Here is a 72,089-nt window from a genome sequence, read left to right as displayed (position 1 = left end):
AGTCTATGTTGATGCTGTATAGTTTGGGGGTTCCAGCTGTCCTTCCACCTATCCACTTCACCCTCCTCTGTGACATATCAACACCACACCCCACCTGCATATACCAATCACCTTCCAAGCTACCTTCCACACAGCTCCACCCCCACCATCCTATTTGTCTCTCAGCCCCCTTCCCCCTCCCTTACCCCCACTTTCCTGATGAAGGACTTGTGCCTGAAACGTCAACTCTCTTGCCTCCTGGATGCTGCCTGACATGCTGTGCTTTTCTAGCTCCACAGTTTTCAACTCGGATCACCAGCATCTGCAGTCCTCACTTTCTCGCAGCCCCTAACTGTAAGAGATGGAAGTATTTTCACTCTTTCTGACATGTTACTCAACAGCGTGATAATTTGTGTAAATTAAGGTTGGGTGATAGAAACATCAGGTTGGAGTTCCAAATCAAGATTGGGGAAGTAAAAGTGAGAGTGAGTGACAGACTGTCAGTTCCACGAATACGCTTTATTCTTGGGAACAGTTTAGCAGTGTCCAAGGTGGGAGAGACACCCCTTGTGGTGGAGAAGGCAAGTGAAAACTAGGGAACTTAGCAGTTAAAAAAAATATACCCAGGAATTTTTCCTCACTGTGTACTAACATGATCCCACTGTCATAAGTTACAGCAGGAAGGAAAAACAAAAGAAAAAGACAAATGAGTTGATGTTCCGTTAACTGACACCCTGTTTGATGTAATGGTGCAGGAAGATACCTGAACGTGGAGAGAAATGGTCGGTTAGTTCAGAAGGGAAATGGGCCGAAGTGCAGTAGATCATGTTACTGGGAGCATACTGTGTTATGGGTAGCACACGAACGAACTGCAGGCGGTCACCTCGGTGTATGGAAGACTCAGGCGAAGGTACAGAAGCATTTCTAGTGGCCTGGAATGCACAAGGACGTGGTTAATTTTTGTTATACATGACATACATACCAAATTTGTCACAGACAGTAATAAAGCGTTTGTTACCAATTCCTTTCACGTAGGTTATGATTAATTGTGTAGCTCCCCTTTCCAAAATAATAGTGGAAACCAATATTTTCTGACCTTAATGGATGTGTCTACCAGATTTCCAGAGGCAATTCCATTACGGAGTGTGAAGGCAAAACGGGAGGTGGAGGGGTTGGTAGCTTTCTTTTCTCGCTGTTGCCTACCCAGAGAGAGTCAGTCGGACCAAGGGTCTCATTTTACCACTCAGCTGTTTAAGGAAGTCATGGAAAGCTTCGGCATACAGCACTTCAAATCAAGTGCGCCCCACCCTGAATCCCAGGAAAAGTTGGCATCAGACACTGATGACCATGTTAACAGCATACTGTCGGGATTGGCCAAATGATTGGGATAAAAGTGTCCCATTAAATTGCTTATCATCGAAGATGCCCCAAATAAATCTACCCCATTTACTTCCTTTGTGTTAATATTCGTACATGAAGTGAGAGTTCCTTTGAAATTTATTGAGTATAATTTGACAGGACCAAAGTCGGAGCTCTCACACTTGGATTATGTATATGAGATGAGGGAGAGTTTAAATGGAGTAGGTGAGTTAGCTCAACAGCACCTGAAGTGGGCACAGCATAGAGTAAAGTATGTGTGGATGACATATTAGTATTGCCAACAGTGGTAGGAAATCCCTTCAAAGCAAGGTTTAGTGGCCCCTTTCAAATAAAAAAAAATGTTGAGTCAATTAAACTATCTGGTAAAGATACCGGATATGACAAAAACGTTATCAAGTATGTCATGTGAATGAATAATGCTTCAGCCACAGTTAAGACTCAGGAACAGAGTTGCGGCCAGATGCACAAATTGTGCACTTTATCTATATGATGTAGTGATCTTTAGCAAGTGAGTGAAAGCTCCTATGTTACAGCTGGCAGAGCATGTTGATCGATTACCAGAAGCAAACTTGGTAATAAACTTAAAGAAAACAGAATTCGCGAAGGCAGAGGTGACGTTCTTGGGACATTACATTGGACATGGAAGGTTGACCCCATGGAACACAAAAACGAAGGGCTTTGAGGAATTTCCACGACCATCCTCGAAGAAAGAGGTGGTTCAGTTTTTCGAACTGACTGGATTCTATTGGAAGTTTGTTGCAAACTTCAGCAACATATTGGCACCACTGATTTATCAAAGATGAACACGGAATTGTGGTGGACAGAACAATGCCAGGAGGCATTTGAGAATTTTAAAGCAGGTTTAATCACCGCACCAGTTTTATCTGCACCAAATATTTTGAAACCCTTTGAAAATTGTGTTTGATGCTCGGGATATAGGGGTCGGAGATGTATTGATGCAGAAAAATGATGATGGAATTGAATGGCCAATTGGCTACTTTTCGAAAATGCTCAATGTCCACCAGAAATAAATACAACATCCCCATTATTGAACAAGAAGAATTGAGTTTCTTACTGGCCTGACAGCATTTTAATGTTTACATAACCAACAAATTGTCGGAGACAGTTGTGGACAACAACGACAATCCTCTCATATTGTTTGAGATATTTAAAGACCAAAATATGAGACAATTTCATTGGCGTCTTATGTTACCGATTTTAAACTCACAAAATGGGTATGTTGTGGGTCGTAAAATTGTTATAGCAGATGTTTTATCATGAATTTAAAGGAAGAAGTGTTGATAAAATTTGACTTATTCCAGTGTCATATATGTGTGCAGAAACAATATGAATTGGTATAACTGAGACTAATACTTTCGAATTTCATAAAAATGGGATTAAGAATTAGAGGAAAAGAAATGAAGTCATCTTTTCATTCTGTTGGTTCATATTTTTTTTCCTGAAGGGGGGAGATGTTATGAAGCCGAAAGCATGTCTGGTCACTTTAAGACAGAACGGGTTTTGGTGAATAGAAAGTACAGCTACAGATGCCTGCTAAAGGTCAGACTGTTACACATGTCACCATTAGCTGGGAATTGGATACCTGAGTTTTGGTTGCTGTTTTGACAACAATTCAAATGCAATCAATGAGTTTAAATAACTCTCAGGATACCAGAAGCCAACAGAATGTGAATATTATTGGTTGGACATCTGGAAGCAATCGAATTGTAAGAATTATTGTATCATGGGGAGTATATAAACCCAGCATTTTGGAACTAGAGGGAGAGCCACTGTCATCCAACAGCAGAGTAACTGCTGTAGAGCAGGAGTGCTAACTGGCCATTTCAAACACTCTCTATCAAAGATATATGTTCATGTAAAACCTACTTGCAGTGAAAAAAAAGACCCAGGCAGATCTGCAGCTGGAAGAGTGAACAAAGCGGGGAATATGGAGACGGTTTGTTCTTGAAATTATAATGTTTAATATGTGGGTTGTTGGAACAGCATATTCTTACAGAGTTGGAGTCAGACAGTAAGTAGCTAAGACAAGCGGGGCTTGGATTTGTGAATAGTTGTTGTTTAGTGTTCGCTATTAAATTTAAGAAACTAACTTGTTAATGTTTGTTTAAATAGTGGAATGTCGGAGATCTGTGTCACTCATATTTTAACAGATTACGAGGTGAGCGAGCTTTTCTGGGTGTTTGGTTTTAATTAACAGAGGGGTTCGACTCCACCTTGTAAATGTCCATCCACGTTAGCTCCATTTACCTGCAGTTGGCCCATATCCTTTAGTCGTTTCCTTTCCACATATTTATCCAAATCCTTTTGAAATGTTGTTAATGTACCCCCTCAACAACATCTGCTGGCATCTCATCCACGTACCAGCCCTCTGTGTAAAGAAGTGGTCCCTCAGGTTCCCATTTATTCCTTTCCCTCTAACCTTAGACTTATTCCATCTCGTCCTAGATTCTGTAAAGCTTGGAAAAGACTGAGAGCATTCACCCTATCCATATCCCTCATGATCTTATACGGCTCCATAAGGTCCCCCCTCAGTCTCCTACACTCGAAAGAAAAGGTCCTGGTTTGTCCAACCTCTCCCTATAACTCAGACCATTGGGTCCTGGCAACGTCTTTGTAAATTTCTTCTGCACTCTTTCTAATTTTATAACATCATCCCTATAACAAAGGTGACAAAACTGAACACAATACTCCAAGTGCGGTCGTACCAAAGTCCTGTGTAACTGCAACATAAATTCCCAACTTCTGTACTCAATGTCCTGCCTGATGAAGGCCAGTGTCCCAAATGCCTTTCTACTGCCCTGTCTACCTGTGACTCCAATCTCAGAGAACCTGAACACCAAGGTCTCTCTGCCCACTACACCCCATAGGGCGCTCCCATTCACCATGAATCTCCTACCTTGAATTGAGTTTCCAAAATGCAAGACCTCACACATCTATATTAAATTCCATTTGCCTTTTCTCAGCCCACTTTCCCACCTTATTAAGTCCTTCTGCAATTTCTGATAAACTTCCTCACTGATCACGCTACCATTTATTTTAACGTCATCTGCAAACTTACTAATCATGCCTTGTACATTCTCAACCAAATCATAGATAACAAACAGCTATGGACCCAGCCTCCAGGCTGAAAAGCATCCTTCCACTAAACCCTCTGCTTCCTACCATCAAACCAACTGTGTATCCAATTGGCCAGTTTCCCCAGCATTCCAGCAACCATACAGAACATGCTGCCATGTGGAAACTTATCAAAGGCCTTACTGAAATCCATACAGACTACGTTTACCGCTCTGCCTCGTCAACCTTCTTGGTCACTTAATCAAAGAACTCTAACAAATTTGGGAAGCATGATCTCCCACTCACAAGTGTATGCTGACCGGTCCGAATCAAACCCTGTGTAAGTAATGGGTCCAGTCAATGGTATGCTGTGCTTCATTGTAAGATGATTCGAGTACATAAGTAAAGCCAGCTTCCTGTTGTTGTAGAGCCTTGCTGAGAGCGCATTAGGGGCACTGATTTGATCTCCTTTGTAAGGAATGAGCTCCTTACCACAGACACGGGTGATAGTAACATGAGGATAGAGTAAAGAAGCTGAGTGTTTAATCTGTAGAGCTGTGAGAGAAGAAGAAATGGTGATGCTGAAACACGAGGAGTGGCAGCGATCACTTATTTCCAAAAGAGACGTTGATAGGGTGAGAAATTCCATACATTAACAAGGATTGATTGGATTCATTTATTGCCACGTGAACCCTCAGTAGAGGGAAACACTTTATTTATGAGCAGTGGAGGCAGATCATAGTAAGGATGGCCAGGCAGATCATAGGTTGGAAATTGACTTGGACAGAGTAAGGCATACAGGTTACACTGAACAGGACGTGCACTCGACAAGATCAACATGAACACGATCAGTATTATTTGAACATAGAGAGTCCGTTCATCTGTCTAACGTGACTTTCCTAATAGTTTATATGGCTACATTAACTCTCCACAAGTTATTGTGCAGTCGGCATGTGAACCCGTACTGAACATCAGGTTGCTCACAATCCCCAAAAGCAGCCACAATAGTTTTCCATCTGAAACAGGTAGCCTTTCCCAACAGCTTCCACCCTACATAGAGAACACCAGGCTGTCTTCTCGGAGATGAAAGATGCCTTCTTGAGACTTCACACTAGACATATGGCCTCCCTGCTCACCGCGAGAAAACCATGTTAAAGTCCCACGTGTGTATCATGAGCAACGGAGCCAAGAGGAACAATGTGGAGCAGTCTGTCTGTGCAGCCTCTGCTCCACTTATTCATCATGTTAGAGCATCAATTAGGAGACAGTGAGGACTGCCGATGCTGGAGATCAGAGTAGAGAGTGGATTGCCGGAAAAGCACAGCAGGTCAGGCAGCATCCGAGGAGCAGGAGAATCAACGTTTTGGGCATAAGACATTCATCAGGAATCAGCATCAATTACCTAATTCTGCCTCCTTGTAAGTGCATTGAAGTGGAAATGGCTTCCTCCTGTTCCTGTGTAAGTGTCTCAAGGGACTGACTGGCTTCTTCATCGTCCAATTTGACAGGGCCAAGGGCCTGACTGGGTTACCCCGGTTCCTGTTTGACAGTTCGATGTGCTGACAAGTGTGACAATGCTGCAGCTTTAAGAGGTTATTTTGTCCTGGTTTATTTTAAGAGAGAGATTAAACGATTGTTACCAAGCTGGCTAGTTCAGACCACTTGAGTAAACGGCTAGCGAGGACTTAGGTTTATTTTAATGCAGCCTGAATGGGTGTGGCCAGCTCTCACAGATTAGGATCTCTGGGTTTTGGTTTCTCAGTAACATCAAAAATTATAGGGGTCTCCACAGAGTTGGAAGCGTTCGTGAATATCTCCTGGCTGCTACTCTCTCTGAATTTTCTCTTGATGCTGTTTTCAATTCCTGGATTGGAGAAATATTTGTGACATTCTGTGTCTGAATTTTCCTTTTTGCCAGGGGCTGTGTTTATGGGAGTTTCCTATGTTGGAACAGTTCATTAGTAATAACTCCTAATTCTATTGTTTTGTTAAGCTGTCCAGTAGAATTACATTATGCTAAATTCCCCTTTCTTTGGTTTCATTTTATCTTTTGTGTTTAAGTAGATGGTGTTTTGCTTCACACCGAGTAGTTTGGCCAGTCACATTGCATCTGGAACAGACACTTTACATTTCCTCTAAAATAAGAAAACATTAGAGTCTAGGTTACTGCCGTCAAGTATTTTCGAGGGGCTCTGGTGTGGTCCATCACACTGGACTCCTTGACTTCCTGAATAATAGGCTGGTGGAACTGAATGTGCTGTCCCTGTTCTTCTCCAATAGTATCAATGGGCTGAATGGCTTCCTCATATTCCTATGAAACCAGCGTGAGGTGATGAATGAACTCATGTTTTACTGTGGCAATGTGCAGTGACAGGCAGTGCTGTTACATGAATGTTACTGATACTTTAACAGCACAAGCCTGAATGGAGCCTGGGTCTTGCTGCACTTGGACACAGACCAGTTCAGGAGCTGACGGGGTACAAAACGTTCTGAACATTGAGAATGTCCAGTGACCATCCCCACTTCTGTTGTGGTTCTATTCGCCGGGCTGGAAATTTGTCTTGCAAGACAAATTTCCAGCTCTGCGAACACAACCACAACAAAGAGCACCCGAGCTACAAATCTTCTCACAAACTTTGAATCCCCACTTCTGTTTATGGTGGGGAGGGTAGGGGGTGGGCAGATATTGATGAAGCAGCTAAAGATGTTTGTGAAGAGGAAGCTACCCTGAGGATCTCCTACAGAGGTGACCCAGGACCGAGATGATGAACATCTTCCTTTGTGCCATGTTTGACACCAAACACTGGACAGTTTACTCTGATTCCCTTTTAGTCCAGCTCCTTGATGTCAACAGAAGTCAACCATTGCCTTGATATTAGGGTCAGTCATTTTTACCTGAACCCTTGTCTCAACCTCTTTTGTTCGCATCAATAACCCATGATATAGGACAAGCAAGTGTTTTCTTCAAACAGGGGGTATTGAATGTCAGGATTTCTCTTCTCAAGAGTGTTCGGGGAGCTAGATGACTGAAAGCATTTGAAGAGGAAATAGATGGATATTGACCTGTCAGAGAGTTGAGGGCTATGAAGAATTGGGTATGAAAGAGGATTTGAGGCCAGGAGCAGATCAGCCACGATCTTAGTGAAGGGCAAGGCAGTTTTGGGGGGTGAACTACCTGCCCCTGTTTCTGATGTTCTCACATTCTGTTATTGGAAAGTTAGTGGGTGTTATTTTAATGAATGTTCTGGTATTGCATATTGCAGTCAGGGAGAGCAGATGATTTTGTGAGCCATCTCTGGGTGAGTTATAGGGGCTATATTCACAGTGAATCTGGGTCCACAACATGACCAACAAATGGAGCACAAGCTGCAGATAGGGGAAGCTTTCTAAAGAGAGATGAGGGGCCTCTTTCATACCCAACCTCGATTTTCCAATCATATTTCCCAAATCACCTCAAAGCGTGTGTGACAGTCTTGAGGGACTGAATAGTGTCCTCTGTTTCTGTGCACCAGGTTATAGGAGTAAGTGGCCTCCAAATGTTCCGGTCTAACAGGTATGAGGGGCTGAATGGAATACAGGAACATGGGACTGAGGAGCAGGAGTGGGTCATTAGATACTTTGAGCCTTCTCCACCAGGCAGTAAGATTGTGGCTGATCAGGTTGGGGTCTCAGCCCCACTTTCCTGTCTGTATCCCATTATCCGTGACTCACTTATTTGTCAAATATTTAACTAATGCAGCTTTCAATCAATGTAAACATATAGTCACGATAAACTTCCAGAGAAGAGAAGTACAACTTGAAAGAATTTTTCATTATCCCTCTTATAGAACCAGAGTCACGCAGAATGAAAGCAGACCCGTTAGTCCAATCTGTTCACTCCGATCAGATATCAAATCTGATTCAGTCCCATTTGCCAGCATTTGGTAAATATCCCTCCTCTTTCAGATACTTTTTAAATGTGCGATTGTAACCGCCTTCACACTTCCTCTGACAGCACTTTCTGTACACACACCACTCTCTGTGTGAAACATTTATCTTCAGGTCCCTACTAAACCAATCCCCCTCGCCTTCAACCTATGCCCTCTTGTTCTGGACTCCCCTACCCTGGAGAGCAGAACGTGTCTGTTCAGAATATCCATGCCCGTGATGGTTTTATAAACCTCTATAATGTCACTCCTCAACCTCTGACACTCCAGGAGAAAACAGCTCAACCTGTCCCTAAAGCTCAAACTTTCAGTCCTGGAACATCCATGTAACTCATTTCTGCAGAAAACCGAGTTGTACGCAGTATTTTAAAAGTGGCCTCACCAACATCCGGTACAGATGCAACATACCACCACAACTCCTATGCTCAATGCTCTGACTGACTAAGGCAAATGTGCCAAATGTGTTCTGCACCACACTGCCTACCTGCGACTCCACTTTCAAGGAACAATGCACCTGCAGCCCTATGCCCCTTTGTTTCACAACATGCCCCAGGACCTGACCATGAAGTATATAATGTCTGCCCTGATTTGCCTTGACAAAATGCAAAGCTTCATATTTATCTAAATTAAACTTCATCTGTTACTCCTTGCCTCTTTGTCTCATCTAATTGCGGTCTTGTTGTACTCTGAGATATTCAACTACACCACATTTCTGATGTCATCTGTATACTTACTAACTATTGCCCCGATATTCACATCTAAATACTTTACATAAATGATGAAATGCAGTGAACTCAGTCCTGATTCTTACAGCACACTGCTGCTCACAAGCCTCCAGTCTGAAAAATATCCCTCTTCCTTCAATCCATTTGTGAGTAGCTTCTTCTATATCCCATCTGACTGAAACTTACTAATCTGTCTACCAATCGGAATGAAATACTATCTATGAAGACAGGCTCAGTAGGTCAGGTTTATTTTCACTAGATAAAAGGAGATTGAGGGGGGACCTGATTAAGGTTTGCATAATCATGAAGGGTATAGCCAGGGTGGATAGAGACAAGCTTTTTCCCAGGTTGAAGGATTCAGTAACGAGAGGTCGTGCTTTCAAAGTGAGAGGTGGAAAGTTTAAGGGGGATACATGCGGTGAGTACATCATTCAGAGGATGGTGTGCGTTTGGAACGTGTTGCTAGCAGAGGTGGTAGAGGCAGACACGGTCGATTCATTTAAGATGCGTCTGGACAGATGCATGAGTAGGTGGGGAGCAGAGGGATACAGATACTTAGGAATTGACCGACAGATTTAGACAGTACATTTGGATCGGTTCAGGCTTGGAGGGCTGGAGGCCTGTTCCTGGGCTGTAAATTTTCTTTGGACTTTGTTCTTAAAAAGAACACCTTGCTGAAGTCCATATAGACAATATCTACCAAATTCCCTTCATCAATCTTCTTAGTGCTTCTTCAAAAAACTCAACCAAATTAATGAGACATGATTTCCCATGCAGAAAGCCACGTTATCTACCCCTTCCCAAATGTATGTAAATGCTATCCCTCAGAATCCCCTCATACAACTTACCCACCACTGACATCAGTCTCACTGGTCTATAGTTCCCCGGCTTTTTGGGTCACTGTTTCCTTTTCTAGTCCCACTCCTCCACTCCTCACAACAAATGTTAAATGTGACCAGGTCAGTGATATGGCCGATCATATCGGTCTCAGACTGGGTCAGGGTCAATTTCAGAAACAAGTCAGGCTAGTTTCTTTAATCTGCTAAAACAACATGTTTATGATCCAGAGCAATGTTACTCAAACTATGATGGAAAGATGAATGGCAAACTGATTATTGCAATTGTATTATCAATATTTCCCTTTCTAAAAGTGCTGAAACACACACACACACAGACACACACACACACAAAACGTTATTCTTCTTCTGAAGATATTGTACTCACACAAGCTGCTAGCAATGGGATTTCATTCTGGGAGAGTTTGGATTTGGCTGAATTCCCTTTGCTTTAGGCAGTGAGTAAAGTGAATTCTGGTCAGGGATCACCCAAAGGGTAGCACGGTGGTTAGCACTGCTGCCCCACAGCGCCAGGGACTTGGGGTCGATTCCATCCTTGGGTGATTGTCTGTGTGGAGTTTGCACATTCTCCCCTTGTCTGTGTGAACTTCTATGGGTGATCCAGTTTCCTACCACAAACTGTGTAGGTTCGGTGGATTGGTCATGCTAAATTGTCCGTAGTGTTCAGGGATTTCTAGGTTATGTGTAATAGCCAGGGGTAAATATCGGGGAATGCATTGGGAAGGTTGGTGTGGACTTGTTGGGCCGAAGGGCCTGTTTCAACACTGCAGGGATTCTATAAAAATAAGAATGGTAACGATGACTTTAGAGTTATTTTTCGCTCGCATACTTTGCTGTGATGAGGGACAGTGAAGGAGAGAGCGAGTGCAATAGGCCATTCCTTCTCAGGCAGATTGCATTTTCTCCCTCTCTGAGTTGAATCACACAGCCATGTCACCCTTTTCCAAACTGGACCATGTGAGGTCTCCTTGTACATTGTCCAAACTATGTCTCCATCACATTTCCTGTTCCATTTAGGTGCATCATTGCTGCTGTCATACACAGAGCCATACCCTTCGCAGAAAATGGTCTCGGTCAATTTGAAGATAAGTTTCATATATGTTCCTGCGTCATTAAAAAATAAAAATGTTTAATTTATTCAGAATATCTGTGTTAAACTGAATGCATTTTTTAAAGAAATACAGAAATTGCTGGAAAGGCTCGGCAGGTCTCTCAGTACCCAGATGCTGTATTTGTACCAGCCTCCACCACTTCCTCTGGCAGCTCCTTTCATAAGCACACCACCCTCTGTGTGAAATGGTGCCCTTTAGGCTTCCTCAAAACCTTTCCCCTCTCACTTTCCCCTCTCACAAATGCCCTCTAGTTTTGGACGCCCCTAACCTGGGGAAAAACCCCTGACTACTCACCCTATCCATGGCCATTTTGATTTTATAAACTTTTACTGCTGCAAAATGTGACCCCAATCAACACGAATGGCTGTACTTTCAGTCATACTGGGCCTAAATTCTGAAATGCAATACTGACACCTGTTCCTTCTCCATCAAGTCACAATTCTAAATCCATTTTAATCAGTTTGTTCAGATATATCCTGAGACACTTCTGTGGACTTTACGCCTGGACCTTTGTGCCCAGAGGTAGGGAGACTAGCATCACTCAGCAATGCTTGTAAGCTCTCAGTTCAGACCAGCATTTACTCTCTCTCAAAGGCATAGTACACACTTTCAACTTCATCACATTATACCCTGATGAATATCGATAAGTGGGACCTCTCCGGATTTCGTTTGCTCTGTGGTTTGCCAATATTTAATTTGCTCCGTCTGGTGTGTGTCAGGATTTTTGTTGCCCCATTGACAGCATGTCATTATTCGACTCTGTCCGTGGGAATATATCAGTATTTCACTTGCTCACACTCGTGTATGTGGGCAGGATTTCAGCTGTTTCATGGGGACTGTGACGCTATAACAATCTCAATGTTTATAGATGGCACCGAACCTGGAAGCACTCTGAATTCTATGGCGGACAGTGTGGAACTCTAACAGGACAATCACACGTTGATGTATTGTTCAGGTTTATGGCAGATGGGGATGAATGCAGAGTAGTTTGAGGTGATGCACTTTGGTAGGAAAGACAATGAAAGACAGTTTAAAACAGGCTGTGCCATTATAAAGGGGGTGTAGAAGCAGAGGGCTCTGCATGTATATGAGTACAGATTGTTGAAGATTTCAGGACAAGTAGGGCAGAAACTATCACAGATTTGTTTCAGTATCTGAGCTGTTTACAGGGGGAGGTGTAGGAGGAAGTCACCATGCTCCCTTCCTGGGAGGTGGGGGTGACGATGTGATGTGAGCCCACCCTCCTGCCCACCGAGACCGTGGGGATTCCATTTATACTAGCTCGACACAAAAGCGACATGGTATCAGGGCCACGGCTTCTAAGTTGTGACGGCGGGAAGCAGAGCTGCCAGTGGATTTAAAGTGAGAATTGCCCTTCACTGAACATTGCTCCTTACTTGGTCGGTGGGACGTGGATGTTACAGAATCTCCACACGAGGTGTCCCTGTCCTCTCCGACGTGTGCCAGGGTCCTCACCACATGGCGGGGGAAGGGGGGTTGAGGGAACGGATACCGGGCACTCCACCAACCGGATAGGCCCTTCCTGTCCTATTCCAGGCTGGTTCTCCTGGAATGGGAGAAGGCCAGGGTGGGAGTGAGGGTGGGAGTGGGTGGTCCTGCTGTTAGTGTTAGTGTAGGTGGGGAGGGGGTCATGGTGAGGTGTCCGGAGGGAGTCAGTCCACAGTGTTGTATCCATGCAGTGTTATTAGTGGGGGGTGAAGTGGAGGGAGTGAGGGAGAGAGAGGGAGAGAGAGAGAGACAGAGAGACAGAGACAGAGAGAGAAGGTGCAGCATGCGGCAGTGAGAGTGGTGGACCATGAGCCTTGTTCAGGGTCGGTGCTGTAACAGATATACAGTGAATGTGAGGGAGCAAAGAGAATATGGTGACCCTTATCCTGACAGAGCGGGGAAGGTTATTGATGTTTGTCCTTTATTGCTGGATATTTCTTCAGACCGCACATACTGCACTGAGCTGGGTGGTGAGCTCAGACCATGCTCGGTGCGTCTGGTGGTGTTGCTCCCTCTGGGAAGAGAACGGTCCCCCTCTGTACTAGCCCATCCACCAGGACCTCCGTGCCCCTGTTGACAAACCGTGGTGTAATTGTCCCTTATCTGCCCTACTCGGGGTAAACTATGCAGGATAGCTCCAAACTGAGAAAGCTCAATCGTGTGCCCATTGGGCTTTTAAAGATGACATCAGTGTCAGGGATCACGCAATATCCAGGGGCATCTGGGTGATGGTGTGTACCTCCAGCCACGAAGGACTCCATTTACAAAGCTGGAGAACAAATGATCATCCAGGAAGATCTGACCTCACACCAATATCACTTTTTCCCATCTTTCCTGGGAAGCCAGGCTCATGTTACAGGATTCAATGGAAGTGTCTACGTTTCAGCATTCTGCAAACTGGGAACACATCCTTCCATGACACTGTCTATCAGTGTCCCCCTCTCTGTCTATTTCCCAAACCCCTCCCATGTGTTGATATTTAAACTGATGCCCCCGCCATCTCTCTCTGGCAGTGATGTTCACACCCTCAGCACCCCCTTGTCTGGGCAACAATGGAGATATGGAGCTGTAAATGGATGGGAGCTGGACATCCTGTCACTTCCAGCCCGGGCAGCAAGTTTCCCCGCACTGGGCAGTGATCTAACACAGTGTTACTGATCATTGCACTGGGGTGGGGTACACAGCTCTACATTCTGGGAGGGTAACTGCTCCTGGTTTACAGATCAATGCACTGGGGTGGTGTATACAGTTCTGCATGCAGGAAGGGTAACTGCTACTGGTTTACAGATCAATGCACTGGGGTGATGCACACAGTCCAAACTGCTGGGAGGGTAACCGCTCCTGGTTTACACATCAATGCACTGGGGTGGGGTAGGCAGTCCTACATGCTGGGAGGATAACTGCTCCTGGGTTACAGATCAATGCACTGGGGTGGGGTACACAGTCCTCCATGCTGGGAGGGTAACTGCTCCTGTTTTACAGATCAATGTACTTAGTTGGTGTACATAGTCCTACATGCTGGGAGAGTAACTGCTCCTGGTTTACAGACTGATGCACTGGGGTGGGGTACACAGTCATGCATTCTGGGAGGGTAACTGCTCCTGGTTTACAGACTGATGCACTGGGGTGGGGTACAAAGTCCTACATGCTGGGAGGGTAACTGCTCCTGGTTTACAGATCAATACACTTGAATTGTGTACACAGTCCTACATGCTGGGAGGGTAACTGCTCCTGGTTTACAGATCAATGCACTGGGTTGTGTACACAGTCCGACATGCTGGGAGGGTAACTGCTCCTGGTTTACAGATGAATGCACTGGAGTGGTGTACACAGTCCTACATGCTGGAGGGGAGGTGCTATCTGCTGCATGTTTACAGACCAATGCACTGGGGTGGGGTACGCAGCCCTACATGCTGGTAGGGTAACTGCTCCTGGTTTACAGTTTAATTCACGGGTGTTCAGTGCATAGGTTGCTGTGCTGGTCAGACTCTCCGGTTGAGTTTTATAAATAATGCAATGATGTGGTCAGTGCAGCTCCCGGTGCTGGACAGATATGTAGCCCTGTGCACAATACATCATGTTGGTTGGGTGGATGGTGGGGGGGAGGGGGAGGTGATGGACAGGTCAAGGAGTCCCCTGGAACATTCCGTCCCCGACATTCCATAATTGACATTCCCCGGAACGTTCTGTCCCTGACGTTCTATAACTAACCTTCCATGGAACGTTCTGTCCCCGACATTCTATAACTGCCATTGCCCGGAACGTTCTGTCCCCGACATTCTATAACTGTCATTCCCCGGAACGTTCTGTCCCCGACATTCTATAACTGTCATTCCCCGGAACGTTCTGTCCCTGACATTCTATAATTGACATTCCGCGGAACGTTCTGTCCCTGACATTCTATAACCGACATTCCCCGGAACGTTCTGTCCCTGAGATTGTTTGTGAACGGCCGGACGTCAGTGAATTGAACAAATGATAAGATCCCGAGGGAAGAGATCCCGTTCCAGGGAGAAGGAGACACTGTTCCGAAGGCACTTCAGGCAGTTAAAGGGATGAATACGTTTTCCCTGCTTTTACATTTCTTCCCGACACAGGGTCAACCACAATTTAGACCAAAACAAAGGAATTCCCAAACTCCGTTTGTCTTCAGGAAACTGGGAGAGAATCCTTCAGGACAGCAACGTTTTCACCCTCCGTATTAGGAACTGGGAAGGAGTGACCTGTGTCTGCTCTCGAGTGATTGAGTGTTTGGGAATGTTCTAGAAACCACCTGTCCATATGGATGTGTCTCTCTGTGTTTGGGGAGGGAGGGTATCATTGAATACAGGGACACATTTGGAAATCTCACTGGGTCCCCGATCAAACGGGTCCCTTAGCCTCCAGGCTGATGGCTAATGGGTTTGTTTTCCTTCCTCACAGTTAACGTAGTGACCATCTACGTCCTGCTTTATCAAGATTGTGGATTGTCTCCATGTGTCAGACGTTACCTGGGGGCCATGGCAGCGGCGGATCTCCTGGTCATTATCCTCGACCTGATCCTGAGACACATTCCCATTGTTTATTGGGTACAGTTTTATTTCCTGAGGGTCTCCGTCCCCGTGTGTAATATCCACGCCGTCCTGCTTTATGCAGCCGCTGACTGCTCTGTCTGGTTCACCGTCACTTTCACCTTTGATCGGTTTGTGGCCATTTGTTGCCAGAAGCTGAAAAGTAAATATTGCAGTGAGAAAACGGCGGCTGTGGTTCTGGGAGCAATGACTGCGCTCAGCTGTTTAAAGAACATTTCCTGGTATTTTATGCTCTCGGCTCGGTATTGGCTGATGAACACCCCCTGGTTTTGTGAGGTAACAGCCGCTGTTCGTTTCTCCAGTGTCTGGGTCACAATCGAGTTCCTCCACCACATTCTAAACCCGTGTATCCCATTTCTCCTGATTCTGCTGTTCAATGTTCTCACCGTCAGACACATTGTAGTGACCAGCAGAGCCCGCAGGAGACTCCGCGCTCACACCAATGGGGACGCTCAGTCTGACACTGAAATGAGAAACCGAAAAAAATCCATCATTTTACTGTTTGTGATCTCGGCCAATTTCACCCTGTTATGGTCAACGTTCATGCTGTATTCTATATGGTACCGGATGGGTGATATTGGGTATAAGTCTGTGTATCTGCATGGCTTTGTGGGGGAATTAGGCTTCATGTTGCAGCTCCTCAGTTGCTGCACAAACACTGCGATTTATGCCGTGACCCAGACTAAGTTCAGGCAGCAGCTGAAGAATGTGCTGAAATATCCCTTCACCCAAATCCATCCATCCATCAAATTCCCTCATTAATCACACCGTCGGGGATTTTCTCATTTCAGTTCAATGTTTCAGCGATGGAGCAGACTGTCGCTATGGTAACAGACTGAGGGTAGCGCTGGGTTGTCCATCCTTATCCCACAGGGGGGGTTACAGGGAAACATTTCAATGTTTCTCACAACTCAGGGGCCAGTGAGAAAAGGCACCATCCCACTGACTGTATCCATCACTTCCATTTGTAAACAATAAAAATGTTAATTATAGCATGCCGAGCAGCAGAGTGACTGATGTTGTTGTGTGTCTATGTGTTGGAGAAGCTGAGCTGGAGAGAGACAGACTCAGCCCCAAGTCCTGGTTCTCAGGGAAGGGGAGGGCACCGCGCCCTGAGCTCTGGAGCTGGGTTTAACTCCCTCTGTCCTTACTTTCGCTTCTGGGTCTGCCACTCCAACTTGGCTATCAGCAGAATTCACCTTGCTCCCTTTGTCCCTCTCCCTCCATATATCCCTCCCACGCTCACAGTGCACTGCTATTTCTCTCTCCTTTTCCCATTTACACATTCACTTCCACAGTCCTTGCCTTCCCCAATCCCATTCCCTTTCTCTACATCTTGCGATCATAACCTCCTAATCTTACTGTCTTCCTGGAATCCTTCGGTGCTGGGGGAACAGAAGAGGGTTGTCGATCTTCAGGCCGATGCTAGGGAATAGAGATGGGGATGGCATATCAGGCCATTGCCAGGGCCACAGCATAATGCTTGGGTCAAACCTTTGGCTGTGGCTGATAATGGTACAACAGGATGTCACAAACAGAACACATTGTGTGGGACATACTGTGTGTTAACCAGGGAATAGAATGGGGATGGGGCTAAAGGCCATTTAGAGGAGATCAACTGGGTTGGTGTTCACAGACAGGAGCTCAGTTTAAGGTATGTGAGGGGTATGATGATGGGTGACTGCGTGGGTGTGTGAGCGTGATGCTGGGGAAGTCTGCAAGGGAGTGAGCGTGATGGTGGGGGAATGTGTGGGGGAGTGAATGTGATGCTGGGCGACTGTGCAGGAGAGTGAACGTGATGGTAGGTGAGTGTGTGGGAGAATGGGGATTATGTGGGGGTGAGCGTGTCGGTGAGGGTGGTGTGGTGCAGTGTGTGGGGGTAAGCGTGATGGTGGGGATTATGTGGGGCCGTGTGTGTGAGATGGTGTTGGAGTGTGTGGGGGTGAGCGTGACAGTGAGGGTGTTGTGGGGCAGTGTGTGTGATGATGGTGGAGAGTGTGGGGGTGATCGTGACGCTGGGGATGGTGTGGGGCAGTGTGTGTGATGGTGGGAGAGTGTGTGGGGTGAGCGTGGCGGTGAGGGTGGTGTGGTGCAGTGTGTGTGGGTAAGCGTGATGGTGGGGATTATGTGGGGCCGTGTGTGTGATGGTGTTGGAGTGTGTGGGGGTGAGCGTGACAGTGAGGGTGTTGTGGGGCAGTGTGTGTGATGATGGTGGAGAGTGTGGGGGTGATCGGGACGCTGGGGATGGTGTGGGGCAGTGTGTGTGATGGTGGGGGAGTGTGTGGGGTGAGCGTGACGGTGAGGGTGGTGTGTGGCAGTGTGCGTGATTGTGGTGGAGAGTGTGGGGGTGATCGTGACGGTGAGGGTGGTGAGGAGCAGTGTGTCCGACGGTGTTGGATTGTGTGGGGGTGAGCATCACGGTGGGGGAAGTGTGGGGCAGTGTGTGTGATGGTGGTGGAGTGTGAGGGGGTGTGCGTGACAGTGGGGGTGTTGTGGGGCAGTGTGTGTGTTGGTAGTGGAGTGTGTGGGGGGTGAGCGTGACGGTTGGGGTGGTGTGGGGCAGTGTATGGGATGGTAGTGGAGTGTGTGGGGGTGGTGTGGGGCAGTGTGTGTGAGGGGGTGGAGTGTGTCGTAGTTAGCGTGACGGTAAGGGTGGTGTGGGGCAGTGTGTTTGATGGTGGTGGAGTGTGAAGGGGTGAGCGTGACGGTGAGGGTGGTATGGGGCAGTATGTGTGAGTTTGGCGGAGTGTGTGGTGGTGAGCGGGACGGTGGGGGTGGTGTGGGGCAGCGTGTGTGAGGGTGGTGGAGTGTGTGGTGGTGAGCGTGAAGCTGGGGGTGGTGTGGTGCTGTGTGTCTGAGAATGGTGGTGTGTGGGAGTGAGCGTGACGGTGGGGGTGGTGTTGGGCAGTGTGTCTGTCGGTGGTGGATTGTGTGGGGGTGAGCATGACGATGGGGGTTGTGTTTGGGCAGTGTGTGTGATGGTGGTCGAGTGTGTGGGGTGAGCGTGACGGTGGAAGTCGTTCAGGGCATTGTGTGACGTAGTGAGTGGTGAGCTGGTCAGGGTGTTGGTGATGGAGTGAGAGTGAGGGATTCAGTGTGAAGTTGATGGAGTGAGTGTGATAGCGTCACGGAGACATTGATGGAGTGAGTGTGCGATTTTCTGTGTGATGCTGATGGATTGAGTGTGTGGGAGTCAGGGTGACCGTGATGGAGTGAGTGTGAGGAGGTCAGGGTGTCTGTGATGGAATGACTGTGAGGGGGTCACGACGGTGGGGATAGAGTGAGTGTGGGGAGATGAGTGTGATGGTGATGGAGTGAGGGTGAGGAGATCAGGGTGACGGTGATGGAGTGAAAGTGAGGGGTTCAGTGTGACAGTGACGGAGTGAGTGTGAGGGGGACAGGGTGAGGATGATGGAGTGAGTGTGAGGTATACAGGGTGACGGTGATGGAGTGAGTGTGGGGAGTCAGGGTGATGGTGATCGAGTGAGTATGAGGCGGTCTGGGTGACGGTGAGGGAGAGTGTGTGTGAGGGGGTCAGAGTGACGGTGAAGGAGTGAGAGTGAGGGGACAGTAAAACAGAGATGGAGTACGTGTGAGGGGGTCAAGGTGACGGTGATGGAGTCAGTGTGGGGGGTCAGGGTGACTGTGATGGAGTGAGTGTGAGGGGTTCATTGTGACAGTGATGGAGGGACTGTGAGGGGGTCAGGGTGGCAGTGACAGAGTGGGTGTGAGGGGGTCAGTGTGATCGTGATGGAGTGTGAGGGGATCAGTGTGATGGTGCTGGAGTGAGTGTGAGGGGATAACTGTGACGGTGATGGAGTAAGTGTGAAGGGGTCAGTGTGACTATGATCACGTGAGTGTGCGGTGGTCAGGTTGACGGGGATGGTGTGAGTGTGAGGGTTTCATCGTGCCGGTGACGGGATGAATGTGAGAGTTTAACGGTGACTGTGATGGTGTGGGAGTGAGTGGGTCAGGGTGACATTGATGGACTGAGTGTGAGGGGATCAGTGTTAGAGTGATGGAGTGAGTGTGAGGGGGTCAGTGGGTTGGTTATGGAGTGAGTGTGAGGGGGTCAGAGTGACAGTGATGGAGTGATTGTGAGGGGATGAGTGTGACGATGCTGGAGTGAGGGTGAGCGGATCAGTGTGACAGTGTTCGAGTGAGTGTGTGGGAGTAAGTGTGACGGTGACAGAGTGAGTGTGAGGGGATCAGGGCGACACTGATGGAGTGAGTGTGAACGGATCAGTGTGACTGCAATGGCGTGAGTGTGAGGGTTTCAGGGTGACGGTGAAGGAGTGAGTGTGAGCGGGTCATGGTAACGGTGATGGAGTGAGTGTGAAGGCTCAGTGTGACAGTGATGGAGTGAGTCTGAGAGGGTCAGGGTGACAGTGATGGAGTGAGAGTGAAGGGACCAGTGTGATGGTGATCGAGGGAGTGTGAGTGTGTCAGGGTGACAGTGATAGAGGGGGTAAGTGAGACTCTGATCGCGTGAGTGTCAGGGGGTAAGGGTGACGGTGATGGAGTGAGTGTGAAGGGTTCAGGGTGATGGTGCTGCTGTGACTGTGAGGGGGTCATGGTGACGGTGATGGAGCGAGTGTGAGGGGATCACAGTGACGGTGATGGAGTGATGGAGTGAATATGAGGCGGTCAGAGTGACTGTGATGGAGTGAGTGTGACGTGGTCATGGTGATGGTGACGGGATGATTATGAGAGGTTAAGCGTGATGGTGATGGAGTCAGAGTGAGTGGGTTGGGGTGACATTTATGCAGTGAGTGTGAGGGGATCTGTGTTAGAGTGATGAAATGAGTGTGAGGCGGTCGGGGGATGGTGATGGAGTGAGTGTGGTAGATGTCAGGGTGACGGAGATGGAGTCAGAGTGAGGGGATGAGTGTGATGGTGTTGCAGTACGTGTGTGGGGGTCAGGGTGATGGTGACGGAGTGCATGTGATGGGATCACTGTGACAGTGATGGAGTGAGTCTGAGGAGATCAGGGTGACGGTGAAGGAGTGAGTGTGAGGGGATTAGTGTGACATTGATTGAGTGAGAGTGAGGGGGTCAGGGTGACGGTGATGGAGTGAGTGTGAAGTGTTCAGTGTGTCCGTGATGGAGTGAGTCTGAGGATGTCAGGATGATGGAGCTGGAGTGTGTGAGGGGATGAGGGTGAAGTGATGGAGTGTGGGTGATGGGATCAGTGAGATGGTGTTGGAGTGAGTGTGTGGGGGTCAGGGTGACGGTGATGGAGTGAGAGTGGGGGGTCAGGGTTACGGTGATGGAGTGAGTATGAAGGGATCAGGGTGACTGAAATGGAGTGAGTGTGAGGGGATTGGTGTGAAGGTGATGGAGTGAGTGTGAGGGGGTAAGGGTGACAGTGATGGAATGAGTGTGAGGGGTTCAGGGTGGTGGGGATGGAGTGAGCGTGATGGGATCAAGGTGACGGTGAAGTAGTGAGAGTGAGAGGGTCAGTGTGACAGTGATGGAGTGAATGTGAGGGGGTCAGGGTGAGGATGATGGAGTGAGTGTGTGGGAGGCAGGGTGAGGATGATGGAGTGAGTGTGTGGGAGGCAGGGAGACAGTGATGGAGTGAGTGTGAGGAGGTCAGGGTGACTGTGATGGAATGAGTGTGAGGGGTTCATAGTGGTGAGGATGGAGTGAGTGTGAGGGGATGAGTGTGACGATGATGGAGTGAGGGTGAGCGGAACAGTGTGATGATGTTGGAGTGAGTGTGTGGGGGTATGTGTGACGGTGACAGAGTGTGTGTGAGGGGGTCAGGGTGACACTGATGGAGTGTGTGAACGGATCAGTGTGACTGTAATGGCGTGAGTGTCAGGGGGGCAGGGTGACAGTGATGCTGTGAGTGTGAGGGTGTCAGTGTGACCATATTGGAGTGAGTGTGAGGGGATTGGTGTGATCGTGCTGGAGTGAGTGTGAGGGGATAACTGTGATGGTGATGGAGTAAGTGTGAAAGGGTCAGTGTGAATGTGATCACGTGAGTGTGCAGTGGTCAGGTTGACGATGATGGTGTGAGTGTGAGGGGTTCATGGTGATGGTGATGGTGATGGTGATGGAGTGAGTGTGAGAGGTTCATGGTGATGGTGACGGGATGAGTGTGAGAGGCTAACACTGACAGTGATGGAGTGAGAGTGAGGGGATCAGTGTTAGATTGATGGAGCAAGTGTGAGGGGGTCAGTGTGACGGTGATGGAGTGAGAGTGAAGAGGTCAGGGTGACAGTGATGGAGTGAGTGTCAGGGGATGAGTGTGGCGACGATGGAGTTAGGGTAAGCGGATCAGTGTGATGGTGTTGGAGTGAGTGTGTGGGGGTCAGGGTGACAGTGACGGAGTGAGTGTGAGGGGTCAGGATGACGGTGAATGAGTGAGTGTGAGGGTGTCAGTGTGACAGTGATGGAGTGAGTCTGAAAGGGTCAGGGTGACAGTGATGGAGTGAGAGTGAGGGGGTCAGTGTGATGGTGATGGAGGGAGTGTGAGTGTGTCAGGGTGACAGTGATAGAGTGTGTGTGAGGTGGTAAGTATGACTCTGATCGCGTGAGTGTCAGGGGGGTCAGGGTGACGGCGATGGAGTGAGTGTGAAGGGGTCAGGGTGATGGTGATGCTGTGAGTATGAGGCGGTCAGGGTGACTGTGATGGAGTGACTGTGAGGGGATCAGTGTTAGAGTGGTGGAGTGAGTGTGAGGGAGTCAGGATGACAGTTATGGAGTGAGTCTGAGAGGATCAGGGTGAAGGTGATGGAGTGAGAGTAAGAGCCTCCACTGCTCTCTAGGGCAGAGCATTCCACACAGCCACCACTCTCTGGGTGAAGAAGTTTCTCCTCATCTCTGTCCTAAATGGTCTACCCCGTATTTTTAAGCTGTGTCCTCTGGTTCGGCACTCACCCATCAGCAGAAACATGTTTCCTGCTGCCAGAGTGTCCAATCCATTCATAATCTTATACGTCTCAATCAGATCCCCTCTCTGTTTTCGAAACTCAAGGGTATACAAGCCCAGTCGCTTCAGTCTTTCATTGTAAGGTAATCCCGCCATTCCAGGAATTGACCTTGTGAACCTACGCTGCACTCCCTCAATAGCCAGAATGTCTTTGCTAAAATTTGGAGAACATAAATTGCACACAGTACTCCAGATGTGGTCTCACCAGGGCCCTGTGCAGCTGCAGAAGCACCTCTTTCCTTCTATACTCATTTCCTCTTGTTATGAAGGCCAATATGCTGTTAGCCTTCTTCACTACCTCCTGTACCTGCATTCATTGACTGGTGAACTGTCCTATCCTGTTACTACAAAACAGATGTGCCGTAATTTCATCCTTTATAATAGACTCCAGCATCTTTCCCATCACTAAGGTCAGACTAACTGGTCTATAATTTCCTGCTTTCTCTCTCCCACCTTTCTTAAAAAATGGTATAACATTAGCCACCCTCCAATCCTCAGGAACCGACCCCGAATCTATGAAACTCTGGAAAATAATCACCAATGTATCCACGATTTCCCGAGCCATCTCCTTCAGTACCCTAGGATGCAGACCATCAGGCTCCGGGGACATATCAACCTTCAGACCTAACAGTCTCTCCAACACCAAATCCTGCCAAATATAAATTCCCTTAAGTTCAGGTCCTTCAGCCATTGTTACCTCAGGGAGATTGCTTGTGTCTTCCCCAGTGACCACAGATCTGAAGTACCAATTCAATTCTTCTGCCATTTCTTTGTTCCCCGTAATATATTCCTGTTTCTGTCTTCGAGGACCCAATTTTAGTCCGAACATTTTTTTTCCCTTGCACATACCTAAAAAAGTTTTTACTATCCTCCTTTATATTATTGACTAGTTTATTTTCGTACCTCATTTTTTCTCTGCGTATTTCCTTCTTAGTACTCCTCTGTTGCTCTTTAAAAGCTTCCCAGTCCTCAGTTTTCCCACTTATCTTTGTTACGTTATACTTTTTCTCTTTTAACTTTATATGTTTCTTAACTTCCCTCGTCAGCCACGGCCATCCATGCCTCCTCCTAGGATCTTTCTTCCTTTTAGGAATGAACTGATCCTGCAGCTTCTGCATCATACACAGAAGTATCCGCCATTTTTCCTCCACGGTCATCCCTGCTAAGGTATTGCACCATTGAACTTTGGCCAACTCCTCCCTCATAGCTCCATAGTTCCCTTTATTTAACAGAAGTACAGTTACTTGCGACTGTACCCTCTCCCTCTCAAATTGCAGATTGAAGCTTAATGTATTATGGTCACTACTTCCCAATGGATGCTTCACTTCGAGGTCCCTGATCAGTTCCGGTTCGTTACACAACACCAGATCCAGAATAGCCTTCTCCCTGGTCGGCTCCAGCACCAGCTGTTCTAAGAATCCATCTCTGAGGAACTCCACAAAGTCTCTTTCTTGAGGTCCAATACAATCCTGATTCTCCAAGCCTACCTGCATGTTAAAATCCCCCATAACAACTGTAGTAACATCTTTGCGACAGGTCAATTTCAGCTCCTGATTCAATTTACATCCAACTTCCAGACTACTGTGTGGGGGCCTGTAGATGACTCCCAAGAAGGTCTTTTTACCCTTCGTATTTCTCAGCTCCATCCACACTGACTCTACCTCCCCTGACTCTAAGTCGCCCCATCATTCCCTCCCTGTCTCCTCTCTCTCTCACCCCCTCACTCTCTCTCACTCTCTCTCACTGCCTCACACCTCTCGCTCTTATGCCTCTCACTCTCATATCCCCTCCCACACTCACCACTCTCTTTCTCTCTCACCCCTCTCTCTCTCAGCTCCCTGTCTCTCATCCCTCTCTCTCTTTCTCGGCTCTCTCGCTCTCTCACTCCTCTCTCTCTTACCCTTCTCTCTCACTGCCACTCTCTCATCCCTTCTCTCTCACCCCCTCTCTCGCACTCTCTCTCTATCTCTCTCGCAGTCTGTTTCTCTCTCTCTCATCCCCTGTCTCTTTCTCACCTAATCTCTATTTCCCGCAATCCTCTCTCTCTTACCCGTCTCTCTCTCACCCCTCTCTCTCTTACCCCTCTCTCTCATCCCCTCTCCCAGACCCCTCTCCCTCCTTCACCCCTCTCTCTCACTCTCTCACCCCTCTGTCTCATCCCTCTCTGTCTCAAACCTCTCCCTCACCCTCTCTCTCTCTCACCCCTTCTCTCTCACCCTCTCTTTCGCAGCCCCTCTCTCTCTCACCCGTCTCTCTCGCCTCTCTCTCTCTCATTCACACCCTCTCTCTCTCTCACACCGTCTCTCTCTCTCACTCCTCTGTCTCTTATCCCTCTCTCGCCCTCTCTCTCACCCCGTCTCTCTCACCCCCTCTGTCATCCCTTGTTGCTCAGGCCCTCTCTTTCTCTCACCACTCTCTCCTTCTCACCATCTCTCTCTCTCTCACCCCTCTCTCTTTCATCCCCCTCTCTCTCTCACCCTCTCCCTCACCCATTCTCTCTCACCCCCTCTCTCTCAGGCCCTCTCTCTCACCCCTCGGTCTCTCACCCTTCTCTCTCTCTCTCTTACTCCCCTCTCTCTCACAGACCCCTCTCTCTCACCCCACTCCCTCCCTCAGCCCCCTCTCTCTCACCACTCACTCTCTCTCTCTCTCTCTCTCTCCCTCTCTCCTTCTCATGCCCGTCTCTCTCACCCCCTCACTCTCACACCCCCGTTCTCTCACACCCCTCTCTCACCCCCGTCTCTCAACCCCTCACTCTCAAAACCCCCTCCCTCTCTCACCCTCTCCCTCTCTCACACCCTCACTCTCTGACCCCCTCTCTCTCTCACCCCCTCTCTCTCTCACCCCTCTCTCTCACCCCCTCTCATTCTCACCCCTTTCTCTCTCTCTCTCACCCCCTCTCTCTCTCACCCCTCTCTATGTCATGCCCTCTCTCTCCCCTCTCTCTCACCCTCTCTCTATCACCACCTCCCCACTCTCTCTCTCTCACCCCTTCTTTCTCTCACACCGCTCTATCTGTCATTCCCTCCCTCTCTCCCCTCTCTCTCACTCTCTCACTCTCTCACACCTCTCTCTCTTAGGCCTCTCACTCTCTTACCCCTCCCACTCTGACCACTCTTTTTCTCTCTCCACCCTCTCTCTCAGTCCCTGTTTCTCACCTCTCTCTCTCTCTCTCTCACCTCTCTCTCTCTTTCCCGTCTCTCTCGCTCTCTCACTCCTCTCTCGTACCCTTCTCTCTCATCGCCTCTCTCTCTCATCCCTTCTCTCTCACCCCCCTCTCTCACCCTATCTAGCTCTCTCTCTCAGTCTGTCTCTCTCTCTCACCGCTGTCTCTTTCTCGCACGCGCTCTCTCGCTCACTCGTCTCCTTCTCTTACCCGTCTCTCTCTCTCTCTCACCCCTCTCTTTATTAACCCTTTCTCTCACCCCTCTCTCTATCACCACCTCCCCACTCTCTCTCTCTCACCCCTTCTTTCTCTCACACCGCTCTATCTGTCATTCCCTCCCTCTCTCCCCTCTCTCTCACCCCCTCACTCTCTCTCACTCTCTCACTCTCTCACACCTCTCTCTCTTAGGCCTCTCACTCTCTTACCCCTCCCACTCTGACCACTCTTTTTCTCTCTCCACCCTCTCTCTCAGTCCCTGTTTCTCACCTCTCTCTCTCTCTCTCACCTCTCTCTCTCTTTCCCGTCTCTCTCGCTCTCTCACTCCTCTCTCGTACCCTTCTCTCTCATCGCCTCTCTCTCTCATCCCTTCTCTCTCACCCCCCTCTCTCACCCTATCTAGCTCTCTCTCTCAGTCTGTCTCTCTCTCTCACCGCTGTCACTTTCTCGCACGCGCTCTCTCGCTCACTCGTCTCCTTCTCTTATCCGTCTCTCTCTCTCTCTCTCACCCCTCTCTTTATTAACCCTTTCTCTCACCCACTCTCCCTCACCACTATCTCTCCATCACCACTCTCTTTCACTCCTCTCTCTCACCCCTCTCTCTCACCCCTCTCTCTCTTACACACCTCTCTCTCAACCTCTCTCTCTCACCCCATCTCTCTCACCCTCTGTTTCGCAGCCCCTCTCTCTCACACCCCTCTCTCTCATCCCTTCTCTCTCACCCCTCTCTCTCTCACCCTCTCTCTCTCTCACTCACACCCTTTCTCTCTCATCCTCTCCCTCTCTCACTCCTCTGTCTCTTATCCCTCTCTCTCTCACACCTCTCTCTCACCCTCTCTCTCTCACCCTGTCTCTCTCACCCCCTCTGTCATCCCCTGTCTCTCAGGCCTCTCTCTCTCTCTCTCATCCCTCTCTCTCTCTCACCCCTCTCTCTCTTATCCCCCTCTCTCTCACACCCCACTCTCACTCCTCTCTCACTCTCACCCACCCTCTCTCAACCCGTTTCTCTCACCACCTCCCCCTCTCACTCTCTCACCCCCTCTTTCTCTCACCCCGCTCTATCTGTCATTCCCTCCCTGTCTCCCCTCTCTCTCACCCCCTCACTCTCTCTCCCGCTCTCATATCTCTCTCTCTTAGGCCTCTCACTCTCTTACCCCCTCCCACTCGCACCACTCTTTTTATCTCTCACTCCTCTCTCTCTCTCAGACCCCTGTCTCACACCTCTCTCTCTCACCCCTCTCTCTCCTTCCCGTCTCTCTCGCTCTCTCACTCCTCTCTCTCACCCCTCTCTCTCACCGCCTCTCTCTCGTCCCTTCTCTCTCACTTCCTCTCTCACCCTCTCTATCTCTCTATCTCTCAGTCTGCTTCTCTCTCTCTCTCATCCCCTGTCTCTTTCTCACCCGCTCTCTCTCCCTCCTCTCTTTCTCTTACCCGTCTCTCTCTCTCACCCCTCTCTCTCTCTTACCCCTCTCTGTCACTCCCTCTTCCTCACCACTCTCTCTCCATCACCCCTCTCTTTCACTCCTCTCTCTCTCACCTCTCTCTCTCTCACCCCTATCTCTCACCCCTCTCTCTCTCACACCTCTCTCTCAACCTCTCTCTCTCATCCCTTCTCTCTCACCCTCTCTTTCGCAGCCCCTCCCTCTCACCCCACTCTCTCACCCATCTCTCTCTCAATCACTCCCTCTCTCTCTCACCCTTTCTCGCTCACCCTGTCTCTCTCACCTACTCTGTCATCCCCTGTCTCTCAGGCCCTCTCTCTCTCTCTCACCCCTCTCTCTCTCACACACCTCTCTCTCTTACTCCCCTCTCTCTCACACCCCTCTCTCTCACACCCCTCTCTCTCACACCCCTCTTTCTCTCACCCCCTCCCTCCCTCAACCCCCTCACCCCTCTCTCACTCACCCCTCACACTCTCTCTCCCTCTGTCCCTCTCACGCCCATCTCTCTCACCCCCTCACTCTCACACCCCCGTTCTCTCACACCCCTCTCTCACCCCGTCTCTCAACCTCTCACTCTCTCACCCCCTCCATCTCTCACCCCCTCTCTCTCTGACCCCCTCTCTCTCACACCCCTCTCTGTCACCCCTCTTTCTCACCCCCTTTCATTTTCACCCCTGTCTCTCTCTCTCTCACCCCTCTGTCTCTCTCACCCCCTCTCTCTCTCTCACCCCGCTCTATATCATGCTCTCTCTCTCTCCTCTCTCTCTCTCTCTCACCCCGCTCAATCTGTCATTCCCTCCCTGTCACCCACACTCTCTCTCACTCTCTCACATCTCTCTCTTTTAGGCCTCTCACTCTCTTATCCCCTCCCACTCTTACCACTCTCTTTCTCCCTCAATCCCCTCTCTCTCTGCCCCCTGTCTCTCACCCCTACACTCTCACTCTCACCCCTCTCTCTCTAACAACCCCTCACTCTTAACCCCCTCTCTCATTCCCCAACTCTCTCTCACACCCTCTCTCTCACCCCACTCTCTCAACCCCAACTCTCTCACACCCCCTCTCACCCCTTTCTCACTCTCACCCACCCTCTCTCATCCCCCTCTCTCACTCCCCTGTCTCTCAACACCCTCTCTCTCACACCCCCTCTCAGCATCCCCTCTCTCTCGCCATCTCTCACCCCCCTCAGCCCACCTCTCTCACCCACCCTCTCTCTTCCCCCACATCTCTCTCTCTCACTCCCTTTTCACCACCCTCTCTCACGACCCCATCTTTCACCTCCCCATACTCTCACCTCCCCTCTGTCTCACCCCTCTCTCTTTCCCCCTCGAACTCTCCACCCTCTCCCCTCCCCACACTCTTTCTCCCCCTCACTCTCCCCTCCCTCGTCTCTTCCCCTCTCTCTTTCCCCCTCTCTCTTTCCCCCTCTCTCTCAAAACCCCCTCACACCCCTTCTCTCTCACCACCTCGCTCTCTCACCCGCTTTCTCTCTCTCTCTCTCACACACACACTCCTCTCTCTCTCTCACCCCCTCGCTCTCTCACCCCTCTCTCTCTCTCAGCCCTTCTCTCTCTCAGACTCCTTTCTCTCTCAGCCCCTTCTCTCTCAGCCCCCTTTCTCTCTCATTCCCTCTCGCTCATACCCCTCTCAATCCCACCCTGCTCTCTCCCCTCTCTCACACCCTCTCTCTCACCCTCTCACTCTCTCTCCCACCCCGGTCTGTCTCTCACCCCCTCTCGCTCTCCCCACTCTCTATCTCTCTCACCCCTTCTCTCTCAGCCCCCTTTCCCTTTCACCCCCTCTCTCTCACCCTTCTCTCTCTGAACCCCTCTCTCTGTCACCCCCTCTCTCTCTCCCCGCTCTCTCTTACTCTCTCTATCTCTCTCACCACCCTTTCTCTTCACATCCCTTTCTCTCACCCCATTTCACCCCCCTCTCTCACATCCCCAAACCCCTCTATCTCACCTCCTCTCTCTCACATCACCCCTCACACTCCATCTCTCACCCCCTCTCACCCCCTCACACCCCTCTCACGCACCCCATCTCCTCCCCTCTTTCACCCCTCTCACCCCTCCCTCTCTAACCCACACTCTCCCACCCGCCTCTCCCATCCCCTCTCTCTCACCCCCTTTCTCTCAACCTCCCTATCTCTCATCCCTCTTTATCTCTCTCTCTCACACCCCTCTCTCTCCTTCCCCTCTCCCTCTCTCACCACTCTAACTCTCTCGCCCTCTTTCAGCACCATCTCATCACCTCTCTCTTCCTCTCTCACCACTCTAACTCACTCACCCTCTCTCCCCGCCTATCTCTCCCCATTCTCTTACCCACCTCTCTCACCCCCTTACCCCTCTCTCTTCACCCCTCTCTCTTACCCCTCTGACTCTCACCACATCCCTCTCTCACCACCTCCCTCTCTCACCTCCTCCCTCTCTCACTCCTTCCCTCTCTCCTCCCCTCTCTCTCACCTCCTCTCTCTCTCTCACTCCTCTAACTCTCTTATCCCTCTAACTCTCTCACCCCCTCTCTCTGACACCTCTCCGCCGTCTCTCTTCCCCCCTCTCACACCCCTCTCTTACCCCTGCTCTCTCACCCCATTCTCTCAGCTCCCTCTCTCACCCCCTTCTCTCACCCCTCTCTCTCTCATTCCCTCTCTTTCACCCCCTCTCTCTCACCCCTCTCTCTCAGACCCACTCTCTGTCACTACTCTCTCAACCCCTTCCTCTCTCACCCCTCACTCTCTCTCTCATCCGTCGCACTCTCTTACCCGTCTCTCCAACTCACCCTCACTCTCTTACCCCGATCCCTCACCCCCCTCTATCTCTCACCCCCTCTCCCTCATCCTTTCTCTCAGCCTGTCTCTCTTTCTCTCTCACCACCTTCTCTTTCTCACCAGCTCTCTCTTCCACCCCGAACTCTCGCACACTGCTCTCTCTTCCTCATCCCTCTCTCTCCCTCAACCCTCTCTCTCTCTCTCACCCCTCTCTCACTCACACTCCCCTCTCTCTCTTACCCGTCTCTCTCTCATATACCTCTCTCTCTCTCAACCTCTCTCTCACCTCTTCTCCCTCACCCTCTCTTTCGCACCCACTCTCTCTCTCTCAGTCCCTCTCTCTCTTCCCAGTCTCTCCCGCCCTGATCTCTCTCACAGCCCCTCTCTCTCAGCCCCTCTCTCTCACCTCTCACTCTCTCACACCCTTCTCGCTTTTATCCCTCTCTCTCACTCTTATCCCCCTCTCTCACAACTCTCTCTCTCACCACTCTCTTACTTACCCTTCTCTCTCTCATCCCCCTCACTCTCCTCCCTCTCTCTCTCATTCTCCTCTCTCTCCCACACCCCTCTCTCTCACCCCTCTGTCTCTTCCCCGTCTCTCTCTCACACACACCTCTTTCTCATCCTCTCTCTCTCACCCTCTCTCTCTCACCCCTTGTCTCTCACCCCCTCTCTCACATCCCTCTCTTTCTCTCAGCCATCTCTCTCTCACCTCTCTATCTCTCAACCCTCTCTCTCACACTCTCTCTCTAACACCTGTCTCTCTCTCCCTGCTCTCTCCCTGCTCTCACACCTCTCTCTCACACCCATTCTCTCTCACACCCATTCTCACAGCCCTCTCTCTCTCTCACCCACTCTCTCTCATCCCTCTGTCTCTTATCCCTCTCTCTCTCACACACACCTCTCTCTCTCGCACGCCTCTCTCTCACTCGTCTCTCTCACCCCTTCTCTATCATCCCCTCTCTCACCTCCTGTCCCTCATGCCCTCTCTTTCTGTCAGCCCCCCCTCTCTCTCTCTCACCCCTCTCTCTCTTACCCCTCTGTCTCTCACCCCCTTCTCTCTCTCACCTTTTCTCTCACCCATTCTCTCTCACCCCCTCTCTCTCAGGCCCTCTCTCTTACCCCTCTCTCTCACGCCTCTCTCATCCCTCTCGCTCTCTCACCCCCATCTCTCTCACACCTCTCTCTCACATCCCACTCTCTCTCAACCCTCTTTCTCACCCCCTCTCTCTTCCCTCACTCTCACACTCCCCTCTCTCACACCCCCTCTCTCTCACCCCCTTCTCTCTCACACCACCTCTCTCTCGTCACCCTCTCTGTCTTACCCCTCTCTCATTCCCTCTTTCTCACACCCCCTCTCTGTCACCCCTCTTTCTCTCTAGCCCCTTCCTCTCTCAGTCCTCTCTCTCACCTCTCTCTCTTTCTTACCCATCTCTCTCTCACCGTCTCTCTCTCTTACTCCTCTCTCTCTCACCCGCTCTCGCTCACCCCCTCTCTCTCACCCTCTCTCTCAGCCTGTCTCTCTCTATCACCCCCTGTCTCTTTCTCATCCGCTCTCTCTTCCACCCCGATCTCTCTCACATTCACTCTGTCCCTCACCCCTCTTTCTCCCTCACCCCTCTCTCTCGCATCCCTCTCTCTCTCACCTCTCTCACAAACACCCCTTGTCTCTCTTACCCATCTCTCTCACACACCTCTCTCTCAATATCTTTCTCTCACACCTTCTCTCTCACCCCTTCTCTCTCACCCCCTCTCTCTCACCCCTTCCCTCTCACCCTCTCTTTCGCAGCCCCCTCTTTCTCACACACCTCTTTCTCTTAACCCTCTCTCTCACACCCGCCTCTCTCTCACCCCTCTCACTCTCACACTCCCCTCTCACCTCTCTCTCTCACACACACCCTTATCTCTCATCCCTTCCCTCTCAACCATTTTCGCAGTCCCCACTCTCTCACACACCTCTCTCTCTCACCCTCTCTCTCTCACCCCCTCTCTCAGTCCCGCTCTATCTCTCAGCTCCTCCCTCTCTCTCACCACTCTCTCACATGCCCCTCTCTCTCACTCCTTCTCTCTCACCCTCTCTTTCGCAGCCCCTCTGTCTCTCTCGCACCTCTTTCTCTCAACCCTCTCTCTCACACACCCGCCTCTCTCTCAGCCTACTCTCTCACACCCCAATCTCACCCCTCTCTCTCTTGCACTCCCCCCTCTCTCACCTTACTCTCTCTCTCACGCCTTCTCTCTCTCAGCCCTCTCTCTCACACCCCTCTCTCACACCCTTTTCACTCTTACACGCCCCCTCTCTCACCTCTCTTTCTCACCCCTTCGCTCTTTCACCCCTCTCTCTCACCCCCCTTCTCTCTCACACCTCTCTCTCTATCACCCCCTCTCTCACTCCTTTCTCTCTCTTAACCTCTCTCTCTCACGCAACTCTCTCTCTCTCACCCGTTCTCTCCGACGCCCTCTCCCTCACCCCCTCACTCTCAACCCTCTCTCTCTTAACCCTCTCTCTCACTCATCCCTCTCGCTGTCTCACGCCTCTCTCTCATCCCTCTTGCTCTCTCACCCCCGTCTCTCACCCCTCTCTCTACATCCCCCTCTCTCTCAACTCTCTCTGTCACACCCCTCTCTCACCCCCCTCACTTTCACACTCCCCTCTCTCTCACCCCTCTCTCTCTCACCCCCTCTCACGTTCACCACCTCTCTTTTTCACCCCCTCTCTCTCACCCCTCTCTCTCTCAACACCTCTCTCTCACTCCCCTCTCTCTCACCTCTCTCTCTCTCACACACACCCTTTGTCTCTCTTAACCGTCTCTCTCTCGCACACCTCTCTCTCACACACCTTCTCTCTCACCCCTCCCCCCCACCCCCTGTCTCTCAGGCACTCTCTTTCTCTCAGCCCCCTCTCTCTCACATTCCAATCTTTAACTCCTCCTCTCTCACACCTTCTCTCTCACCGTCTCTCTCTCTCCCCACGCCCTTTCACTGTCACCCCCTCTCTCACTCTCTCCCCGCTCTATCTCTCATCCCCTCTCTCTCCCCCCTCTCTCTCACCCCCTCTCTCTGTCACACCCCTCTCTCTCACACCTCTCTCTCTCATCCTCTCTCTCTCACCCCTTCTCTCTCAGGCTCTCTCTCTCTAACACTCCTTCTCTCACACACACCCCTCTCTCACACACCCTTCCTTTCTCTCACCCTCGCTCTCTCATACCCCTCTGTCTCTTACCTTTCCCTGTCTCACCCCATCTCTCTCACCCCTTCTCTCTCAGCCCCTTCCTCACTCACCCCTCTCTGTCTTACACCTCTCTCTCTCATCCCCTCTCTTTCACCCCCCTCTCTCTCACCCTTGTCTCTCTCACCCCCTCTCTCTCAACCCCTCTCTCTCATCCCCTCCCTCTCACCCCCCCCCCCGCACCCCTCGCTCTATCTCCCATCCCTCTCTCTCACCTCTCTCTCTCTTACCCTCTCTCTCATCCCATCTGTCTCATACCCTCTCTCTCACACCCTCTCTCACCCTCTCTCTCTCTCAGCCTGTCTCTCTCTTTCACCCCATGTCTCTTTCTCACCCGCGCTCTCTTCCACGCCGATCTCTCCCTCTCTTACTCGTCTCTCTCTCTCACCTCTCTCTCAACCTCTCTCTCTCTCACCCCTTCTCCCTCACCCTCACTTTTGCAGCCCCTCTCTCTCACAGCCTCTCTCTCTCACCTCTCTTTCTCTCACCTCCCTCTCTCTTACCCGTCTCTCTCTCTCACTCTCTTTCTCCCCACTTCTCTCTCACTCCCTTTCCCTCATTCCTCTCTTTCTCTCACCCTCTCTCTCAGCCCTCTCTCTCTAACCACACTCTCTCTTACCGCGCTCTCTCTCGCCCCCTTCTCTCTCACCCATTCTCTCTCACCCCTCCCTCTCTCAACCGTCTGTCTCTTACCCCCTCTCACTCACACACCTCTCTCTCTCACCCCTCTGTCTCTGATCACTCTCTCTCTCACACACCTCTCTCTCTTACCCTCTCTCTCATCCCCCTCTCTCTCACCCGCTCTCTCTCAGACCCGCTCTATCTCTCAGCTCCTCCCTCTCTCACCCCTTCTCTGTCCCCTCTCTTTCGCAGCCCCTCTCTCTCATACCTCTTTCTCTCAACCCTTTCTCTCTCACACCCGCCTCTCTCTCAGCCCTCACTCTCACACCCCACTCTCACCCCTCTCACTCTTACACTCCCCTCTCTCTCACCCCTTCTCTCTCTCAACCCTCTCTCTCACACCCTACTCTCAAGCCTCTCATTCTTACAGTCCCCTCTTTCTCACCCCTTCTCTCTCTCACCCTCTCTCTCTCACGCCCGCTCTCTCTTACCACGCTATCTCTTTCTCAGACCCTGTGTCTCTCTCTCATCCCGTTCTACCTGTCATCTCCTCTCTCTCTTCCCTCTCTCTCACCTCCTCACTCTCTCTCACTCTCTCACAACCTCTCTCTCAGCCCTCTCACTCTCTTACACACTCTCACTCTCACAACTCTCTTTCTCTCTCACCCTCTCTCTCTCATCCCCGTCTCTCACACCCCCACACCCTCTCCCTTACCCCTCTCTCTCACACCCGCCTCTCTCTCAGCCCTCTCGCTCACACCCCACTCTCACCCCACTCACTCTTACACTCCTCTCTCTCTCACCTCTTTCTCTCTCACCCCTTCTCTCTCCCACTTCTCTCTCACCCATCTCTCTCACCCCCAGTCTCAATCACACCCCTCTCTCACACACCCCTCTCCCTCTCACCTCTCTCTCCCTAGCTCTCTAGCTGACTCCTTCTTCCTCACCCTCTCTTTCACAGCCCCTCTCTCTTTCAGCGATTCTCTCTTCCCAGTCTCTCCCACCCTGATCTCTCTCACAGCCCCCCTCTCTCTCTCACCCCCTCCCTCTCTCTCTGACCTCTAACTCTCTCACTCCCTCTCTCTGACACGTCTCTGCCCTCTCCCCACTCTCTCTCTCCCCCTCTCTCAGCCCCCTCTCTTTCACCCCCGCTCTCTCTCACCCCTCTCTCTCTCTCCCACCCCCTCTCTGTCACCCCTCTCTCTCTCGACCCCTTCCTCTCTCATCCCACTCTCTCTCTCTCTCACACACACACCCTCTCTCTCATTCCCGTCTCTCTCTCTCTCCACTTTCTCTTTCTTATCCCTCTCTCTCACACCCTCTCTCTCATCCCCTCTGTCTCATCCCCCTCTCTCTCACACACCACTCTCACCCCCCTCTCGTTCGCTCTCTCACACCCCACTGTCTCTTACCCCACTATCTCTCTCACACCGCTCTCTCACCCTCTCTCAACCCCTCTCTCTCACATACCTCTCTCTCATACCCCCTCTCTCGCTCACACCCCACTCTATCTCCCACACCTCTCTCCCTCACCCCTCTCTCTCACCTCTCGCTCTCTCACCCCTCGCTCTCGCCCCATCACTCTCTCACACCCACTCACCCCTTCTCCCCACTCCCTCATCTCTCCCCCTCTCTCCCCCTCTCACCTCTCTCTTTCACCCCCTCTCTCTCCCCCCTCTCTCACCCCTCTCTTTCACCCCCTCTCTCTCGCATCCCCTCTCTCTCACACCAACCTCTCTCTCTCTCGCACCTGTCTCTCTCTCACCTTCTCTCTCTCACCCATTCTCTCTTCCCCCTCTCTCTCAGGCACACTCTCTCGGTGCCTCTCTCTCTCTTACCCCCTCTCTCTCACAGCCCCTCTCTCTCTCACCCCTCCCTTCTCACCTCTCTCTCTCTCACCACTCTCTCTCATCCCTCTCTCTCAACCCCGTCTCTCTCACACCTCGCTCTCACACCCGCCTCTCTCTTAGCCCTCTCTCTCACTACCCACTCTCACCTCTCACCCCTCTCACTCTTATACTCCTTTCTTCCTCACCTCTCTCTCTCTCTCACGGCCACTCTCTCATCATTCTATCTCTTTCTCAGACCCTCTCCCTCTCATCCCGCTCTACCTGTCATCCTCTCTCTCTCTTCCCTCTCTCTCACCCCCTCACTCTCTTACTCTCTCACAACCTCTCTCTCTCTCTCTCAGCCCTCTCTCTCTCTCAGCCCCCTATCTCTCACACCACCCCACACCCACTTTCTCACCCTCTGTCTCTCCAACACCACCTCTCTCTCACCCCCTCTCAACACCCCGAACTCTCTCAAACGCCCTCTCTCTCAACCTCCTCTCTCTCCACTCCCTCTCTCTCCCCCTCTCTCTCAAGCCCCTCTCTCTCACACACCCCTCTCTCTTACACCTCTCTCTCACCCTTTCTCTATCACGCCCTCTATCACCCCCTCTCTCTCAGCCTCTCTCTCTCTCTCACGTCTCTCTCTCAGGCTCTCTATCTCTCTCACCCATTCTCTCTCTCACTCCTCTCTCTCTCTTACACCTCTCTCTCTCTCTCACCCCTCTAACCCTCCCTCATCTCTCTAATTCTCTCGCTCCTTCTCTCTGACCTCTAACTCTCTCACCCCCTCTCTCTGACACCTCTCCGCCCTTTCCCCACTCCCATCCTCTCGCCCTCTCTCTCCCTCGCTCTCTCTTTCCCTCTCTCACCCCCTCTCTCTCATCCATTCTTTCTCTCACCACCCCTCTCTCTTACCCTCCTCTGTCAGCCACCTTTCTCTCTCACACCACTCTCTCTCTCACCCCGCTCTCTCTCTCTCTCTCATCCCTTCCCCGCGCTCTCACACTCTTTCTCTGACACTCTCTCTGTCAGCCCCTCTCTCTCTCACTCCTCTCTCTCCCATCCCCTCTCTCAACCCCCTTTTCTCTCACCCCTCTCTCACCCCTCTCTCTCACCTGTCTCCCTCTCTCACCCGTCTCTCTCTCACCCCTCTATCTCTCACCTCGCCCCCTCTCTCTCACTCCTCTAACTCTCTCATCTCTCTAACTCTCTCACCTCTATGTCTCTCACCCCTTCTCTCTGACACCTCTCCGCCCTCTCCCCATTCCCCCCTCTCTCCCCTTCTCTCTCCCCTCTCTCACCCTGTCTCTCTCACCCCCCTCTCTCATCTCGTCTCTTGCACCTCTCTCTCTCACTCCCTCTCTCTCTCTCACCCTCTCTCTCTTACACCTCTCTCTCATCCATTCTGTCTCTCACCTCTCTCTCTCTCACCCCTCCTCTCTCACCTCCCCGCTCTCTCTCGCCACTCTCTCTCTCACCCCTCTAACCCTCCATCATCCCTCTAACTCTCTAGCCCCCCTCTCTCTGACCTCTATCTCTTCCACCCCTCCCTCTGACACCTCTCCGCTCATTCCCACTCCCCCTCTCTCCCCTTCTCTCTACATCTCTCTCCCTCTCTCTCACCCCTCTCTCTCATCCCTTCTTTCTTTCGCCACCATTCTCTCTCTCTTTCCCCTCTCTCTCTCACACCCTCTCTCTCTCACCCTCTCACTGTCTCTCACTTTCTCACTCCCCTCCCTCTCGCAGCCCTCTTTCTCTCTCACACCCCTCTCTCTCACCCCACTCTCTCTCTCATCTCTCCCCTCTCTCACATACTCTGTCTCTGTCACCCCCTCACTCTCTCTCTCTCACCCCCTGTCTCTCATCCCCTCTCTCATCCCCCCTTTTCTCACCCCTCCCTCTCACCCCTCTCTCTCACCCGTCTCTCTCTCACCCGTCTCTCTCTCACCCTTCCAACTCTCACCTCGCCCCCTCACCCCCTCTAACTCTCTCACCCCCAACTCTCTCACCTCTATCTCTCTCACTCCCTCTCTCTGACACCTCTCCCCCTCTCCCCACTCCCCCTCTCTCCCCTTCTCTTCCCCTCACCCTCTCTCTCTAAACCCCTCTCTCTCACCCCCTCTCTCTCATCTCCTCTCTTTCACCCCTCTGTCTCACCTCTCTCTGTCATCCCTCTCTCTCTCAGCCTCTCTCCTCAACCCCTCTGTCTCTCAGCCCCCTTTCTCTCTCACCCCTCACTCTCTCACCCCGCTCTTTCTCACCTCCCGTTTCTGTCAACCCTCTCTCTCTCTCAGACCATCTCTCTCAACCCCTCTTTCTCTCACCCCCTCACTCTCTCACCCTCCCTCTCTCTCACACACACCCTCACTCTCTCTCTCTCCTCACTCTCACACCCTCTATCTCTCACCCTCTCACTGTTACTCTCTCAACCCCCTCTCTGTCTCACCCCGCTCTCTCTCTCATCTCTCCCTCTCTCTCACACCCTCTCTCTCTCACAATCTCTCTCGCTCTCACCCCCTCACTCTCTCTCTATCACACATCCTCTCTCACCCTCCTCTCTCTCTCCCCTCTCTCACACCCCCTTTCTCTCAACCCCCTCTCTCAAAACCCTCTCTCTCTCCCACCCTCTCTCTCATCCCGCTCTCTCTCTCATCTGTCCCCTCTCTCTCACAATCTCTCTCTCGCTCTACCCCCTCACTCTCACACACATCCTCTCTCACCCTCCTCTCTCTCCCCTCTCTCTCATCCCCTCTCTCTCTCACCCATTCTCTCTGACCCATTCTCACTCACCCCCCTCTCTCAGGCCCTCCATCTCTCTCACCCATTCTCTCTCTCACCCTCTCTCTCACCCCTCTCTCAACCCGCCTCTCTCTCACCCCTCTCTCTCTCTCGCACCCCCTCTCTCTATCTCACTTTTTTCTCTCCCTCACCCCTCTCTCTCTCTTACACCTGTCTCTCTAACCCCTTCTCTTTCACCCCTTCTCTCTCAGGCCCTCTCTTTCACTCAGCCCCTCTCTTTCTCTCACCCTCTCTCTCTCTGACCCCCTCTCTCTCAGGCCCACGCTCTCTTTCACCCATTCTCTCTCTCACCCCCCTCTCTCTCTCTCTTACACCTAGTGGGCGGCACGGTGGCACAGTGGTTAGCACTGCAGCCTCACAGCGCCAGAGAGGCGCTGTGAGGCAGCAGTTCATTTACCGCCTCAGGCGACTAGGTGTGTGGAGTTTTGTAGGGGGTAGTGTAATTTTTAAACGGTTAGCTGCATTTTAGTCTTTTCTACCTTATAGTAAACACAAGCAGACACTCGAATCTGTTGCCGGACCTCCCCCATGTTTTTATGAATGAAACAATTGTAACAGCTTTCCTCGATAGTTGAGAGACCGCCCTTAACCACAGTTGTACAACATCATCCATATAAGGAAAGAACGGGGAGCTCGAACACTGATTGGCCAAGTGAGTAACAAAATAATCGCAGGCACCAGAACCCAAATAAGGAAAACAGTGGGGAACCCTAGCACTCATTGGTCAAGACAGCAGTAGGAGACCCAGCCCACATATACGTGTATATAATGCGTGGATATTACTATGCTTGTGTGTGTACCTGTGGGAACAGCACCCGACTTTGCAAGTTGAATGAAAAAGTTTTGGACAGACTCCTCCGTGTCTTTGTTCCTGGGCAGGGAAATAAAAGTGCCGGAGATGGGGCCGGACAGCCGCATATCTCGCACAATTGGGGGCTCGTCCGGTTTGAAATAATTATTGCCGGGGGGGGGGGGGGAAGTCTCTTCGGCTCACGGATCAAGTCTGATCACAACAAAGACGCGTCTAGTATATATTTATACTTCTCACTGATCAGCTTGGTCTGTTGGCCGTCGGCCAAGTGAGGATGTGACCCGGCTCATTTAAAAATAATTTTGAATCCTGGAAAAGGAACACACGGACGAGTGTTGGGACGACCGGTTAGTGACTATACACGGGGGTACACACATTTAAAAAGACCAGACAACTCCGTGCACGGATCAAGGTAAGAGAGTTTCTTTTGTTCTTCCTTGTTGACCGCGTGGTTTTGACGGTCATCTGTGAAAACGTTTTAGGCATTTAAGACCAGGACCGAAGATAAACCACGGGAAATTGTGGTTTTGACGGTCACCTGTGAAAACGTTTTAGGCGTTTAAGACCAGGACCGAAGATAAACCACGGGAAGTTGTGGTTTTGACGGTCATCTGTGAAAACGTTTTAGGCGTTTAAGACCAGGACCGAAGATAGACCATGGGAAATCAGACTTCTAGATTTACTAAGGAGAAGTCAGGGAAGACTGCAAATGGGAAAGAAATACCCCCCGATAGTCCATTAGGTCGGAAGTTAAGTCTATGGACGCACAGTAGTAGAACGAAGGACTTAAAGAAAGAGAGCATGATAAAATATTGTTGTTTTATATGGACCAAAGAACCTATCCGCGCCCCCTCGGTAGTTTGGCCCGAGTATGGGTCTGATGAAGACTGGGTGTGTCAAATCCTAAATGTATATGTTAACAGAAAACAACCGTTTGACCCAGAAGAGAGCAAATACGCCGCCGCCTGGTTGGCGGGCGACGGCGAGAGTCCCATGCGTCTCTATCCTCTGATTCCCCAAACAGACCCGAGGAAGCCCCAGAAGTCTTGGGACATCCTCACCGACAGTTTGCCACCGTCCGCCCCGCCGCCGTATATACCACCCGCGCACGACCAGGCGTCCAGCGCGGACCTCCCTCCTGCGACGGATAAATCCGATTCCCAGCAGGCTACGACCAGTGAGGCAGGGACTGCTGGTGGGGGGGGGGGGGGGGGGCACAGGAGGCGGCGCAGAACCCACCCCAGGCACTAGGAAATCAGTCCGACTCGAGATGCGGAAAGGTCGAGAAGAGGAATTGAGAGCTGGTAGGAGTGACAATATTGAACAGCTGAACCCCTTACGAGAGGTGCCGTTTGGGAACGAACGGACCGGGTTCGTAGTACAACCTTTAAATTCTGGGGATATCCGGCAACTCCGTAATGAACTACCCCGTCTACTGGACGACGCCATCAGTGTGGGATAACAACTGGACCAATTTCTGGGGCCCAGTATATACACATGGGCTGAACTGCAGGCCATGATGAGAATACTATTTAATTACGATGAAATTGTTATGATCCGGAATAGTGCAATGGCCATTTGGGATAGGGAGCATCAGGACGGCCCTCAGCGTGGAGAGCAGAAGTACGCCTTAGAGGACCCCCGGTGGGATCATAACGAGGCGGGGCGACGGGCCAATATGACAGATCTCAGAAGCCTTATAATCAGGGGGATCCAAACCTGCGTGCCCAAACAGCGGAATTTAGCGAAAGCATTCGAAGTTGGACAGAAAAAGGATGAATCCCCGAGTGAGTTTTTAGACCGTTTGCGGGAGTCCATGCGGAAGTATTCAGGTTTAGACCCTGATGGGGAAATAGGCAAGGGCATGCTTAAGGTGCACTTTGTGACTAAGTCATGGCCTGACATTCAGAAGAAATTACAGAAAGTGGAGGATAGGGCTGAAAAAGATGTTGCAGACTTATTACGGGAAGCACAGAAGTTGTACGTTCAGAGGGATGTAATAAGGGAGAAACAGAAGACAAAAATGATGGTGGCAGCCGTACGGGAAGCTTGTAAGTCCACCGGAATGGGGGAGGGAGGTTATGGAGTGGAAAGAGGAACGTCGAACAAAAGTTGGAGAGGGAGAGAAGCGAGACGGGGCAGAAGTGAGAGAGGAGGATCTTATGGAATTGAGCGGCCTCATGTGGCCGAATGTTACCATTGCGGGAAACTGGGACACTTCAAAAGGGATTGTCCAGAGTTTAAAAGGGAAAGAGAAGGGATGTATGAAATGGAGCGTGAACAAATGGATTAGGGAAGTCAGGGGAGGATCGGAACACGGGCCTACCAAGAACCCCTGGTAAATTTACGGGTGGGCCCATTTGAACAAGATGTTACCTTCTTAGTTGACACAGGCGCCGGCAGGTTCTCAATTCCCCTCCATCCTAGGGGGATTGGCTTCCAAGCTAAAACATTAAACATTTCAGGAGTTAAGGGTGGGGTTTTTAGTGCGAAAATTTTCGAACCACAACCCTTGCGGCTGGAGGAAGAGGAGCTCCAGGTGGAACTCCTTCACCTCCCCCATCTTCCCTATGGGTTGTTGGGACGGGATTTGATAGTCCGTTTCGGATTACGAACAGAAGTGGGAGAAGAGGATGAATTAGCCGTTACCATGTCATACCTTAGTGAGTCCCGATTGACAGAGATAGACCCTAGGGTTTGGGTCGCCAAAGGGAACCGGGGGGGACTCGCAATTTGACATCCGGTGGAGGTAAAATTAAAGCCCCAGAGCCCCGACGTCAGAGTGCGCCAATACCCCATCTCTTGGGAAGGGAGGCAGGGCCTGAAGACAGTTATGGAAGACCTAATAAAAGATGGATTGGTAGAGCTCTGTATGTCACGATACAATTCCCCCATCCTGCCGGTCCGGAAGTCGGACGGGAGCTACCGAATGGTCCAAGACCTAAGGGAAGTAAATAAAATTGTCCAAGTACGGCACCCTGTGGTACCGAACCCATACACTATTCTGGGGCGAATACCCCCGGACCACGGCTGGTTTAGTGTTATAGACTTAAAGCATGCCTTCTGGGCGTGTCCCCTGGACAAGGACAGTAGGGATCTTTTTGCTTTTGAATGGGAGGATCCTGATACTGGTAGAAAACAGCAGTACAGGTGGACCGTGCTCCCCCAAGGATTCACTGAGTCCCCGACTCTGTTCGGGCAGATTCTGGAACAATTATTGGAGGGACTAACCTTGTCCCCGGCCCTTAAGCTTATACAATACGTGGACGATCTCCTTTTATCCGGGCCCACGGAGGAGGATGTCCTACTTGGGACTAATGCCCTGTTAAATTACCTAGCTGAGAAGGGGTTAAGAGTGAGTCAGAAGAAGCTCCAATATGTCGAGAAAGAGGTTAAGTACCTGGGACACTTGATAAGCCAGGGACAGAAACGAATAAGTCCAGAAAGAGTGCGGGCAATAATCGAACTAGGCCTCCCAACAACCAAGAGGGAGTTGCGGAAGTTCTTGGGACTCTTAGGCTATTGTCGGTTATGGATAGATGACTATGCCCGCCTTACTAAAGACTTGTATCTAAAACTCATTGAGGAGGCACCCAATAGAATAAAATGGGAGGAGGAGGAGGAGAAAATGTTAATTGGAATTCTAAAAGAAAAATTGATGACCGCACCTGTTTTAAGCTTGCCAGATTTTAGTAAGACATTTCGTCTCTTTGTGAACTCCAGAAAGGGAACCGCTCTTGGAGTATTGACCCAGGATTGGGGGGGAGAAAGGAAGCCCGTGGCTTTCCTGTCAAAAATTCTGGATCCAGTCTCCCGAGGGTGGCCGGAGTGTGTCCAAGCGGTGGCAGCCACGGCAAAGCTGGTAGAGGAAAGCAGGAAGTTGACTTTCGGGGCCCCCTTGACAGTCACTACTCCCCACCAGGTTAGAGCCATCCTGAATCAGAAGGCCGGGAGGTGGCTGACTGACTCGAGAATTCTGAAATATGAAGCCATATTGTTAGACCGAGAAGACCTCCGAATAGAAGTCGGGGGCTGCCAGAACCCGGCGGACTTCCTTTGGAAAGGGGAAGGGGAGGAGGAACTGGAACACTGCTGTTCAGACATAATAGAGTACCAGAGTAAAGTGAGGGAAGATCTGAGGGACACCCCCTTACATGCAGGAAGGCGGTGGTACATTGACGGGTCCTCTCGAGTGATAGATGGGAACAGACACAACGGTTATGCAGTCATTAGTGAGACTGGTTGGGAATTAGTGGAAAGTGGACGGCTACCGAATGCCTGGTCCGCACAAACGTGCGAATTGTACGCCTTGCACCGGGCTCTGAGGAATTTAAAAGGAATAGCCGGGACAATCTACACTGACTCTAAGTATGCCTTTGGGGTAGAACACACCTTTGGGAAGATCTGGACGGAAAGGGGAATGATAAATAGTAGAGGAAAGGAGTTAGTCCACGAGGAACTAGTAGCCATGATCTTGGAGGATTTGTTGCTGCCACAAGAGATTGCTGTAGTACATGTGAAAGGGCACCAGAAAGACGATAAAATAGAGACCCTGGGGAATCAATTGGTAGATGAACAAGCAAAATTGGCCGGGATGGGGAAGGAAGTAATAAACTGCCTGGTAAGGATTCCCCAGATATCCGAAATTACCGAAGTCCCCACGTTTACTGACAAAGAAGAAACTCTTCTTGCGTCTCTGGGGGGTAGAAAGGATAGGGAAGGGAAGTGGACCTTACCCGATGGCCGCCAGCTACTAAATCGACCGTTGACGCGGGACATTATTGCCCGTCTACACCAAGGGGGTCACTGGTGCGCCCAGGCACTGTGTGATGCCTTCCTGCGCCGATATGCCCACCCTGGTCTGTACACGGTAGCCAAGCAGGTCACAGGAGATTGCATAACATGTCGAAAGATTAACAAAAGGGGGCTGCAGCAGCATGCAAGACAAGGGGGTAGGAGTCCGGCCTATAGGCCGTTTGAGTATGTCCAGGTAGATTACACTGAGCTCCCCCCCCATAGGTCGCCTGAAGTATCTATTAGTAATAGTAGATCACCTGACAGGATGGGTGGAAGCTTTCCCCACTGCCACGGCAACGGCAACTCAGGTTAGCAAAATTATACTCGAACAAATCATCCCACGATTTGGGCTATGCCGCGCTATTGACTCTGACCAGGGGAGCCACTTCACCTCGACCGTCCTCCAGAATGTAGTGCAAGCAATGGGGATTAACTGGGATTTGCACACCCCCTGACATCCCCCCTCCTCGGGCAAGATCGAAAGAATGAACCAGACCATCAAAAAGCAGCTAACCAAACTCACTAGTGAAATCGGCCTGCCTTGGACCAAATGCCTACCCCTTGCCCTATTGCAAATTCGCACCCAGCCAAGGCGGGATTTGGGCGTCTCCCCTTTCGAAATGCTGTTTGACCTCCCGTTCCATGGGCCGAAGGGGGAACCCCCTGTATTCGAGTCTCGGGATATGTTTGTGCAAAAATATGTGGTGGCTCTGGGGTCTGCTCTATCTCGTTTACGCCAACAGGGACTTTTGGCACAGACGCCGCCCCTCGAGTTTGCGGTGCACACCGTCAAGCCGGGTCAGTGGGTCCTGATTAAAAGCTGGAAGCAACGTACCCTCGAACCAAGTTGGGACGGTCCCTTCCTGGTACTTTTGTCGACCGAAACGGCTGTCCGTACGGCCGAAAAGGGCTGGACACATTACACTCGAGTCAAGGGACCAGTGCCACAACCGACGGAGGACGAACGAACCTCTCTGACAAAGGCATCTAAGGAACAGAGACCCTGAGAACAAACTAATCGGACTTTGGCGAGTCTAAAGGAACTGTGCCCTCTGGCTACAGGTGTCGCGACAAAATGCAGTCAATCGTATTGTTAACTTGCTATGCCATTATCCTTGGGCTGGGTCATAGTGTGCGTGTTACCCAATTTGGCCTCCGGAAAAAAAACAAGTAGAGGACCGTCAGTGGTTCTCCATCTCCGTGCTTGCCAACAAGCCAACACAGACATTTAGCTTAGACCTATGTGGGTTGGTGCCCTGCAGGACTAAAAGTGAACTGAATCAAACTAAACGGAACCTAGAGAGAGAAAGGGGATTCCAGGGTCAGACGTTAGTATTACAATTGCATGGTAGGGAAGGCATACATAGGCCTCCAGCCCCGGGGTCCAGGCTATGGTGTCAGTTGTCCGTGATCCCATCACCCCTGGACGGGATTGTGGGCAGAATCAGTGCAATCCGCTCTATCTGACCATAAAGAACTTGGGAAACAACGGAGCGAGCCTTAATGGAACAATACTGGGTATTTGGGTTGGGGGCCAGGCAGGACAGGAGGGGTTGCAGCTGTGCTGCACGTATATCACGATCATTGAAGCTGAGTCTGGGGGCTCATCCGCCACCGATGAGCAGGAAAAGATTAGAATAATTGAGGTGACGGATTTGGAAAAGACCTTTGAAATAGAAACGGGATACGGGGAGGCGAATGCCTGGATGGAATGGGTCAAATATACTGTGAGGAGCATGAAAAAGAGTGATTGCTACGCATGCACGAGTGCCCGCCCTAACCCTCAGGTGGTCCCATTCCCGCTGGGATGGGAGAAACACCCACGAGCCTTGGACTGCCTGATAAGGCTGTACCAGGACCGAGAGGCCTGGAACGACTCCACTTGTCGACCCTTGAGTTTGAAGTTTCCGCCCGTCAGGTCTGAGGGGGCGCCCCGCCCGCCATCATTCTCAGGGGTAACGGGTACGCACCAAGCCTGCGTCTCACGGACGGGACTACAGTGGGATAACGATGTGGGGACATTTGACAAGTGCAGCGGATCAATTCGGCTGGTCAATGAAACTACCGGGGGCGGGAATTACTCCCACATTCAAGTGCCTAGGGCAGACCTCTTGTGGTACTGTGGTGGGAGGGTTCTGCGACCGACTTTGCCCCGAAAATGGACGGGCACTTGTGCAATCGTTAAATTGGCCATCCCATTCACCCTGGCATTCGAAAAACAAGAGCAACCCCGTTCCAGTGGAAGAACTGAGAGAGCTTTGGAGACCTCTTTCGATGATAACATATATTTAGATGCCATAGGGGTCCCCAAGGGTGTTCCTGATGAATACAAGGCTAGGAACCAGATAGCGGCGGGTTTTGAGTCGTCACTGTTCTGGTGGGTGACCATCAATAAGAACGTGGATTGGATTAATTATATTTACTACAATCAGCAGAGGTTCATTAATTATACCCGGGATGCAGTGAAAGGAATAGCAGAACAACTGGACGCCACTAGTAGGATGGCGTGGGAAAATAGGTTGGCCTTCGACATGATGTTGGCAGAGAAGGGGGGTGTTTGTGTCATGATAGGCACTCAGTGCTGCACTTTCATCCGCAACAACACAGCCCCTGATGGGTCCATCACCCGCGCCCTGGAATGACTCACCACATTGGCGGACGAACTGGCCGAAAACTCGGGCATCGACTCTGGCCTCACGGACTGGTTGGAAGCATGGTTCGGTAAATGGACGGGGGTGGTCGTTCCCTTTCTTGTCTCATGTATAGTGGTGGCAGGGGTACTCACTGCCATTGGGTGTTGTGTTATTCCCTGCGTCCGGGGATTAACTCAACGACTGATCGAAACCGCCCTTACTAAGAGGGATCTTCCCTATGGGCAGGTTGAACGAATGAATCGCGAGATGAAACAACGTGAATCCCTCTTGGGCGGGGGTAGTATTAGAGACGGGCAGTTTGATGAACAAGGTCGGGAGTTATTAAACGCCCTGGAGAAGAAACTTACGGTTTAAAAATTACAGGCCGTAAGAAAAGACACCGGGGATTTGTAGGGGGTAGTGTAATTTTTAAACGGTTAGCTGCATTTTAGTCTTTTCTACCTTATAGTAAACACAAGCAGACACTCGAAACTGTTGCCGGACCTCCCCCATGTTTTTATGAATGAAACAATTGTAACAGCTTTCCTCGATAGCTGAGAGACCGCCCTTAACCTCAGTTGTACAACATCATCCATATAAGGAAAGAACGGGGAGCTCGAACACTGATTGGCCAAGTGAGTAACAAAATAATCGCAGGCACCAGAACCCAAATAAGGAAAACAGTGGGGAACCCTAGCACTCATTGGTCAAGACAGCAGTAGGAGACCCAGCCCACATATACGTGTATATAATGTGTGGAGATTATTATGCATGCGTGTGTACCTACGGGAAACTGCACCCGACTTTGCAAAGTTGAATGAAAACGTTTTCAACAGACTCCTCCGTGTCTTTGTTCCTGGGCATGGAAATAAAAGTGCCGGAGATGGGGCCGGACAGCCGCATATCTCGCTTACTGTTGGGTGTCAGGCAGGGCGTGGTGTTTGTTCAGAGAGGGCGGTCAGGCTGAGGTCGTTGTGTGAATGACAGTGAGGGTCAGGCTGGGAGTATTGTGTGGACGGCGGTGAGGGATAGGCTGGTGACGGAGTTGGACGGCAGTGAGGGATAGGCTGGTGGCGGTGTGTGGATGGCAATGAGGGTTCGGCTGGCGGCGGTGTGTAGACGGCGGTGAGGATAAGGCTAGGGGCGATGTGTGGGCGGCGGTGAGGATCAGGCTTGTGGAAGCGTTGGACGGCGGTGGGGGTCAGGCTGGAGCAGTTGGCGGACAGCGGTGGGGTCAGGCTTAGGGTGGTTGGTGGATGGTGGTGAGGGTCAGGCTGGGGGCGGTGTGTAGATGGCAGTGAGGGTCAGGCTGGGTTGGTGTGTAGATGGCGGTGAGGGTCAGGCTGGGGGCGGTGTGTGGACGGCGGTGAGGGTCAGACTCAGGACAGTGTTGATCAGTGGTGATGGTCAGGTTGGTGGCGGAGTGTGCACGGCGGTGAGGGTCAGGCTGGGGCGTAGCTGGCTGGCGGTGAGAGTCAGGCTGTGGACAGTGTGTGGACGGCAGTGAGGGTCAGGCTGGGGGTGGTGTGTGAACGTCTGTGAGGATAAGGCTAGGTTCGGTGTGTGGGCGGCAGTGAGCGTCAGGCTAGAGCAGTATTGGACAGCAGTGAGGGTCAGGCTTGTGGCAGTGTTGGACAGTGGTGGGGGTCAGGCCGGGGGCGGTTGTTTGACAGCGGTGAGGGTCAGGCTGGGGGCGGTTGTTGGACGGCGGTGAGGGTAAGGCTGGGGCAGTGTGGGACGGCGGTGAGAATCAGGTTGGGGACGGTTTGTGGATGGCAGTGAGGGACAGGCTGGTGGCGGCGTGTGGACGGCGGTGAGTGGCAGGCTGGGTGCGGTGTGTGGACGGCAGTGAGGGTCAGGATGGTGGCGGTCAGGGACGGCGGTGAGGTTCAGGTTGGGAACGGTTTGTGGACGGTAGTGAGGGTCAGGCTGAGGGCAGCATGTGGCCGACTGTGAGGGACAGGCTTGGGAGGGTGTGTTCGACCTCGATGAGGATCAGGCTGGGGAGTGTGTGGCTGGTGGTGAGGGTCAGGAGTGGTCATTGTTGGACGGCAGTGAGGGTCAGGTTGGAGATGGTGTGTGGGTGGCGGTGAGGGTCAAGCTGGGGGCGGTGTAAGGGCGGTGGTGAGGGTCAGGCTCGGGGCTTTGTGTGTGGACAGCAGTGAGGATAAGACTAGGGGCGGTGTGTGGGCGGCGGTGAGGGTCAGGCTTGTGGCGGTGTTGGACGGTGGTGAGGGTCAAACTGGGGGCGGTTGGTGGACAGCGGTGGGGTCAGGCGGGGGATGTTTGGTGGACGGTGGTGTGGGTCAGGTTGGGAACGGTTTTTGATCGGCAGTGAGGGTCAGGCTGGGGGCAGCGTGTGGGACAGGCTTGGGATGGTGTTGGACGGTGGTGAGGGTGAGGCTGGGGGTGGTATGCCGATGGCAGTAGGGACAGGCTGGGGACTGTGTGTGGATGAGGTGAGGGTCAGGCTGGGGGTGGAGTGTGAACGGCTGTGAAGATAAGGCTAGGGCCGGTGTTTGGGCGGCAGTGAGGGTCAGGCTGGGGCATTATTGGACAGCAGTGAGGGTCAGGCTGGGGCATTATTGGACAGTGGTGAGGTTCAGGCTGGGGCATTATTGAACGGTGGTGAGGTTCAAGCTGGGGCATTATTGGACGGCAGTGTGGGTCAGGCTGGGGCGTTATTGGACGGCAGTGAGGATCAGGCGTTGGGTGGTTGGTTGACGGCGGAGAGGGACAGTCTGGAGACGGTGTGTGGGCAGTAGTGAGGGTCAGCTTTGGGGTGGTGTGTGGACGGCAGTAAGGGTCAGGTTGGTGCCGGTGTGTGGACGGTAGTGAGGGTCATTCTGTGGGCGGTGTATGGGTGGTGGTGAGGGTCAGGCTGGGGTGGTGTGTGGACGGTGGAGAGTGTCAGGCTGGGGGCAGTGTGTAGATGGCGGTGAGGGTCAGTCTGGGTGCGGTGTGTGGATGGCGGGGGGGTTCAGGCTGGGGGCAATGTGTGGGTGGCGGTGAGGGTCAGGCTATGGGCAGTGTGTGGATGGTGGTGAGGGAGAGGCTGCTGACGGTGTTGGACGGCGGTGAGGGACAGGCTGGTGGCAGTGTGTTGACGGTAGTGAGGGTCAGGCTGGGGCGGTGCTGGACGGCTGTGAGATTCAGCCTGGGGACGGTGTGTTGACAGCAGTGAGGGTCAGGCTGGGGGTGGTGTGCGGAAGGCATTGAGGGACAGGCATGGTGCAGTGTGTGGGCGGCAGTGAGGGTTAGGCTGGGTGCAGTGTGTGGATGGCAGTAAGGGTCAGACAGAGTACGGTGTGTGGACAGCGGTGAGCTTCAGGCTTTGGTCAGTGTTGGACGACATTGAGCATCGGGCTCGGGGCGGTGTGTGAGCGGTGATGAGTGTCTGGCCTGGGGCGTTGAGTGTTCTTGGTGAGGGTCATGCTGTGGGTGGTGCGTGGACGGCAGTGCGGATAAAGCTAGAAGCGTTGTGTGGGCGGTGGTGCGGGTCAGGCTTGTGGCAGTGTTGGATGGTGGTGGTGTCAGGCTGGGGACGGTTGGTGGACAGTGGTGAGGGTCAGGCTGGGGTCACCGTGTACACGGCAGTGAAGGTCAGGCTGGGGTGGTGTGTAAACGGTGTTGAATGTCAGGCTGGGAACAGTGTCTGGACGGTGGTGAGCTTCACGCTGGGGCTGTTGTGTGGACTGCGGTGAGGGTCAGGCTGGGGGTGGTGTTGGGTGGCGGTGGGTATCAGGCTGGGTGCGGTGTGTGGACGGCGGTCGGGTTCAGGCTGGGGGTAGTGTGTGGGCGGCAGTGAGTTTCAGGCTGGGGGCGATGTTGAGTAGTGTTGGATGTGAGGCAGGTGGTGGTGTGTTATTGGAGGGGACCGTCAGGCTGTGGTCGATGCGTGAATGACGGTGGGGGGTCAGGCTTGTGACGGTGTGTGGGTGGCGTTGAGGGTCAGGCTGGGGGTGGTGTGTGGACAGTGGTGAGGGACAGGATGGTGATGGTGTTGGATGGTAGTGAGGGTCAGGCTGGTGGCCGTGTGTTGACGGCAGTGAGGGTCAGGCTCGGGCAGTATGCAGATGACTGTGAGGGACAGGCTGGGGGCAGCGTGTGGACAGCAGTCAGGGTCAGGCAGGGTGCGGTGTGTGGAGGGCAGTGAGGGTCAGACTCGGGGCAGCGTGTGGAAGGCAGTGAGGGTCAGACTGGGGGCGGTGTGCGGATGGCAGTGAGGGACAGGCTCGGGGCAGCGTGGGGACGGCAGTGAGGGTCAGGCTGGGGGCGGTGTTTCGGCGGCGGTGAGGGACAGGCTGGGGGCGGCGTATGGGCAGTGGTGAGGGTCTGGCTGGGGTCAGTGTTGGACGGCAGTGAGCGTCAGGCTGGGGGCGGCGTGTGGGCGGTGGTGAAGGTCTGGCTCGGGGCGTTGTGTATTCTCAGTGAGGATCATGCTGTGGATAGTGTGTGGGGCCACAGCATGAGGATAATGCTAGGGGCGGTGTGGGCGGCCGTGTGGGTCAGGCTTGTGGCAGTGCTGGACAACGGTGGTGTCAGGCAGGGGGCGGTTGGTGGACAGTGGTGAGGGGCAGACTGGGGTCGGCGTATACACGGGAGTGAAGGTCAGGCTGGGGGTGGTGTGTAGATGGCGTTGAGGGTCAGACTGGGGGCGGTGTGTGAACGGCATTGATTGTCAGGCTGGGAACGGTGTCTGGATATTGGTGAGGATCATCCTGGGGGCGGTGTGTGGACTGCGGTGATTGTCGGGCTGGGGGTAGTGTGTGGATGGCCGTGAGGTTCAGGCTAGAGGTGGAGTTGGGTAGTGGTGGGTGTCAGGTTGGTGGCGGTGTGGTGTGACGGTGGGTGTCAGGCAGGGGTTGGTGTGTGTTCGGAGGAGAGGATCAGGCTGGTGTTGGCGTGTGAACGACAGTCGGGGTCAGGCTGCAGGCGGTGAGTGGATGGTAGTGAGGGTCAGGCTGGGGACGGTGTGTGTACGATGGTGCGGGTCAGGCTTGGGGCGGCGTGTGGACGGTGGTGAGGTTCAGGCTGGGGCCGGTGTGTGGATGGTGATTAAGGTCAGGCTGGGGGTGATGTGTGGACAGCAGTGGGGATCAGGTTTCGTGCAGAGAGTGGATAGCGGTGGTCGTCAGGCTGGGGGTAGTTTGTGGATCGTGGTGAGGTTCAGTCTGGGGCGGCGTTTGGATGGCCGTGCAGGTCAGGCTGGGGGAGGTGTGTGTACGATGGTGCGGGTCAGGCTGGGCGCGGCGTGTGGATGTTAGTGAGGGTCAGGCTGGGGTTGATGTGTGTATGATGGTGCGGGTCAGGCTGGGGGCGGCGTGTGGACGGTGGTGAGGTTCAGGCTGGGGGCGGCGTGTGGACGGTGGTTAGGTTCAGGCTGGGGGCGGTGTGTGGATGGTGGTGAGGGTCAGGCTGGGGGCGGTGTGTGGACAGCAGTGAGGGTCAGCCTGGGGGTGGTGTGTGGACGGCGGTGAGGGTCAGGTTGCGGGCGGTGTGTGGATGGTGGTGAAGTTCAGGCTGGGGGCAGTGTGTGGACGGTGGTGAGGGTCAGGCTGGGGGCGGTTGGTGGAGAGTGGTGAGGGTCAGGCTGGGGGTGGTGCATTGATGTCGGTGAGGGTTAGGCTAGGGGCGGTGTGTGGATGGTGGTGAGGGTCAGGCTGGGGGTGGAGAGTGGACAGCGGTGGGGATCAGGTTTGGTGCAGAGAGTGGACGGCAGTGGTGGTCAGGCTGGGGGTAGTGTGTGGATGGTGGTGAGGTTCAGGCTGGGGGCGGTGTTGGATGGCGGTGAGGGTCAATTTGGGGTCAGTGTGTGGGAGGTGGTGAGGGTCAGGCTGGGGGCGGTGTGTTCGGCGTCAATATGGGTAAGCCTGGGGATGGTGTGTGAGCGATGTTGTGCATCCGGCTGGGGTCAGTGTGTGGGTGGTGATGAGGGTCAGGCTGGTGGTGGTGTGTGGACGGTGGTGAGTGTCAGGCTCGGGATGGTGTGTGGATGGTGGAGAATGCTAGGCTGGAGGCGGTGTGTAGACAGCGGTGAGGGTGAGACTGGGTGCGGTGTGTGGACGGCAGTGGGTTTCAGGCCATGGGCAGTGTGCGGGTGGCAATGAGGGTCATGCTGGAGACGGTGTGTAGACGGTGGTGAGGGTCAGGCTAGGAGCGGAGTATGGGCGGTGGTGTGGGTCAGGCTGTGGCAGTGTTGTACGGCGGTGGGGGTCAGGCTGGCGGCGGTTGGTGGACAGCGGTGGAGTCAGGCTGGGGGGGTTGGTGGACGGTAGTGTGGGTCAGGCTGGAGCGGTGCGGGATGGCGGTGTGGGACAGGCTGGTGGTGGTGTGTGGATGGCAGTGACGGTCAGGCTGGGGCGGTGTGGGACGGCGGTGAGAGTCAGCTTGGGGACGGTTTGTGGATGGTTGTGAGGGTCAGGCTGAGAGCGGTGTGTGGACGGCAGTGAGGGTCAGGTTGGGGACGGTTTGTGGATGGTTGTGAGGGTCAGGCTGGGAGCGGTGTGCAGATGGCAGTGAGGGTCAGGCTGGGAGCGGTGTGTGGACGGCGGTGAGGGTCAGGTTGGGGACGGTTTGTGGATGGTTGTGAGGGTCAGGCTGGGAGTGGTGTGCAGATGGCAGTGAGGGTCAGGCTGGGAGCGGTGTGTGGACGGCAGTGAAGGTCAGACAGGCGCCGGTGTGTGGCCGGCGCTGACACACTGTGACACTCTCTGACAGACTGTGGCACACTCTGACCCGCTCTCAGACACACTGTAACACTCTCTTAGACACACTGTGACACTCTCTGTCTCGCTCTGACACTCTGAGACACACTGTGACACTCTGAGACTCTCTGAGACTTTGAGACACGCTGTGACATTCGCAGACCCTCACTGACGCTCTCTGAGACACAATGTGACACTTTCTGACAGACTGTGACAGACTGTGGCACTCCCTGACACACTGTAACACTCTCTGACCGACTGTGACACACTCTGACACATGGTGAAATTCTCTGTGACAATGTAACACTCTTTAAGACACACTGTGACACTTTCTGACTATCTCTGTCCCACTATGATTCTCTCTAAGGCGATGACACACAATGACATTCTCTGACTTTCTCTGACAATCTCTGAGGCATATTGTGACACTCTGACGCTCTCTGACACTCTCTTAGACACACAGTGACACTCTCTGACTCTATGAGACACACTGTGACACAATGTGACACTCTCTGACAGTCTCTGAGAAAGATTGTGACACTTTCTGACTCTTTCTGTCACTCTCTGAGAAACACTGTAACACTCTCTGACAGACTGTGACCCTCTCTGAAACAAACACTGACCCTCTCTGAGACACAGTATGATTCATTGTGACTCTCTGACACACTCTGAAATACACTGTAACCTTCTCTTACAGACTGTGACACACTGTTACACTCGCTGATACACAGTGTGAGACTCTCTGTGACACACAGTGGCACTCTCTGACCCTCTCAGAGTGACTGTGACACACTATGACACTCTCTTAGACACACTGTGACGCTCTCTGATTATCTCTGACACTTTGAGACACACTGTGAGACTATGTGATTCTCTCTGACACTCTGAGACACACTGTGACACTCTCTGACTCTCTCTGACTATCTCTGAGTCACACTATGATCCTCTCTAACATTCTCTGTCTTTCTCTGACACCCTCTGAGGCAAACTGTGACATTCCCTGACAGACTGTGACACACTGTGACGCACTCTGACTCTCTCTGAGACAGACTGTGATTCTCTCTGACGCTCTCTGACCCTCTCGTAGACACACGGTGACACTCTCTGACTCTCTCTGAAACACACTGTGACACTCACTGACAGACTGTGATACACTGTGACACTCTCTGACACTCTCTTAGGCACAAGGTGACATTCTCTGACTCTCTCTGACACTCTGAGACACATTGTGACACTCTCTGACAGACTGTGACAATCTCTGACACACCGTGACATATTCCTAGATACTGTGATGCTCTCTGTGACACTGTGACACGTTCCGTCTCTCTCTGATTCCCTGAGACACACTTCGACACTCTCTGACACACTGTGACACTGACTGACTGTGACACTCCCTGACACATGTTGACATTCTCTGAGACATTGTGACACTCGCTGAGACACACTGCGACACTTGCTGACTCTCTCTGACTCTCTGGGACACACTGTGTCACTCTAAGACGCACTGTAACACTCTCTAACAGACTGTGACACACTGTGACACTCTCTGTCTCTCACTGAGACCCTGAGACACACTGTGACTCTCTCTGACTCTCTCTCTGACACTCTACGAAACACAATGTGACACTCTCTGACAGACTGTGACACTCCCTGACACACTGTAACACTCACTGACCGAGTGTGATGCACTCCGACACTCACTGAGACACAAGGTGACACTGTCTGACTCTCTCTGAAACACACTGTGACACTCCCTGACAGATTGTCACACTTTCTGACTCTCCCTGAAACTCTGAGACACACTGTGACACTCTGACTCCCTCTGAAACTCTCTGTGGCACTCTCTGACACACGCTAAGATACACTGTGACACTCTCTGGCACTTTCTCAAACACACTGCGACTCTCTCTGATCCTATCTGACACTCTCCGAGACAGACAGTGACACTTTCTGACTCCCTCCGAGACACTGTGACACTCTCTGACACTCTCTGAAACTGTCTATGGCACTCTCTAACACGCTGAGATACACTGTGACACTCTCTGACTCTCTGAAACTCTCTGTGACACTCTCTGACACACTGTGTCACTCTCTGACACTCTCTGAAACGGTCTATGGCACTCTCTAACACGCTGAGACACACTGTGACACTCTGACACTCTCCAACACACTGTGACTCTGTCTGACTCTCTGAGGCACACTGTGACACTCACCGAGAGACACTGTGACACGCTTTTGACTCTCTCTGAGGCGCACTGTGACACTCTCTGAAAGACTGTGATACACTGAAACACACTGTGACACTCTCTGCTTCTCTCTGAGGCACACTGTGACACTCTCTGACAGTCTGCGATACACTGAAACACTCTCTGAGAGACTGTGACAGACTGTGACGCTCTCTGAGACACACTTTGACACTCTCTGACACTCTCTGAAACACACTGTGACACTCTCTGACAGAGTGTGACACAATGAGACACTCTCTGACACTCTCTGAAACACACTGTGACATTCTCTGACACAGGCAGAAACTGACTGTGACAATCTCTGACACAGTCAGAGACACGCTGTGACACTCTGTCGGACTGTGACACACTGAAACACTCTCTGAGAGACTGTGAGAGATTGTGACACTCTCTGAGACACAATGTGACACTCTCTGCCACTCTCAGAAACACACTATGACACTCTCTGACACAGGCAGAGACACACTGTGACACTCTTTGACAGACTGTGAAACAATGTGACACTCTCTGAAACACACTGTGACACTCTCTGACACAGGTAGAGACACACTGTGACACTCTTTGACAGACTGTAACACAATGTGACACTCTCTGAGACTCTCTGAAACACACTAGGAAACTCTCTGACACTCTCTGTGACATACTGTGACACTTTCTAGCACATCTGAAACACTCTGTGACACTCTCTGACAGACAGAGACACACTGTGACACTCTCTGAGACAGACTGCGACACTTGCTGACTCTCCCTGACTCTCTGAGACACACTGTGACACGTTCTGAGACACACTGTGACACTCTCAGACTCTCTCTGAGACAGACTGTGACACTGTCTGACAGACTGTGACACACTGAAGCACTATCTGACCCTTTCTGGAACTCTGAGACATACTGTGATACTCTCTGACTCTCTCTGAAACACACTGTGGCACTCTCTGACACTGTCTGAGACACACTGTGACACTCTGTGACTCTATCTGCCACACTGGAACACACTATGTCACTCTGTGCCCCTCTCTGAGACGCACTGTGACACTCTCTGACAGACTGCGACACTCTCTGGGACACACTGAGACACTCTCTGACACAATGTGACACTCTCTGACAGACGGTGACATTTTATGAGACACTGTGACACTCTGAGACACACTGTGACATTTTTGGACGCTCTCTCACACTCTCTGAGACACACTGTGTCACTCTCTGACTCTCTCTGTGACACAATGTGACTCTCTCTGACACACTGAGATACACTGTGACGCTCTCTGACACTCTCTGGGAAACACTTTGACACTCTCTGACAAACTGTGACCCTCTCTGAGCCACATGCTGACAATCCGACACTCTCTGACACTCTCTCAGACACAGTATGACACACTGTGACACTTTCTGATGCTCTCTGACACACTCTGAAATACAATGTAACATTCTCTGACAGACTGTCACAATGTGACACTCTCTGAGACAAACTGTGACACTCTCTGACTCTCTCTCAGACACACTGTGACATTTCTGACAGACTGTGATAGACTGAAACACACTGTGACTCTCTCTGAGGCACACTGTGACACTCTGACAGACTGTGATACACTGAAACACTCTCTGAGACACCCTGTGACACTCTCTGACACTCTCCAACACACTGTGACACTCTCCGAGACACAATGTGACACTCTCTGATACTCTCCAACACACTGTGACACTCTCTGAGACACACTGTGACACTCTCTGAGACAAACAGTGACACACTCTAACTCTCTCTGAGACGCACTGTGACACTCTCTGACAGACTGTGACACACTGAAATACTCTCTGTGAGACTGTGACAGACTGTGACTCTCTCTGAGACACACTGTGGCACTCTCTGACATTCTCTGAAACACACTGTGACACTCACTGACAGATTGTGACACATTGTGACACTCTCTGACACTCTCTGACACAGACTGTGAGACTCTCAGCCACAGGCTGAGACACACAGACACTCTCTGACACTCTCCAACATACTGTGACACTATCTGAGACACACTGTGACACTCTCTGACACTCTCCAACACACAGTGAAACTCTCTGAGCCAAACAGTGACACTCTCTGACACTCTCTGTGACATACTGTGACACTTTCTAGCACATCTGAAACACTCTGTGATACTCTCTGACAAACGGTGACACACTGTGACACTCTCTGACACCGACTGTGACCCTTTCTGACTCTACCTGACTCTCTGAGACACGCTGTGACAGTCACTGAGACACACTGTGACACTCTCTGAGACACACTGTGACACTCTCTGACTCTCTTTGAAAATCTCTGAGACACACTGTGACACTCTCTGACTCTCTCTGAAACACACTGTGACACTCGCTGACTCTCTCTGAAACTCTCTGTGACACTCTCTGACACACGCTGAGACACACTGTGACACTCTCTGGCACTTTCTCCTACTCACTGCGACACTCTCCGATCCTATCTCACACTCTCTGAGACAGACTGAGACACTTTCTGAGACACACTGTGACACTCTCTGACTCTCTCTGAGGCACACTGTGATATTCTCTGACTCTCTCTGAGGCGTACTGTGACACTCTCTGACAGACTGTGACTAACTGAAACCATCTGTGACACTCTCTGACTCTCTCTGAGGCACACGGTGACACTCTATGACACTCTCCAACACACTGTGACACTCTCTGTGACATACTCGGACACATTCTAGCACTCCGTGACACTCTCTGACAGACGGTGACACACCGTGACACTCTCTGACACCGACTGTGACCCTTTCTGACTCTACCTGACTCTCTGAGACACACTGTGACAGTCACTGCAACACACTGTGATACTCTCTGACTCTCTATGAAAATCTCTGAGACACACTGTGACACTCTCTGACTCTCTCTGAAACACACTGTGGCACTCGCTGACAGATTGTGACATTTTATGACTCTCCCTGAATCTCTGAGACACACGGTGACACTCTCTGACTCTCTCTGAAACTCTCTGTGGCACTCTCTGACACTGTCTGAGACACACTGTGACACTCACTGAGACGCACTGTAACACTCTGTGACACTCTGTGACTCTATCTGCCACACTGGAACAACTATGTCACTCTCTTCCCCTCTCTGAGAGGCACTGTGACACACTCTGACACTCTCCAACACACTGTGACACTCTCTGAGACACACTGTGACACTCTCCAACACACTGTGACACTTTCTGAGAGACTATGACACCTTGTGTCATTCTCTGACAGACTGTGACACACTGTGACGCTCTCTGACACTCTCTGAGAAACACTGTGACACTCTCTCACAGACTGTGACCCTCTCTGAGCCAAATGCTGACACTCTCTGACACTCTCTGAGACACAGTATGACACACTGTGACACTTTCTGACTCTCTCTGACACACTCTGAAATACAATGTAACATTCTCTGACAGACTGTCACAATGTGACACTCTCTGAGGCAAACTGTGACACTCTCTGACAGACGGTGACACCCTGTGACACTCTTTGACACCGACAGTGACCCTTTCTGACTTTACCTGACTCTCTGAGACACACCGTGACACTCACCGAGACACACTGTGACACGCTCTGACTCTCTATGAAAATCTCTTAGACACACACTGTGCCACTCTTTGACAATCTCTCAGACACACTGTAACACTCTCTGACTCTCTCTGACACTTTGAGATGCACTGTGACACTCTCTTATCCTATCTGACAATCTCTGAGACACACTGTGACACTCTCTGACTCTGTCTGAAACACACTGTGGCACTCGCTGACAGGTTGCGACACTTTATATCTCTCCCTGAATCTTTGATACACATGGTGACACTCTCTGACTCTCTGTAAAACTCTCTGTGGCACTCTCTGACTCTGTCTGAGACACACTGTGACACTCGCTGAGACACACTGTGACACTCTGTGACTCTATCTGCCACACTGGAACACTCTATGTCACTCTCTGTCCCTCTCTGAGATACACTGTGACACTCTCTGACAGACTGCGACACTCTCTGGGGACACACTGAGACATTCTCTGACAAACTGTGGCACTCTCTGACAGACGGTGACATTTTTTGAGACACAATATGACAATCTCTGACAGACTGTGATACACTGAGACACTCTCTGAGACACACTGTGACACTTGCTGTTACTCTCTCTGACTCTCTGAGACACTCGGTCACTCTCTGAGACACACTGTGACTTTTTTCGACAATCTCTCACACTCTCTGAGACACCCTATGCCACTCTCTGACTCTCTCTGACACACTGAGATACACTGTGACGCTCTCTGACACTCTCTAAGAAACACTGTGACACTCTCTGACAGACTGTCACCCTCTCTGAGTAAATGCTGACATTCTCTGACACTCTCTGAGACACGGTATGACACACTGTGACACGTTATGACTCTCTCTGACACACTCTGAAATACAATGTAACATTCTCTGACAGACTGCGACACACTGTGACGCTCTCTGACACTCTCTGAGAAACACTGTGACACTCTCTCACAGACTGTGACCCTCTCTGAGCCAAATGCTGACACTCTCTGACACTCTCTGAGACAAAGTATGACACACTGTGACACTTTCTGACTCTCTCTGACACACTCTGAAATACAATGTAACATTCTCTGACAGACTGTGACATTGTGACACTCTCTGAGACAAACTGTGACTCTTTCCGACTCTCTCTGACTCTCTGAGACACACTGTGACATTCTCTCACTCTCTCTGAAACACACTGTTACACTCTCTGAGAGACTGTGACACACTGTGACACTCTCTGAGACACACTTTGACACTCTCTGACAGACTGTGACACACTGAAACACTCTCTGAGAGACTGTGACAGTCTGTGACACTCTCTGAGACACACTGTGACACTGTCTGACAGACTGTGATACATTGTGACACTCTCAGACACAGGCAGAGACACACTGTAACACATTCTGACACTCTCCAACACACTGTGACACTCTCTGAGACACACTGTGACACTCTCTGACAGACTGTGACACATTGTGACACTCTCAGACACAGGCAGAGACACACTGTAACACTCTCTGACACTCTCTAACACACTGTGACACTCTCTGAGACTCACTGTGACACTCTCTATGACATACTCTGACAATTTCTAGCACTCTGTGACACTCTCTGACAGACGGTGACACACTGTGACACTCTCTGCCACCGACTGTGACACTTTCTGACTCTACCTGACTCTCTGAGACACACTGTGACAGTCACTGAGACACACTGTGACACTCTCTGACTCTCTATGAAAATCTCTGAGACACACTGTGACACTCTCTGACTCTCTCTGAAACACACTGTGGTACTTGCTGACAGATTGTGACACTTTATGACTCTCCCTGAATCTCTGAGACACACGGTGACACTCTCTGACTCTCTCTGAAACTCTCTGTGGCACTCTCTGACACTGTCTGAGATACACTGTGACACTCACTGAGACACTCTATGACACTCTGTGACTCTATCTGCCACACTGGAACACACTGTGCCACTCTCTGTCCCTCTCTGAGACGCACTGTGACACACTCTAACAGACTGCGACACTCTCTGGGACACACCGAGACACTCTCTGAGACACTGTGACACTCTCTGACAGACGGTGACATTTTATGAGACACTGTGACACTCTCTGAGACACAGTGTATCATTTTTTGACGCTCTCTCACACTCTCTGACTCTCTCTGAGGCACAATGTGACGTCACTCTCTGACTCTCTCTGAGGCACAATGTCTCTCTCTCTGACACACTGAGATACACTGTGACGCTCACTGACACTCTCTGGGAAACACTGTGACACTCTCTGACATACTGTGACCCGCTCTGAGCCACATGCTGACAATCTGACACTCTCTGACACTCTCTGAGACACAGTATGACACACTGTGACACTTTCTGACCCTTTCTGACACACTCTGAAATACAATGTAACATTCTCTGACAGACTGTCACAATGTGACACTCTCTGAGACGCACTGTGACACTCTCTGACAGACTGTGATAGACTGAAACACACTGTGACTCTCTCTGACTTTCTCTGAGGCACACTGTGACACTCTCTGACAGACTGTGACACACTGAAACAATCTCTGAGAGACTCTGACAGACTGTGACACTCTCTGAGACACATTGTGACACTCTCTGACACTCGCTGTAACAGACTGTGACTCTCTCTGACACTCTCCAACACACTGTGACACTCTTTGAGACACACTGTGACATACTGTGACACTTTCTAGCACATCTGAAACACTCTGTAACACTCTCTGACAGACGGTGACGCACTGTGACACTCTCTGAGATCGACTGTGACACTTTCTGACTCTACCTGACGCTCGGAGACACACTGTCATACTCATTAAGTCACACTGTGATAATCTCTGAAACTCTCTTAGACACACTGTGACACTCTCTGACCGAATGTGATAGACTGAAGCACACTGTGACTCTCTCTGACTTTCTCTGAGGCACACTGTGACACTCCCTGACAGACTGTGACACACTGAAACACTCTCTGAGAGACTCTGACAGACTGTAACACTCTCTGACCCGCTCTGACACTCTCTGAGACAGACAGTTACACTCACTGACTCTCTGACACACACTGTGACACTTTCTGACTCTCTCTGACACACTGTGATACCGTCTGACTCTATCTGACACTCTCTGAAGCACAGTATGACATACTGTGACACTCTCTGACTCACTCTGACACCTCTGAGACACACTGTGACACTTTCTCACAGACTGTGACACTCACTGAGCCAAATGCTGACACTCTCTGACACGCTCTGAGACACATTTTGACACACTGACACTTTCTGACTCTCTCTGAGATTACTCTGCAATACACTGTAAGATTCTCTGACAGATTGTGTCACACTGTGACACACTCTGAGAAACACTGTGACAATTTCTGACTCTCTCTAACACTCTGAGACACACTGTGAAACTCTCTTAGACTCACTGTGACCCTCTGTGACACTCTCTGAAAGACCATGACACAATGAGACACACTCAAAGATAGACTGTGACACATTCTTACTCTCTCTGACACTCTCTGAGGCACACTGTGACACTCTCTGACAGACTGTGACACACTGAGACACTCTCAAAGACAGACTGTGACTCTTTCTCACTCTCTCTGGCTCACTCTGAAATATACTGTAACCTTCTCTGACAGACTGCGACACACTGTGACACTCTCAGAGACAGACTGTGACACTTTCTGACTCTCTCTGAAACACACTGTGACACTCTCTGAGAGACTGTGACACACTGACACTCTCTGAGTCTCTCTGAGGCACACTGGGACCCTCTCTGATAATTTGAGATGCACTGGGACACTCTCTAATCCTATCCTACACTCTCTGAGACACACTGTGACACTCTCTGAAAAGCACTGTGACACTCTCTGACAGACTGTCTACACTGTGACACTCTCTGAGACTCACGGAGATACACTGGGACCCTCTCCGACAATTTGAGACGAACAGTGAAACTCTCGGACAAACTGTGACACATTCTGACACTATCTGCGACAAAATGGGAACCTCTCTGACAATTTGAGACACACTGTAACACTCTCTGATTCTATCCAACACTCTCTGATACACACTGTGACACTTTCTGAAATTCTCTGAAAAGCACTGTGACACTCTCTGATACACACTGAGACACACTGTGACACTCTCTGAAACACTCTGAGGCGCACTGTGACACTCTGACAGACTGTGATAACTGTGACACTCTCTGACAGATAGTGACACTTTCAGATTTTCTCTGAATCTCTGACACACACTGTGATACTGTCTGTCACTCTCTGAGACACAATATGACAATCTCTGACAGACTGTGATACACTGAGACACTCTCTGAGACGCACTGTGACACGCTCTGATCTAATTTGACACTCTCTCAGGCACGCTGTGATACTCTCTGACAGAGTGTGACACTCTCTTACACTCTCTGACACTTTGAGATGCACTGTGACACTCTCTGATCCTATCTGACACTCTCGAAGACACACTGTGATTCAGTCTGACTCTATCTGACACTCTCTGAGGCACAGTATGACGTACTGTGACACTCTCTGACTCACTCTGAAATCTCTGAGACACACTGTGACACTCTCACACAGACTGCGACCATCTCTGAGCCAAATGTTGACACTTTCTGAGACACAGTATGACACACTGTGACACTCTCTGACTCACTCTAAGACAAACTGTGACACTCTCTGACAGACTGTTACTCACTGAAACACGCTCTGACTCTATCTGACACTCTCTTAGACACACTGTGACACTCTCTGACTCTCGCTGACACTTTGAGATGCACTATGACACTCCCTGATCCTATCTGACACTCTCTGTGACACACTGCGACACTCTCTGAGACACAGAGAGATTTGGAGAAGCACTGTGACACTCTCTGACAGAAAGTGACACACTCTGACACTCTATAAGACACACTGCGACACTCTCTGATCCTATCTGACTCTCTCTGACTCTCTCTGAGACTATCTTAGACATATTGTGACTCTCTCTGAGGCACATATTGACACTATCTGACACGCTGTGACACTCTCTGAGCCAGTCTGTGACACTTTCTGACTCACTCTGTCTCTCTGAGACGCACTGTGACACTCTCTGACAGACTGTGATACACTGAAACACACTGTGACACTCTCTGACTCTCTCTGAGGCACACTGTGACACTCTCTGACAGACTGTGACACACTGAAATACTCTCTGTGAGACTGTGACAGACTGTGACACTCTCTGAGACACACTGTGACACTCTCTGACTCTCTCTGAAACACACTGTGACACTCGCTGAATCTCTCTGAAACTCTCTGTGACACTCTCTGACTCTCTCTGAGGCACAATGTGACTCTCTCTGACACTATGACGATCACTGACACTCTCTGGGAAACACTGCGGCACTCTCTGACAGAGTGTGACACTCTCTGACACTCTCTGACACTTTGAGATGCACCGTGACACTCTCTGATCCTATCTGACACTCTCGGAGACACACTGTGATACAGTCTGACTCTATCTGACACTCTCTGAGGCACAGTATGACGTACTGTGACACTCTCTGACTCTCTCTAAGACAAACTGTGACACTTACTGACAGAGTGTGACACACTGAAACACGCTCTGACTCTATCTGACACTCTCTTAGACACACTGTGACACTCTCTGACTCTCGCTGACACTTTGAGATGCACTATGACACTCCCTGATCCTATCTGACACTCTCTGAGACACACTGTGACACTCTCTGACTCTCTCTGAAACACACTGTGACACTCTCTGAGAAACTGTGACACACTGCGACACTCTCTGAGACACACTGGGACCTTCTTTGAGATTTGGAGAAGCACTGTGACACTCTCTGACAGAAAGTGACACACTCTGACAGTCTATAAGACACACTGTGACACTCTCTGATCGTATCTGACACTCTCTGACTCTCTCTGAGACTATCTTAGACACATTGTGACATTCTCTGACTCTCTATGAAACACACTGTGACACTCTGAGAAACTGTGACACACTGTGACACTCTCTGAGACTCTCTGAGACACACTGGGGCCCTCTCTGAGATTTGGATAAGCACTGTGACACTCTCTGACAGAAAGTGACACACTCTGACACTCTATAAGACACACTGTGACACTCTCTGATCGTATCTGACACTCTCTGAGACTATCGTAGACACATTGTGACATTCTCTGACTCTCTCTGAGGCACATATTGACACTATCTGACACGCTGTGACACTCTCTGAGACAGACTGTGACACTTTATGACTCTCTCTGTCTCTCTGAGACGCACTGTGAAACTCACTGAGACACACTGTGACACTCTCTGACAAACTGTGACACACTGTGACACTCTCTGACACTCTCTGAGACTGTCTTAGACACACTGTGACACTCTCTGACTCTCTCTCTGAGGCCCAATTTGACACTACCTCACACACTGTGATACTCTCTGAGACAGAATGTGACACGTTCTGACTCTCTCCAACTCTCTGAGACACAGTGTGAAACTCGCTGAGACACAATATGACACTCTCTGACTCTTTCTGACATTCTCATAGACACACTGTGACACTCTCTGACTCACTCTGAAATCTCTGAGACACACTGTGAAACTCACTGAGACACAATGTGACATTCTCTTACAGACTGTGACACTCTCCGACTCTCTGACAATCTCATAGACACACTGTGACACTCTCTGATTCTCTCTGACACTTTCTGAGACACACTCTGACACTCTCTGAGAGACTGTGACACACTGACACTCTCTCACACTCTCTTAGACACACTGCCACTCTGACACTCTTTTTGACACACGGTGACATCCTCTGACTCTCTCTGTCATCCTCTGAGATACACTGTGTCATGCTCTGACAGACTGTGACAATTATTGTGACACACTATGACACTCTCTGAACGACTGTGACACTCTCTGACACACGGTGACATTTTCTGAAACACTGTGACTCTCTCTGAGACACACTGTGACACTTTCTATCTCTCTCTGACTCCCTGAGACACACTGTGACACTCTCTGACCCGCTCTGACACTCTCTGAGACAGACAGTTACACTCACTGACTCTCTTTGACACATACTGTGACACTTTCTGTCTCTCTCCGACACAATTTGATACAGTCTGACTCTATCCGAAACTCTGAGACACAGTCTAACATACTGTGACACTCTCTGACTCACTCTGACATCTCTGAGACACACTGTGACACTCTCTCACAGACTGTGACACTCTCTGAGCCAAATGCTGACACTCTCTAACACTCTCTGAGACACAGTATGACACACTGTGACACTTTCTGACTCTCTCTGAGATTACTCAGCAATACACTGTAAGATTCTCTGACAGATTGTGTCACACTGTGACACGCTCTGAGAAACACTGTGACAATTTCTGACTCTCTCTTACACTCTGAGACACACTGTGAAACTCACTTAGACTCACTGTGACCCTCTGTGACACTCTCTGAAAGACCATGACACACTGAGACACTCTCACAGACAGACTGTGACACATTCTTACTCTCTCTGACACTCTCTGAGGCACACTGTGACACTCTCTGACAGACTGTGATACACTGAGACAATCTCAAAGACAGACTGTGACTCTTTCTCATTCTCTCTGGCATATACTGTAATCTTCTCTGACAGACTGTGACACACTGTCACACTCTCAGAGACAGACTGTGACACTTTCTGACTCTCTCTGAAACACACTGTGACACTCTCTGAGAGACTGTGACACACTGTGACACTCTCTGAGTCTCTTTGAGGCACACTGGGACCCGCTCTGACAATTTGAGACGCACTGGGATACTCTCTGACAGACTGTGACACACTGTGACACACTCTGACAGTCTGCGGCACACTGGGCCTCAACTGATAATTTGAGACGCACTGTGACACTCTCTGATCCTATCCGACACTCTCTGAGACACACTGTGACACTCTCTGACTCTCTCTGAAATACACTATGACACTCTCTGAGAAACTGTGACACTCTCTGACTCTCTCTGAGGCTCACATTGACACTATCTGACACGCTGTGACACTCTCTGAGACAGACTGTGACACTGTCTGACTCTCTCTGTCTCTCTGAGACGCACTGTGAAACTCACTGAGACACACTGTGACACTCTCTGACAGACTGTGACACACTGTGACACTCTCTGATACAGATTGTGACACTTTCTGACTCTCTCTGTCTCTCTGAGATGCATTGTGAAACTCACTGAGACCCTCTGTGACACTCTCTGACAGATTGTGATACACTGTGACACTCTCTGACTCAATCTGAGACTATCTCAGACACACTGTGACACTCTCTGAGAGACTGTGACACACTGTGACACTCTCTGAGTCTCTTTGAGGCACACTGGGACCCGCTCTGACAATTTGAGACGCACTGGGATACTCTCTGACAGACTGTGACACACTGTGACACACTCTGACACTGTCTGCGGCACACTGGGCCTCAACTGATAATTTGAGACGCACTGTGACACTCTCTGATCCTATCCGACACTCTCTGAGACACACTGTGACACTCTCTGACTCTCTCTGAAATACACTATGACACTCTCTGAGAAACTGTGACACTCTCTGACTCTCTCTGAGGCTCACATTGACACTATCTGACACGCTGTGACACTCTCTGAGACAGACTGTGACACTGTCTGACTCTCTCTGTCTCTCTGAGACGCACTGTGAAACTCACTGAGACACACTGTGACACTCTCTGACAGACTGTGACACACTGTGACACTCTCTGATACAGATTGTGACACTTTCTGACTCTCTCTGTCTCTCTGAGATGCATTGTGAAACTCACTGAGACCCTCTGTGACACTCTCTGACAGATTGTGATACACTGTGACACTCTCTGACTCAATCTGAGACTATCTCAGACACATTGTGACACTCTCCGACTCTCTCTGAGGCACACTTTGACACTATCTGACACACTGTGATATTCTCTGAGACAAACTGTGACACGTACTGACTTTTTCTGACTCTCTGAGACAAACTGTGAAACTCACTTAGACACAATGTGACATTCTCTAACAGACTGTGACACTCTCTGACTCTCTCTGACATTCTCATAGACACACTGTTACACTCTCTGATTCTCTCTGACACTTTCTGAGACACACTGTGACACTCTCTGACAGACTGTGACACACTGTGATACTCTCTGAGACAGACTGTGACACATTCTGACTCTCTCTGTCTCTCTGAGACGCACTGTGAAACTCACTGAGACACTCTGTGACACTCTCTGACAGACTGTGACACACTCTGACTCTCTCTGAGACTATCTTAGACACACTGTGACACTCTCTGACTTTCTCTGAAACACAATTTGACACTATCTGACACACTGTGATACTTTCTGAGACAGACTGTGACACGTTCTGACTCTCTCTGACTCTCTGAGACACACCCTGAAACTCACTGAGACACAATGTGACATTCTCTAACAGACTGTGATATTCTCTGATTCTCTCTGACAATCTCATAGACACGCTGTGGCACTCTCTAATTCTCTCTGACACTCTCTGAGACACACTGTGACACTCTCTGACAGACTGTGTCACACTGTGACACTCTTTGAGGCACACCCTGACACTCTGAGAGACTGTGACACACTGGCACTCTCTGAACCTCTCTTAGACACACTGCGACAGTCTCTGACTCTCTCTGACACTCTCTTAGGCATACTGTGACACCCTCTGACTCTCTCTGTCACTCTCTGAGATACACTGTGTCATGCTCTGACAGACTGTGACAATTTCTGTGACACACTATGACACTCTTTGAACGACTCTGACATACTGTGACAATTTCTATGACACTCTCTTAACGACTGTGACACTCTCTGACACAGTGACATTTTCTGAAACACTGTGACTCTCTCTGAGACACACTGTGACACTTTCTGTCTCTCTCTGACTCCCTGAGACACACTGTGAAACTCTCTAACCCGCTCTGACACTCTATGAGACGGACAGTTATACTCACTGACTCTCTCTGACACACACTGTGACACTTTCTGACTCTCTCTGACACAATTTGATACAGTCTGACTCTATCTGACACTCTCTGAGGCACAGTATGACATACTGTGACACTCTCTGACTCACTCTGACATCTCTGAGACACACTGTGACACTCTCTCACAGACTGTGACACTCTCAGCCAAATGCTGACACTCTCTGAGACACAGTTTGACACACTGTGACACTTTCTGACTCTCTCTGAGATTACTTTGCAACACACTGTAAGATTCTCTAACAGATTGTGTCACACTGTGACACTCTCTGAGAAACACTGTGACAATTTCTGACTCTCTCTAACACTCTGAGACACACTGTGAAACTCTCTTAGACTCACTGTGACCCTCTGTGACACTCTCTGAAAGGCCATGACACACTGAGACACTCCCAAAGACAGACTGTGACACATTCGTATTCTCTCTGACACTCTCTGAGGCACACTGTGACACTCTCTGACAGACTGTGACAGACTGTGACACATTGTGACACTCTCTGAAACACACTGTGACACTCTCTGACCGACTGTGACACACTTTGACAATCTCTGAGACACAATATGACACTCTGACCCTCTCTGACACTCTCTTAGACACACTGAGACACTTTCTGAGACGCACTGTGACACTGTCTGACCTTATGTGACACTCTCTGAGACACACTGTCACACTCTCTAACAGACTATGACACACTGTGACAATTTGAGACGCACTGTGACACTCTGCGATCGTATCTGACCCTCTCTGAGACACACTGTGACACTCTCTGCGACACACTGCTACACTCTCTGACACTCTGAGACACACTGTGACACTGCCAGAGACAGACTGTGACAGTTTCTGACTCTCCCTGTCTCTCTGGCACACACTGTGAAACTCTCTGATCCTATCGGACTCTCTCTGAGACACACTGTGACACTCTCTGACAGACTGTGATACACTGTGACACTCTCTGACACTTTCGTAGAGACACTGTGACACTTTCTGACTCTCACAGACCCACTGTAACATTCTCTTAGACAGTTTGTGACACTTTCTCACTCTCTCTGACTCTCTCTGACGCACACTGTGACACTCTCTGACAGACTGTGACACACTGAGACGCTCTCAAAGACAGACTGTGACACTTTCTGACTCTCTCTGACACTCTCTGAGGCACACTGTGACACTCTCTTTCAGACTGACACACTTAGAAACTCTCTGAGACAGACTGTGACGCTTTCTGACTCTCTCTGACTCATTCTTAAATATACTGTAAACTTCTCTGACAGACTGTGACACTCTGTCACACTCTCTGGGAGAGACTGTGACACTTTCTGACTCTCTCTGACTCTCTGAGACACTCTGTGACACTCACTGAGACACACTGAGACACTCTCTGATCCTACCTGATACTCTCTGAGACAGGCTGTGACGCTCTCTGACACTCTCTGAGACACACTATAACACTCTGTGACAGACTGCGACACATTGTGACACGTTCTGACTCTGAGACACACGCTGACTCTCTCAGACACTTTCTGAGACACACTGTGACACTATCTGACTCTCTCTGATACCCTCTGAGGCACAGCACGACACACTGTGACACACTCTGACAGGTTGTGACAAACTGTGACATTCTCTGACACTCTCTTAGACACATTGTGACACTCTCTGACTCTCTCTGTCATCCTCTGAGATATACTGTGTCACGCTCTGACGAACTGTGGCAATTTCTGTGACACACTATGACACAATCTGAACGACTGTGACACGCTCTGACACACGGTGACATTTTCTGAAACACTGTGACTCTCTCTGAGACACACTGTGACACTTTCTGTCTCTCTCTGACTCCCTGAGACGCACTGTGACTCTATCTGACCCGCTCTGACACTCTCTGAGACAGACAGTTACACTCACTGACACTCTCTGACACACACTGTGACACTTTCTGACTCTCTCTGACACACTGTGATACAGTCTGACTATCTGACACTCTCTGAGGCACAGTATGACATGCTGTGACACTCTCTGACTCACTCTGACATCTCTGAGACACACAGTGACACTCTCAGAGCAAAATGCTGACACTCTGTGACCCTCTCTGAGACACAGTATGACACACTGTGACACTCTCTGGGAGAGACTGTGAATCTTTCTGACTCTCTCCGACTCTCTGTGACACACTGTGACACACACTGAGACACACTGAGACACTCTCTGACAGACTGTGACACTCTCTGACTCCCCCTGAGAATATCTTAGACACGCTGTGACACTCTCTGACACTCTCTGAGACACACTGTGCCACACTCTGACACACTGTGACACTCTCTGAGATAGACTGTGACACTCTGTGATACTCTCTGAGACAGACTGTGACACGTTATGACTCTCTCTGACTCTCTGAGACACACGGTGAAACTCTCTGAGACACACTGTGCCACACTCTGACACACTGTGACACTCTCTGAGATAGACTGTGACACTCTGTGATACTCTCTGAGACAGACTGTGACACGTTATGACTCTCTCTGACTCTCTGAGACACACGGTGAAACTCTCTGAGACAGACTGTGACAATCT

General features: G+C 50.9%; 1 protein-coding gene across 1 annotated transcript; it reads left to right on the top strand.

The window, feature by feature from the left end:
• The first annotated feature begins 39,584 nt into the window (after window positions 1-39,584).
• On the top strand, window positions 39,585-47,702 carry LOC148137933 (syncytin-2-like). The gene is made up of 2 exons (XM_087982057.1): window positions 39,585-39,866; window positions 44,995-47,702. The coding sequence occupies exon 2, from the start codon at window positions 45,643-45,645 to the stop codon at window positions 46,891-46,893; it is 1,251 nt and encodes a 416-aa protein (XP_087838183.1). The 5' UTR covers window positions 39,585-39,866; window positions 44,995-45,642; the 3' UTR covers window positions 46,894-47,702.
• Window positions 47,703-72,089: the final 24,387 nt, after the last annotated feature.

This window comes from Chiloscyllium plagiosum, unplaced genomic scaffold (genome assembly GCF_037043375.1).
Source record: "Chiloscyllium plagiosum isolate Xiang-an unplaced genomic scaffold, Cpla_swu_hap1 HiC_scaffold_42, whole genome shotgun sequence".
In the NCBI taxonomy this organism is placed as follows: domain Eukaryota; kingdom Metazoa; phylum Chordata; class Chondrichthyes; order Orectolobiformes; family Hemiscylliidae; genus Chiloscyllium; species Chiloscyllium plagiosum.
The sequence above is the reverse complement of the archived record's forward strand: the minus strand, read 5'-3'. Positions and strand labels throughout refer to the sequence as shown.

Bases quoted from the DNA above. Each gene is read 5' to 3' on its own strand.
- LOC148137933 (XM_087982057.1), top strand. From the start codon at position 45,643: ATGGTGTCAGTTGTCCGTGATCCCATCACCCCTGGACGGGATTGTGGG.